This window comes from Aulonocara sp. 'chitande type north' Nkhata Bay, linkage group LG5 (genome assembly GCF_057382095.1).
Source record: "Aulonocara sp. 'chitande type north' Nkhata Bay isolate Kocher_YH1m ecotype deep benthic linkage group LG5, A_spYH_male_GT1.1, whole genome shotgun sequence".
Taxonomy (NCBI): Eukaryota; Metazoa; Chordata; class Actinopteri; order Cichliformes; family Cichlidae; genus Aulonocara; species Aulonocara sp. 'chitande type north' Nkhata Bay.
Window position 1 is genome coordinate 41,701,661 of NC_141348.1, and position 62,034 is coordinate 41,763,694.

The 62,034-nt window shown below is 42.4% G+C and overlaps 3 protein-coding genes across 6 annotated transcripts; 1 reads left to right on the forward strand and 2 right to left on the reverse strand.

Moving 5' to 3' along the window:
* Positions 1–528: 528 nt before the first annotated feature.
* Positions 529–20,956, reverse strand: LOC147331368 (deoxyribonuclease-1-like). Of its 2 annotated transcripts, none has more exons than XM_086293647.1 (10): positions 20,616–20,956; positions 14,894–14,986; positions 14,710–14,804; positions 14,525–14,602; positions 14,296–14,408; positions 10,349–10,461; positions 9,252–9,406; positions 3,514–3,610; positions 3,339–3,423; positions 529–1,246 (listed from the first exon to the last, which is right to left on the reverse strand). In XM_086293647.1, exons 2-10 carry the CDS (start codon positions 14,972–14,974, stop codon positions 1,167–1,169), a joined length of 897 nt encoding a protein of 298 aa, XP_086149773.1. In that variant the 5' UTR covers positions 14,975–14,986; positions 20,616–20,956; the 3' UTR covers positions 529–1,166. The 2 variants fall into 2 exon arrangements, with proteins under 2 accessions (XP_086149773.1, XP_086149772.1); XM_086293646.1 differs by lacking the exon at positions 20,616–20,956 and adding an exon at positions 16,319–16,451.
* A 1,066-nt stretch (positions 20,957–22,022) lies between these two features.
* On the reverse strand, positions 22,023–33,035 carry LOC147331369 (protein SEC13 homolog). 3 transcript variants are annotated; one of them, XM_086293651.1, is made up of 9 exons: positions 32,963–33,035; positions 31,712–31,756; positions 27,522–27,637; positions 26,266–26,417; positions 24,829–24,962; positions 24,605–24,738; positions 23,711–23,831; positions 23,217–23,363; positions 22,023–22,914 (listed from the first exon to the last, which is right to left on the reverse strand). In XM_086293651.1, exons 2-9 carry the CDS (start codon positions 31,715–31,717, stop codon positions 22,804–22,806), a joined length of 921 nt encoding a protein of 306 aa, XP_086149777.1. In that variant the 5' UTR covers positions 31,718–31,756; positions 32,963–33,035; the 3' UTR covers positions 22,023–22,803. The 3 variants fall into 3 exon arrangements, with proteins under 3 accessions (XP_086149777.1, XP_086149776.1, XP_086149775.1); XM_086293650.1 differs by lacking the exon at positions 32,963–33,035 and adding an exon at positions 32,699–32,845; XM_086293649.1 differs by lacking the exon at positions 32,963–33,035 and adding an exon at positions 31,956–32,106.
* On the forward strand, positions 32,572–49,880 carry LOC147331370 (cullin-associated NEDD8-dissociated protein 1-like). The gene is made up of 24 exons (XM_086293648.1): positions 32,572–33,012; positions 33,964–34,107; positions 35,789–35,943; positions 36,396–36,519; positions 36,694–36,751; positions 37,094–37,292; positions 37,729–37,834; positions 39,129–39,271; positions 39,956–40,266; positions 40,715–40,856; positions 41,423–41,541; positions 41,693–41,839; positions 42,271–42,492; positions 42,583–42,789; positions 43,323–43,510; positions 45,004–45,169; positions 45,393–45,533; positions 46,034–46,173; positions 46,461–46,636; positions 46,831–46,926; positions 48,625–48,794; positions 48,872–49,036; positions 49,187–49,294; positions 49,566–49,880. The coding sequence occupies exons 1-24, from the start codon at positions 32,945–32,947 to the stop codon at positions 49,794–49,796; spliced, it is 3,726 nt and encodes a 1,241-aa protein (XP_086149774.1). The 5' UTR covers positions 32,572–32,944; the 3' UTR covers positions 49,797–49,880.
* The last annotated feature ends 12,154 nt before the right edge of the window (positions 49,881–62,034 follow it).

Here is a 62,034-nt window from a genome sequence, read left to right on the forward strand (position 1 = left end):
GTGGTGTTTGTGTGTACTGTGTCGTGTTCTCCTCTCCATCCTGTGCATGTGTTTTTCTGCTGGAACATGTACTTCCGGAAGCCGTGGCACGGAACGGCAGTTGACCGGAGGGGAGTGTCCTGAGCTAGAATCATCGCACCTGTGCAGAATTACCTTGCCAGCGCAGACCTATTTAACGGGGCGGTTGAGTCACAACCAACGCTGGAACGTTGAACTAAACCGGGTAGCGTAGTCATGATTAGCATACCCGGTTTGTGAAGGAGAGGACGTTTTCGTTATTGAGCGTGTGTTTTTTCTCATCTGCCTCCAGGGTTCAGGGATTGGAGGAGGAGCCGGTCAACACCGGCACCAGGAGTTGTTGTGGATTATTACTGCACTGTCACCGTGAGGAGAGGTCGCCGTATCACTGCACTGCCCTTTTTGGATTATAGACTCGAACTGTTAACTCACCTTTTCACTGTAAATAAATCCACTGTCATTCTGCAAGGAGTCTCGCACCTGAGTCCTTTAATCCAATTCACCATGACAGGTTTAATGTAAACAGTCATTTAATTGCATCAAATATGAAAAAACAGTCCATCATTATTCAACTGGTGGAACAAAATATGCTTCAATCCCTCCATTCCTGGTTATTCAGGCAGATTCTCAATTTAACAGCTGAAATGAATCTGCAAATATTTTCCCAAACAAAACATTTATTCACTTATCAGCATGCTCTTCAACAATTTATGGTCATTTCCATTATTAAAAATGTTAATACATTTTATTTCCTGCTAATGCCCTTAGCTCAGAAGTAAAATATTTATACATACGTTCCCACTCTAAATAGCAAAATAGCCCAAGGTAGACCCTGTGGGGTATGCTATCTATACAGTGACCAAGAGAAACCAAAATAAGTTCATGTTTACCATGGAAGGTGTCTGGAAAACATATAATAAAACAACAATTATTTCTTACATAGTCTAACCTAATTTCCATGTAGTACTAATATCTTTACACTCATTTGTCTTTTCCACAGTAAATTCAGTAAAGAAGACAAACAGAGTTATTTTTTTATCACGTTGAACCACCTGATGTGGTTTTCTGTTAAATCTGAAGAAAAACTGAGTTTAAAAATTAACTGGAGTAACCCAAATTTTAAAAATTAATAGCAAGATTGTTAAAGTTTAACACTTAACAGCCCGACGTCCTCTCTTGATTGGCATGTTGGATGCTTGTCCTTGCTTTCTTTTTTGCTCCTGTCGTCCTGTTGTTAATATTAGAAAGAGGAAATACAATGGGTAAAATAAGTACTGCACATGTCAACAATTTTCTAAGTTAATATATTTCTAAACGTGCTGTTGTCATGAAATTCTCACCAGATGTCAGTAACAACCCATTAAAGTTATGTGTAATAAAGAGAAATGACAAACGAAAAGGTATTGAACACATGAACAAAGGAACAGGCAAAAAGACGCTTTTAGTTTTCTTACTGTCCTTCTTCCCTGCTGTTTTTCTTTCCCTCCCCTTTTCTTGAACTTGTCTACATCTTTCCCTTTTCTATCACCTAGCCCTGTCTGTTCCAATTGTAATAAGTTGTAAAAGTAAAAAAATAAATAAATAATAAAGCTCAATCAAGTGGACCAGTATGGCAAAGCCACAATGATCCACTTGTTTTGCATTTTAATTGGCCTTCAGACAATAATTCTGATTTCTGCAGCGCCAAACGGGACAGGAATGAAAAAAAAAAAGCCGTTTAGTGCAAATTAAAATCAGCTGGTTTAGTCTCAACTAATGGCTTATAGAACCATGTTTCATTACTAAGGTGTCACACAGGAAACATCTCATGAAGGATGAAGCCAATGAGCAAACTCTACACCTTTGCAGCCTTGTTGTTGCAAAACATACTGATAACACTGGTTACCGAAGAATTTCTAAACCACTGAAGGTTCCAGTTCAGGATTTGAAGACTGGGTGTCTGAAAGAATGGGACAAAATCACACCTGCACCCAATGCATGTGACTAGTTTCTCCGTGCAGTAGGCATCTTGATGCCGTTATCACCAACAAAGGGTTTTGTTCAAAGCATGAAATAAAATTCAGTGAGCATGTTGAAAACATTTTCCCCGTGTCATTTTAGACATAAATTATGGACATGTATACTTTGATTTCATTGAATGTGTGCATTGGATGGGCTGTTACTGACATCTGGTGAGAATTTTATGTCAATAGCACCTTTAGAAATATATTTCCTTAATTCAGTTTTATTTATACAGGGTCAAATCACAACAACAGTCACTTCAAGGTGCTTTATATTGTAAGGTAGACCCTGTAGGGTACATACAGAGAAAAACCCAACAATCATATGACCCCCTATGAGCAAGCACTTTGGCGAAAGTGGGAAGGAAAAACTTCCTTTTAACAGGAAGAAACCTCCAGCAGAACCAGGCTCAGGGAGGGGCGGGGCCATCTGCTGCGAGCGGTTGGGGTGAGTTTGAAAATCATAAAAAGTGTTCAATAGAGTGATGTTAAAGCTGACTGAATGCCGATCCCAGCCCAATAGCCAGTCCCTGATCTGCCACAGGTAACAAAAGCAGTGATGAGTAGTCAGGATGTAGCTTCCACTTCTCCTGGTTCATGTTTCTACAGTAGACTCACGTTGCAATTGTTTTAAAGTGTCTTTGGTCTGGTTTTCATCTTTGCTTTGTGTTGCAGGCTTTGTGTTCATACCTAAAAACCAAATACCAGCACTGTATGTGTGTCCTCATTAGGATAGGGATTTATGCTGGTTCGTGGGATTGTAGCCTCGGGTTTATCCTGTTACATTGAGCTTACCACTTCTCAAATATCACTGTGTGTCTCCTATATGATATATTTAACTGACATTTTTTATTGTAACAACCAACGATTTACACAGGAAAATAATGACTATTAACAAGGTTGCCAAACTTTTGCATCCCACTGTATGTGGTATTTATGAGACATTTTGTTTAAGGTAATTTTATAGAAAAAAGAAATGTAATGTGTAGTATAAGTACTTAGTTTCTCCTGGAAGTAATGGTAGTAATGTACTGCATTACTTTTAATAAGAGTGTTCTGTGTAATATGTGTAATATGTTACTCTTTTGAGTTATGACCTCAATGCTGATCATAGCATTGAGGTCAGCATGTAACCTTTGACCACACAGCGTGTAATTAATTTGCACAAATATATTCCTTTAGAGACGGTGGTGACCCTTAAAGCGGAGCCAATAAGAACTCAATGATATCAATAATGGCATCAGAATCACTAAATTCTTATCAATCTCCATTCCTGCTGTCAAATATAAATAAAGTAAGAGTCAGAGATGAAATAATAACCTTTTTTCTTAGATTGTCCTTCCCCAGACGCATCTTTGGTCTTCAGCTCCACCTCCACAGGGTAATGGTCACTGATGCCCAGGGCCTTAAAAAGTTGAATGACAACACTTATGGTGTCCTTTAAAATGCTAAAACCTGTCAAATCATTTGTATCTTGAGCTTAGAAAAAACTCACCTCCTCATCGGTCAGGTCAAACTCCTGCTGGAAGTTGAAGGACTTGGCCGAGTTGGGTACGATGGCGTTCAGCATGGTCTGTCCATACACAACAATTCTGTTTGACAAAGAGGAGACGCATTTCTTTTAAACAGTTAAGAACTTCATTTCTGTCTGTCTACTTTATAGCGTGAAGCGCCAATAGTTTTATTTCTCCATTTTCTGTCTCAAATTTAAAGTCACTGATGCCAATATTATTTCTTATGTGAGAGGCACTCTGAGAAAAAAATCTTTAAAACATTAAGAGTCTGGGACTACATGCCTCCACTACAGCTATACTGATTTATTTCCTGAATTCCTGCACTTTTTTCACACAAATTTAATGTACACACAGGTAGATTTAATCAGAATTCGTGAGTCATCCAGCCTCATGTGCACGTTCCCAATACAGACAAAACAGACAAACTGTCATGGTCCTGGGCCATGTTGGCCCAGTGTTCTTAGTTTCCTTGTATGTTTGTATTTTATTCCATGTCTCCCCTGCCTGTTACGTTGGTGTTCTACTCGTGCTCTCTCTCCTCCTGTACTTTCTGTTTCACCTCTCCCGTCAGTGTTCAGTTCACCCCGCCCTGTCTCGTTATGATTATCAGTGTCACCCGTGTTCCCCGTGTGTTCCCACTTCCCTCGTTAACCCTCTGTGTATTTCTGTCTGCGTCTCCCTCTGTTCAGTGTGACGTCGTCCCTCATGTTGTGTGGATCTCCCTGTGTCTCTTCGCGTATGTTAGTTTACTTTTCCCAGTTTAGTTTTGTATTTCCTATGTTCGGCCATTCCAGCATTAAAGCTGTGATTTTGAGTTCATCCCCGTGTCTGTGAGTTTTGCGTTTGGGTCCTCCTCCTGCCTGCCACACAGCCGAGCCTTGACAGTACGACGTCACCAGATATGGACCCAGCAGCACTCAACCCACCAGAAGAACTGCGTCTGGACATAATCTACTCCGTGGAAAGACTCCTGCATCTGTGGCTCGAACATGAGGGGAAGGAATTTCGCCGTGCTGTGGAAACCAGACTACAGCGCTTGTTCTCTGGTCTTCCCTGGCTACTCAGTGCGCTCCACCCACTCGAACAGGATTTAATCCGCAACGAGCTCCACCTTCATTCCCCAGCTGCTACTACCCACCTGCCTGAAGGGCCGGATGTGGAGCCGCTCGGCCCGTCAGAGCCATCATCAAAAAAGAAACGGCATTCACGCCGCCGACGCGCCACCCCACAGCCGGACATTCGGCCTTCTAATTCACCTTCTGTGCTGCCAGAAGCTCCGTCGGCTCCCTCGCAGCCCTTCGCAGCTCCGTTAGCTCCCTCGCAGCCCTTCGCAGCTCCGTTAGCTCCCTCGCAGCCCTTCGCAGCTCCGTTAGCTCCCTCGCCGCCACCCGCAGCTCCGTTAGCTCCCTCGCCGCCACCCGCAGCTCAGTTAGCTCCCTCGCCGCCACCCGCAGCTCAGTTAGCTCCCTCGCCGCCACCCGCAGCTCAGTTAGCTCCCTCGCCGCCACCCGCAGCTCAGTTAGCTCCCTCGCCGCCACCCGCAGCTCAGTTAGCTCCCTCGCCGCCACCCGCAGCTCAGTTGGCTCCCTCGCCGCCACCCGCAGCTCAGTTGGCTCCCTCGCCGCCACCCGCAGCTCAGTTGGCTCCCTCGCCGCCACCCGCAGCTCAGTTGGCTCCCTCGCCGCCACCCTCAGTTCAGTCTCCTGTGTCCCCGCTAGCTCAGCCATTAACTCCACCACAAGCTCCATTTTCACCTCTACCATCGCTTCAGTCATCAGTTCGGTCTGCCACTCAGTCGCCCTTAGCTCCATCATCCACACTACCACCTGTTTCTCTTCCACCACAACCGTCGCTTCACCCAGCCACTCAGGCTGCTACTCAGTCAGTCATTCAACCCATAGCCCTGCCGTTAATATGCTCTGTAGCTGAGCCACTAGCCGCCCGACCCGCAGCCACTTCAGCCACTCCTCCACCCGTCACACCTCCACTACAACCATCACTGCGGTCTCTAGCGCAGTCACCTGCAGCTCTGCTTTCCCCAGTGCAGTCACCTGCAGCTCTGCTTTCCCCAGTGCAGTCTCCAGTGTCCCCAGTGCAGTCTCCAGTGTCCCCAGTGCAGTCTCCAGTGTCCCCAGTGCAGTCTCCAGTGTCCCCAGTGCAGTCTCCAGTGTCCCCAGTGCAGTCTCCAGTGTCCCCAGTGCAGTCTCCAGTGTCCCCAGTGCAGTCTCCAGTGTCCCCAGTGCAGTCTCCTGCAGCCCTGCTGTCCCCAGTGCAGCCTCCTTTAGCACAGTCACCCACTCAACCACCAGCACCACAACCGTCACTACCTCTAGTTCATTCCCCTGTGAAGTCATTAACTCCACCACCTACTCCACTCTCACCACCACCGTTACTACAGACATCAGTTCAGTCCCCTGTGCAGTCATTTACTTCTCCACCGTTAGCAGCTCAGGTCCCCGTGTGTCCAGCGGCTCAGGTCCCCGTGTGTCCAGCGGCTCAGGTCCCCGTGTGTCCAGCGGCTCAGGTCCCCGTGTGTCCAGCGGCTCAGGTCCCCGTGTGTCCAGCGGCTCAGGTCCCCGTGTGTCCAGCGGCTCAGGTCCCCGTGTGTCCAGCGGCTCAGCTAGCTGCCCAGCAGCCACTCTCCGCTCAGTCTCCTGTGTTGCCAGTTTTGCTCATTCACTCCATGCAGAGAGTAGAGATGGACCGATCCGATATTACGTATCGGTATCGGTCCGATACTGACCTAAATTACTGGATCGGATATCGGAGAAAAATAAAAAATGTAATCCGATCCATTAAATATCACGAAAGCACCTCACAAAACTTGCAACACGCCATAACTCACCTCAGAACGTTAGCATGTCGGAGCAGTATGCATCAGGTGATAGAGCGGCTGTGGCATGCGGTACCTGTGGTCTGGATAGCATTTGGAGCTTCGCTAGCAACCCGGCATTTCATCTCCGACAAAGTTATCCCCGAGAGAAGTAAAGCAAGTGTGTAAGTCCATCTCTGAATGTTTGTAAAGCATTCCTGCGTTAAGCTTAACAAACGATATATGGAGCGACTGCCTCTTCTTGCTGCTACTTCAATCATGAAACTGCTTAATGATCAGCTGATCAGCTTTTCTGTCGTGAGTCCGTGTCTCTAGTTTGCTTTTGGCCCACTTTGCACCAGAAAGAGGAAACCAGCGGCTGAACAACAGCAGAACGTTTAAGCTTGATAAGCTGTTGTTAGAATTTATTTAATATTACTTTCTACACCAGGATCCTTTTCTATGTAGCTGACGCTGGTAACTGTGCAGGGGCGGATCTAGCAAAGTTTAGCCAGGGGGGCCGATAGGGCATTAACAGGGAAAAGGGGGCACAAAGACATACTTTTCTTTCTTATTCTCATTTAAAATGTCTAGCTTTTAATAAATAATTATCTGACACCCAAAGTTTTAATTTGATGCAAAATGTATAGAAGTCCATTACTGTATATAGTAACTATTAAGTCTAATATATATACCCTAGTAAGCTATAGTACTTTTTCCTTTGGGAAGGTACCATCTGTGCAGTCTGCAATTTTGTTGAAGAAAGATGTTGAATCTATTTAATATTTCTTGAAAAATAATTGATTTCTGTGCATTTTTTTTCACACTGCATCAAATTAAGGTTGATTACGTCGATTAAGCATCATGAGGTGGAGCGTGAGGGGTGGTTCCCTATTTTTTTATTTATTTATTTTTGTTGTTGCTGGGAGTTGGAACCCTATTAGTTAGGTTGCTTAATATTTATGCTAAGTACTCTTTAAAATACCAGAATAGTGAGGATGGTGTAGGTTTAAGTTTATTAGATTGATCAGTATTGCTGAACTATGAAACATTTTTTTTGCATATAGGTATAACAGAATAGCTTTAGTGTAGTTGTTGTTTTAAACTTGAGTATGAACTTATACAAAATGCAGCAAGATATTTAAAAAACAGTTTTGTTGATTAAAAAACACTATATCGGATTCATATCGGTATCGGCAGATATCCAAATTTATGATATCGGTATCGGTATCGGACATAAAAAAGTGGTATCGTGCCATCTCTAGCAGAGAGGTAACTGGATTTCTACTCAGGGTACTTTCCATGGTTTAGCCGCCGTTGGCACAGTTTGCCACTCCAGGGCTTCCCCAGAGGCTAGGTCTCAGTCACCAGCTGATTCTGGACCCCTGAAGTTTAAGCAGCCCCCTAAGAACTGCACCATGTTCGCATTGCCTGGGCAGAGTCAGTGCTCAGTGCAGCGCCAGTTGTCCTCATGTCGGCCGAAGGACTTCATGCCTGTTGGCGTTGTTTTGGTCTCCGCTGGAGGGTCCGAGGGGCCCGTTCAGCCTCCTGTCTCCGCTGGAGGGTCCGAGGGGCCCGTTCAGCCTCACGCTGCATCAGCTGGAGGGCCCGAGGAGCCTGTCCAGCCGCCATCTGCGACCGCCTCGTCCTCGCCTGGCCCGGCGGCCTCAGAGTCTTCGTCTGCTGCAGCCTCCTCAGAGTCTTCGTCTGCTGCAGCCTCAGCCTGTGCTTCGCCTGGTCCCGTCTCGACTGGTCCTGTGCCCACCGGGCCTCGGCCGGTACGCCTGACACTGGAGAGCCGCCACCGCTGCCTTCCGCGCGGCCGGCCCCCTGAACTGCACCGTCATCGCCTGAGTGGCTGCCGTCGCCTTCCGCACGGCCGGCCCCCGGACCGCCTTCGCCTGGGTGGCCGCCGTCGCCTTCCGCACGGTCGGCCCCCGGACCAGCGCTGTCATCGTCGCCGCCGCCTCCCGCGCGGTCGGCCTCCTGAACTGCTCCGTCGTCTCCTTCACCGCCGCCGTTGCCTCGCGCACGGCCGGCCTCCTGAACTGTTTCCGCGTCGCCGCCGTTGCCTCGCGCACGGTCGGCCCCCTGAACTGCTCTGTGTTTGGGTTATTTTCTTGGGCTCCGGTGTTTGCTGTGCTCTTTTGTTTTCTGTTCCGGGCCCTCCGTCCTGGGCCCCCGCCGCCCGCCCTGGGTTGTTTTCTGTTTGGTTTTGTTTTTCTGTGTTTGGGCTGTCTGGAGCCAGCCCTTGAGGGGGGGGGTACTGTCATGGTCCTGGGCCATGTTGGCCCAGTGTTCTTAGTTTCCTTGTATGTTTGTATTTTATTCCATGTCTCCCCTGCCTGTTACGTTGGTGTTCTACTCGTGCTCTCTCTCCTCCTGTACTTTCTGTTTCACCTCTCCCGTCAGTGTTCAGTTCACCCCGCCCTGTCTCGTTATGATTATCAGTGTCACCTGTGTTCCCCGTGTGTTCCCACTTCCCTCGTTAACCCTCTGTGTATTTCTGTCTGCGTCTCCCTCTGTTCAGTGTGACGTCGTCCCTCATGTTGTGTGGATCTCCCTGTGTCTCTTCGCGTATGTTAGTTTACTTTTCCCAGTTTAGTTTTGTATTTCCTATGTTCGGCCATTCCAGCATTAAAGCTGTGATTTTGAGTTCATCCCCGTGTCTGTGAGTTTTGCGTTTGGGTCCTCCTCCTGCCTGCCACACAGCCGAGCCTTGACACAAACTCTAACAAACAAATAACAACTAACTCTTATTTCCTTTTGGTCATTATGCACAATTTTGCAAAACACCAGAAGCAAAGAAATAGAAATTAGAAATATCCCAAAAGGTCGTGCCATTATATAGTGATTATATAAAACGTTTTTTAAACTCGGGCATAGAAAGTGCTATATGTGTGTCACCTGTCGTAGGTGTTATCATTTTTGTTGCTAGCTGTGGTGTCGACATTGTCATCAATGAGCCAGTTGTAGGAAGAAGAGCAGATGCGAATCTTTTCCTTCTTCTTCTTGGAGAGATATCGTCCATCAGCATTAAAGTCCCCCAAAAGCATTATATTCTGCCAAAAAATGCCAAAAGAGAGCAGAACTCACTTAGTACAATGACAGATGTTTGTTACAGCCAGTGTGTGACACTCTAATGTCTAATGGTATTAATGTATTCTTTAAATAACAGCACAGAGATTTATATGGTAGGATATATTCGTTATTATGCGATCCCGTGAAGAGCTGTCATTTATTGAGCATCACTTCACTGTAGGATACAAAGATTTATGCACTTGTGTTTTTAAAGTTTTCTTTTCATTTGTTAATGAGCAAAGCAGCTTGAAGACTTCCTTCCTTATCGGTCTGTCTAAAGGATGACAAAATCAAGTAGTTAAAAATATATTATAATCTGAGTCACTATATGGATTAACAAGGTGAGATATTCAGGATCTGCTTTAAAACAAAGGTCAGATAAAGTTATTTATTAAGATTCTGAATGAAGGGAGTTTGATCTGTGTCCTGTTTTGGAGCTTAGTTCACAGTTTGTTGTTTATTCGCTGCTTGGTTAGGTTTAGAAACTAAAAGTAATTGTTTAGTTTTAGAAAGATATTGTAGTATTTCAGCTTGAAGATTTCTGCTGTAAGAGAAAATATTCAGCTATATTCTACAAATATTCTAAAAGGCAACAAATCCCAGGTAATTTCATGGTCATACGTGTCACACACCAGGCCGCATAGTCAAGAACTTAACCTTGCTATAAGGTATGTAGTCAGTATAATCACTAGCAACACCTGACCAGGTGCAGTGTTGCTTATTTGAAATAAGCCAAACCCTCTCTTTATTGCAGAAACAAACTGTGACACAAGCAGGCTGGGGGAAAGGCAGGGTGGAGTGGGTCATCATGCATTTTTTTTTAATTTACTATAACGCCCCTTGAAACAACTGTTGTGTTGAATTGGCTCTATACAAATAAAACTGAATTGGTCTGAATTTTTTAATCAAAACATAAAACTTACATCAGTTTTCCATTTCTTCCTGATGTCTTCAACTACATCATGCAGCTCGTCCAGCTCCTTCAGAGAGTCCTCTGGCTTTGTGTGGACTGGGATCAGGACCAGATCGTCCATAACTGAAATACAGTTTTTTATATTTAGATGAGAAGGTGGAGTGCTACACTATCAGGCATCACTGTCAGGCTCAGGTAACAGGCTCCCTCTGTTTGACTACACTGCCAAGGTTGTTAGTGTGAAAAATATGAAGTAAGAATCTAAAGGACAGAAATGGCTAATACAGGGTATAACCTGTGTTTATTGGGCACTAAATAAAGTTATAGTTTTTACACAGCTGAACAAACATCAAGCAGACAGCTGATTATCAGAAGTGTGAGATGCTCGAGAATTTACTCCGGTGTCCTGTTATATTTTAGATAGCAAGGAGTTTATTAAACTTCACCGAAACAATCTGCAGATTTCATTAAACTTTAATAAACTATCATCTTGTCTTTATTTTTAGTTAGCACATACCTGAAACACTTCAAGCTGTAAGCTAATGATAGTTATATAAGAGCAGATGCTGCTGGTGCAATAAGCTGTAGTTTTACGTCTAATGGATGATGATCTGATTAGTCGACTAATCGCAAAAATAATCGGTGACTAGTCGACTATCAAAATAATCGTTTGTGGCAGCCCTAGTGGCAGGTAATTTTAAATGCAGCGCTTCTATCTGCTCAACACATCAGCACGTACACAAACTGTTTGTGTGCACTGTGTCGCTAGTTAAAGATCCAGCAGCTCTGTTTCAAAGGGAGAGAAAAGAAAGAGAGCTAACTTCACTCAGAGATGGAGAAAGGTAAGAAAGACAAGACAGGAGAGGAAGAAGAGAGCTTAGATTTAAAGGTAATGATGTTCAGTGGTGCTTGATAAACTGCAAATTTAAAGCTTGCGTGTAATAATAATAATAATGGATTGGATTTATATAGCGCTTTTCAAGGCACCCAAAGCACTTTACAACGCCACTATTCATTCACTCTCACATTCACACACTGGTGGAGGCAGCTATGGTTGTAGCCACAGCTGCCCTGGGGCAGACTGATAGAAGCGAGGCTGCCATATCGCGCCATCGGCCCCTCTGGCCAACACCAGTAGGCAAGTAGGGTAAAGTGTCTTGCCCAAGGACACAACGACCAGGACAGAGAGCCTGGGGATGGAACCGGCGACCTTCCGGTTACAGATACGCTTCCCAACCCCCTGAGCCACGGTCGCCCCATGTAATATCATTTTAATCAAATATTGGATTAGTGTATTTTGATACTGGGAAACATCCAGCAAAACAAACTAAGCTATACTAATATTGTGTTATTCAAATGTTACATGAAAATATTAGGTAGTGCTTTGATTCCAAGAAATGTTGTGGTTTGTGATCGCATGCCACCTGTTTTGATGTGTGGCTCCTCCCATTGGTGTGTGTGTTTTTGGCTGTATCCCAATTCAGGGTCTGCAGCCTTAAAGGCCGCATTTTAAAGCCGATTACGTCACATCAACGCGACGAAGGCTGTCCCAATTCAAAGGCTGCTCAAAATGCAGCCTCAAATGTGTCCTTCATTTCCCTGAATTTTAAGGATGGGTCGGCGTATCCTTCATGGCCCAACATATCCCAGACTTCCTAGTGCGGCGGTGGGTGTGGATAATTTTGCCAAAAAAACGGCGGAAGCGGGGCAGCCAAGGAGTAAACTTTCAAATGTAAGTACTGAATATTATGTAACTTATTTATGTGCAAATGTTTAATAATGAAGAACATTAAAACATTACTGTTGGCCACATGTCGGCAAAGTTTTGGGACATTAGCGATGTTTCAATTCAATTCAATTTTATTCATATGGCGCCAAATCACAACAAAAGTCGCCTCAAGGCGCTTTATATTGTAGATACAGAGAAAAACCCAACAATCATATGACCCCCTATGAGCAAGTTCTACTTACTTGGTTTTAAAGCCTTTAAAATATACGCTGTTCAATAGTTCTTACAGAGAATGTGACGATTTTATGGATAATTAAATTACATAATACACAATGATTGTTGTGTAAAACATGATTATACAACAATCATGTTTTACAGTTCTGTGGTCTCAGCCTCAGATACTTACAAATCACACAAAGCTCGTGTAGAAACAAACAAATGAACAAAATGTTCTCTTTCATTTCTGTATGACATGTTTATTAAAATAATCAAATTACAGCGTTTGCATTTATGTTAGATTACTTTTAATTAACTGCTTTAGCCCACTTACAATGAAAATGTGAAAGAATCTTGTTCACGACCTGTGTAGTATGTTAACACCATTGGAAGTAAAAATAAAGTAAAAGTAAAATAGTTTTTTTTATAAAGCTCTGACTTGTATTATGAGTCTGTGGTCTAGGAGAGAGTCCTGTAACTCTCTGTCTGCAAAATACAGTAAATAATGACCAATGCTGGGCAATTATTTATATAGTTACTTAAAAGTTACTGAGTTTTGCAAACAACAAAGTTTTTTTCAGCTGTTTACCTAATAATGCAGCCAAGGCAGTTTTAAATAAACATTTCAAACTATTTACAGAACAATCAGCTGTTCTGCATCAAATCTGATGCCACACAGATTATTTGTGCCGCTCCAAAAAATAATTTCTGTCCACTATGAGATGAAGGAGAACAACAGCCTGATACCTGCAGGCCTGACAAGAGGAGATGTATCACTGCTGTAACACCTGTAACATTCAGCAGTCGCCTCATTGTTCTGACACACAACAAAACTATTGACTACACTCACACTAACTACACAAGACAACACACTAACTTTAGACTCCAAACACAAAACGTCGCGAATCTCTCACATCTCAAAACACCGCTGTGACTCCTAAAACTAAGGGACGATTGGTGAAAAGTAGCAATAGCTATAAACCTATGTGCGTTACATCAGCTTTATGTTTTGTACTTGGACTAAGTAAAACTGCACTCTCCCTTTTAACCCCCCCCCCCAATAAAACGTATAAAACGCTGATTTTACTGTTTCTTCCTGCAGTAAATATAAACAACGATAGTATTCAGGAAGAAAACCAAACATTGCAAAAAATTTTATCAGAACTCTGGTTTTACGTGGCCGATCAACACAATTTAAAAACTGGTATAAAGTCCACACTTTTCCCGTCAGTTGTTCCGTCTGTCCTGCTCACATCTCCAATGGTTGTACACGTTGTCATTCACTCCACATCAGCCACGCCGCTTTGCCAGCTAAAACACCGGCGTCGGCACACAAGGACGCTGTCATAGCCTGTCGACGTTGCTTAGCTGCATATATACGAATGTGAATCGCATCATGGAGCAGTCACCGGTCACTCACTGACTCACACTGCGAAACAACATGAATTTTAACTTATTTATTTACATTTTAGTTCCGGTTAGATTTTTTTGTGCACAACAATTGCGCACGCGTGCAGCTTAGATGGAACGTCGCCCCGAGGCCGGGTCGTAACAGCAGCTTTGTCCAGGATAATAAGGTTAGGTTGAGTTAATGTGGATTCACAGCAAAGCTCTGTGTTGGACTGGTGCACAGTGACTGTAGTGCTCGTGGTCAGATTTAGGTGAAACTTAAACTGATGATGTTTAGATCCATTCACTAAATTCTGACTTTATACCAGCTGTATTCTGTCTAGTGTAAAGATAATAAACAGTGTAGTGTCAATGCAGGGGAAAGACATCAGCCATTATAGCTTGTCAAACTGTGTACATCTTATTGAATTCAGTTCTGTAAATCCACAAAGAGCAGCAGGTCAGCTGATCACAGCAAATACACTAAGAAAATTAGAAATGATTGTGAGCTGTGATTCTTTCCCCTTTGCTGAGCCAATACACAGATCTCAGGGTGTTTGGCACTTCCACTTGTTTTGTTTTGTAACTTAAAGCGTTACTCAAACACAGTAAAAAGCACAAACCTGTAGTTGGACAATCAAACCGCAGGATGAAGGGCTCTCTGGCAAAGGCATCTTCATCTCCAGCCTGATTATCTTCATACTGGTGTGAATCCTTCAGCGTCACTTCATCTGGTCTGAGAGATAAACACAAATAGTCAGACATCAGTGTGTCTGGCCATGAATCTCACAAATTAAAGTCTGATTAATAACCACTGAGATGTTGTATTCGAGTGAACTTAGACTCACACACCTGTAGAAACAGACATACTGCTCCTTGTAGGTGTCTCGTCCCAGTTGTTTGCTGGCAGTTTTTTTGTAGGGGCGTTTTCTGTTAGTGCCGAGGAAAACAGAAGCAACTTAAACATGCAGTTTTCTACATAAAAATGTTGTAAATAAAATAATTAAATACACACACTATCACTGCAGGGAACTCACTCAGTTTTGTTGAGTTCTTGAAGTAACGTTTCCATGGCTTTGCCGCTCTTATCCACCACCTCCAGCAGGACAATCACACTGTACCGAGATATGATCTGGAGGAAACACATCATTTAAGTGTTACACATTTCGTCATTGATGTTGGATTTAAAGCTTTCTGTTGTAAAGGTAAAATTATTATCACCTTGGTGAGGTGTTTGACGACAGACTTGTCATGGACTTTCTTATGTCCCAGGTTCTTGCCATTAAAGGCTGCTATCTTCATTCTGACTTGATTCTGCAAGAGATCAACTCTGTTTTAGACGACCAACACACAGTGTGTGACGTATTGTTCAAACGTCTGCTGAATCAAAACAGAGGAAGAAAATGGAGAAGCGTGGCAGAAAAAAGAAGAAACCAAAGCAAAGGGAAGAAAGAGAAACTAAAACTTAAACACTGAAAAAACTGTGGTTGGTTATTTTGCATCATGAATATACTAAAATAAGTCACTGATGACTTTCAAGCTACAACTTCCCAGGTGAAGGCCTCTACTTAACAGCACAGGAGCAACATTTGGAATTGAAAATGGAGAAGTTCCTGGCACTCCAGTTCCTCTAATGCGGTTTCTCATTACAGTAACATTTTTAAAAGTAATTAAATTCAGAGAGCAGGGATAATATATTTTTAGGTTTTACACTTGTTTTTGAAAAAGAAATTCTACTATCACACAGTATCGTGTCCAATGTAGCTAAAACATGAAAGCCTATTATTATTATATAATATGTGATGACTGTTAAACTGTATTCTCACTGCTATATCTAAAAAACTTCATCTGAACTACCGTTTTCAAACTACAACATTAACTAAAACATAAAATCACTTATTCCAAACTAGTCTGGGCCTTCAAAGCAGTGTGAGGAGGTCGTGTGTGGTTGGGTCCTGCTCAGAATAAATGGATTCTAGTTGGTCTTTCTGTACATTATTTATTAGCTCATGGGTGCAACTATAATGTTGTTACTTTGATGTATTGCTTTTTTCACCTTACTAGTGTTACTGATCTCTCAAAGTGCTTTTAACTACAAGTCACACTCAAAGGCAAATGGAGAACATTCAAACCTCACACTGAAAGGCCCGGCTCGAGTTAGCTCAATGTAGCAAAAGTAAAAATATTGCTTATGCAGCGTGGAACGTTTTAATGGTTTTGAATGACAGAAATAGTTTCGTATCAATAATGCATATGCAGTATTCTGAACTACTCTAAACACTTTCAGAAGTGCAGCTCATACTACTTTCAAATAATGGATATCTTATGAGTAAGATCAAATACTTAAAAGTTATTTAGTGCCTTTTATTTCACTTGAATAAAAACTTTTTAACTGAGGGATTCCCTGAATGCACATTAATTAACTGGCAGGATGTAACATCTTCAGCTCTTTGTTCAGTCACAGACACTGTGGGTGTTCGAGCATTACAGCGGCACAAACAGCAGTACTCAGGTTTCATTTTGACTCCCCTTATAATGAAAGCAAAAACGCTGTTACTGATTTTAAAAGCGAGTAATTCTAACTAATGCAGATACGTATTCACTTTATAAAAGTAGTAAAACGAAAAATTTTAAAATAATACTCACGAGTGTGGCTAAAACAGCAGAATGAAAAATGAAAGAAGCGGCTAATCTGCCAGCAAACACACTGACACTGACTTCTGCAAAGACAAACTGTCTAAGCAGCAGGAAGTTCTCAACCACACACACACACAAACACACACGCACACACATACATACAGCATATGGAAACCACACCACGCCCGTCTGTCTTTTATCAGCAGCTGTGTTTCCTGTGTTTGCATACAGCTGAGGGGTTTATAGTCTTTGTCCTGAGTCTCGTGACCGAGTGCTTATGTTTTTAATTATGTGAATTTTTGGTTTCAGTTAGATTTTGGTGATTTCTAGTTCTTTGGTATTGTTCTTTGCCTAACCTGTGTTAGAAGTTTCTTGTATTTCTGTTACAATGTTCTCCTGAGGGGCTTACTCTCTCTATTTTCAAAATGTTTTTGAACTTATCTAAATTGGTTGCAATTGCATTTTTTCTTAATCAACTTCCTGTCAGTACTGACTGCTCTTCTGCATTTGGGGGCAGTGACGAGTCCATTAACATTTAATGCACTATGCAAAACGAGACAGAATATAGCACTGCTGTTCTTGCGATCATCCTTTAAACCATTACTGGGGAACAAGTTACAGGGAGCCCTTCATCAGAGCCCCTAATCAACAGACTCCAACGTGAAGAAAAGCAAAATTTGTAGCTGCTCCATCCACCACTGTTTGTTTTACACAGAAAACAAAATCAGCAGTAATCAGACGTTGTATTAAAATATACAGATAAACTGTCAACTTAGTCTGATACCATGTTTAAGCCTGCTGAAGTTAATCAAATGCTGCCATCCCATTTCACATGGAGGCAATTTCTGCAGCAAACTGGTGAATCTTAACATTTTTCAGATTAAAAGAAATAAAGTAAAATACTGTGTTAATTCAATTATATTAATATTTAAAAGAAACACTTTTTTTCACAAACCAACAGACATGTACATGGACCAGTAAACCTCAGAGGCAGAGTGAAGCTCAATTTTTATGCCTTAGTTTAGATTTAGTATATAATTTTATTTATTACTTTTTTGCCTTTGCCTATTGACTGTGTGAGATTATTTGTATGTTTATTTTATAAGGCAATGTTTATTTAATATTGCACGGTCTTCAGAGTGCCCAATGACAGGAGAGAAGAAAAGGAGAGCGACCGTCCTGCCTGACATCACTGACCGCACTTTAGACGCTCCGATTCTCCGACCAGAGTTCGTATCTAAGCCAGTGGCCATCTCTGTCTCTGTGCATCTCTCTGCAGCAGCAACAGGAGGCAGATCCTTCTCCGCCTTCTCTCACCTCACCTGCGTCCTTCTCAGTTCTTTTTTTTGAAAAGGCTTCTTACATGCATTATAGAAGTGTTTTAGGTAACTTAATCCCAACCAGATCCACCTGTTTTATAGCACAGCTGCTGGAGTCCCGCGCACTGTTGAATCCAGTTTGTTGGACCAATCAGCACAGCACTGATGTTAGGCAGGTGTGCACACTAGAGATCAACAGGCGTGAAATCACCGCCCACTCTCCTGTCAGTTCTTTGAAAAAACAAAACAAAACATCACTATTCCTGGAAGATCCCTCAGAGCTGTTTGTGCAGACAGCATTTAAAGTTCTCCAGTAGTTTTCCGTGAGGATTAGTAGGAAATTGTTAGCGGCCACTTTAGTTTGTTTTCTGTGAACTCTAAGCGACAGTTTTTTAAATATAGTATGATATAGTAGCTCTTTCACGGTCTTATAGATCAAAGCGTTTAAATTCAGTGTTGTGGGTAACTGTTGAAACCTCATTAATTTAACTGGAGCAGCTGTGTTGCATTCATTCTGTATTATGCGTGTAACATCTTTGTATTATTTCTATAATTATAGTTTACTCTTCCATCCTTACTCATCCAGTAACTGCTGGTACATCAGTCAGTGCGATTGGTCAGATGTTACCTGCATGTTAGGGTGATGCAGATAAAGGAAAAAATACCCTGGCTTTGTTGAACTGTGTATAGGGTCCTGGATTCATTTGACAGGTTTTAGCTTGACAATTCCTTTTTCGTGTTCAGACATGACCTCTGGAACTGCCGCTGTTCTTATGTAGCCTACTACTCGCTTACAAAAACTACACAACTATGCATCAGGTGTTTACTTTCCTCCATCCATTTTCTTATGCTTATCTGGGCCAGCAGCCTAAGAATGGAATTGGAATTGATTAGAATTGAATTACTTTATATTCTAAAATAGTGGATCATTGTCTTAACTTCACCAAATCACAAATTAAGTCATAATAAAATACTGGTAGTTATTATCCCACATTCTTACAAAAACATGCATATGAAAAACATCAATAGAACTATTGTATCTTATTATTTAGTATGCTGTATCATGTAGCTACATGTCCTTTACATAAACAAAATAACAATGATGAAAGAACACACGCTCGAGAGGCTCCAGACTAACAAATGTGGGTTGCATACCACATTATAACTGTTTTAAATGTTGCCATAATATCAGCCAAGAATCCTTGTAGAACGAGTTGGACAGTCAACATATTGTTGTAAGATCAGAAAGTATAAACAGTATGTTGAAGTCTCAAAAAAAAAAAATCCTGGGTGATCAGTTGATTGTGCCTGCACAGAATTGTATGTGTCCAATATATGAACTTACTGTAGGGACCTGAGGCATACACCACCATGACTGCAAGCTGTCTAAATCCACTGTCTGAAGATTTTTTGTACAGGTCTGCTCGTTGCTGACTTTCCTGTTTATATTTCATCTCTGACAGCTCAGATTAAATGCACAGTTCCAAAGTCTGATTACAGTTTAGCCACATTTCAGTGAAGCAGATCACGTTGTTGCAACTATAATCCTGTTCGCATTTGATGTGTAGTATTGGCTCATTAATTTAACTCTTGAGAGCTCACATTTGATAGAGTGATTATTGGAAGCGGATGCCCTCTTCCTCATCTCCTTAGCCGGTGTCTGATACTTCATCGAGAGCCTTGCTTTTTTCCTTTTAGTTTCTTCTTGCATTATAATATCTTCCAGTGGAAGACAATGTTCACCTCCATCATTAATCCTGAGGGCAAGCATTCTCTCTTGAGTAAGTAAGCAATCATTTGTGTTGGAAACCAGTTTACTTGGTTTCCACGTGCCACACCATTATGGGTGTTTCCTCTCAGTACCCATATGAAGATGATTTAAAAAAAAAAAAAAAACCCTCCTGAGGCATTTATCATAACAAGAATCTTAAGAATTACATAAGAACAATTTTTAAATTACTGGCTGATCTGCACTGGGACAAAAAAACAAAAATCATCAGCATTTTTGGTCCAGGCGGCCCACTGTGCTCATTCAAAGCAGCACACAGTGTAAATATTTGTACAGTTCCACAAAGCAGTGGTAAAGCTGAATAGTACAAGCAAAAAATTGAAATAGAATTTAAAAAAAAACTGTCATATAATATTCAAATTCTACTTCGAAAACCTGGCTCGATTAGACAGAAAGAAACAGGACTGATGTCAATTAAATGTTTTATTCCCTGAAAAACAAAAGAAAAAATAGTTAAACCTAATTAACTAATAGTCACTTAATGCTTTATTCTCTCTAATTACACTTTCCGTCTTTTTCTTGCTCTGTTGGTGGAAGTATGTGTTGAATCGTGGGGAAACAAGTGTATCAGCATATCAGGCAAATGACAGATTACCAGTTCAGCCCTGTATGTAAGGCAAGGCAAGGCAAATTTATTTGTATAGCACAATTCAACAACAAGGTGATTCAAAGTGCTTTACAGAGACATTAGAAACAAAAACAAATAAAAAGCATGATTTAAAATTGATTAAAACAAGCAAACAAACAAACTAACTAAACACACACATTTCACACCTGTTCGCGTGATCTGAACCCTTATCGTAAGGGGAGCTACCAGTCCTTCTGTGGACGAGCTACTTTCTATTTTAAATTCCCTGAATACTCTCTAGTATGTAGGCCAGAAAGTACAAATGGGTGCTGTGCTGCTTATTTAAAAATATAAAATTGTTACTCAGATGATAACGTTGCCTCTAAGAATTTCATATTAACCCCCTGGAAAACGCAAAGTATTTTCACGCTAGTGGAAAAACTTCAGACGCTCCTTCTGTCTGCACAAAGAGCTGGAGGGTTTTTCCAGGAATTGTGATGGGGTTTTTTCGGAGAACTGACAGAACAGTGGGCGGTGACTTCATGCCTGTTGATCTTTAATGTGCATAAGATACTGTGGGATGGACCGCGGCAAGAAATGAAACACTTTAGCCGAAAATTTCGAAGTTACCCGGATCCGACGAAATCCTGGTTCCTGGTAGAGGTCTCAGGCGCAGGTGTGCCACAGGATAAACTGGTTGGACTGTCACCGTGTCAAAGAGTAACAACAGACTAACGTCTACTCCAACAGTCCAGCAGATATAAAGTGTATGAATTATTTGTAGGGCTGACCATCCCTAAATATTTACCAAAGCAAGCAAGAGCAAAGAAATGCATTTTAAAGATATCAAATATTGAGCGCGTTTATTTCTATACAGCTGTTTGACCACCAGTTAGGCCAGTTATAAAACGATGTTCAAACCAAAAATGATGAGTTCAGAAGTTACATACCGGTCCGGCGTCTGCACAGAGGAGGCAGTCTCTACAACAGGCGGCTTATACAAAAGGAACAGCGTATCAAACGAGACATACCTGTAACAGCTATGCGCAAGGAGGAGAATGTTTTTGTTAGCCGAGAATGCGATTGGCTACCAATCAGGCAGTTAAAGGAAACGCCCAGGTTAAAAAAAAAAAAGACATGGACTGTCTGCCACACGGAAAAAGCAGAGAACAGGTCGGCAGGTAAACTGTGACTGACGGGAGAGTTTCTGCATCCCAACAGGAAACTTCTGCTAAACAGCGGTGCGCACGGTGGAGCATTTAGCAGATAAATATCTACATATTTCCCCCAGGATCGGTAAAAACAAACAGAGCTGGAAGAGAATAAGTGTTGTTGGCTGTAGCTCAGGTGGTAGCGCAGGTCAGCTACTAACTGGAAGGTTCCTGGTTCGATCCCAGACTCCTCTGGTGTGCTTGCCAAATATCCTTGGGCAAGATACTAACCTCATGTTAGTCTCCGATGCATCCATCGGAGTTTGAATGATAGATAGCAAGCATTTAACAACTTGGAAACGGTGAATGAATTAGTTGTATGAAGCGCTTTGAGTGCTCATATAAGAGTAGAAAAGCGCCATATAAGAACAAGTCCATTTACCATTCTGTAGGTGGAAACAAACTGTTTCTTTTTACTGGATACACACACACACACACACACGCATTAACGCGGATCGCCCCGTGCGTGGGGCTGGACGGCGCTAACGTTGACGCCGTGCATTTTTAAGGCATCTGGGAAAAATATCCGGACTAAAATCTGAGCCAAATCGAACATGCTGATCTACCTCCATTGGTGACCCCTCAGCTGTGGCTTAGGGTCATTGCATTAACAAGAAGGCCAGGAGTTCGATCCCTGACTCAGCATTACCGAGTGTTCTTGATCAAGATACTAAACTACAAGTTGACCCAGATACATCAAAGGGTGTGAATGTTTAGCAAAAAAGCTATTTATGAATGTGTGTTAATGAATGAGACCTGTAGTAAGAGTATGTTAGTAGAAAAGGACTCTTTTGCCCAGCCATGGTTATTATATAAATGAAAAAAAGACATTAAAATTGTTTTAATATTAAACAGTTATTTAATTACATCAAACATGAAAAAAAAAATCAATGGATTCTGATTATACACCTGGAGAAAAACGATCGCTCCATTCATGGTTGTTAAGGCAGATTATTCATTTAACAGCTGAAAAGAGTCTGCAAACATTTTACCAAATAAAACATTTATCCACTTATCATTAAATGTAAATCCAAACCAGGCAGTCAAGTCATGTTTTGTTTCACTATGAGAACATGAGAGTTTGTTTTAGGTGTGAAGGTGGGCTCACCTGCTTTGTTTTTATAGTTTTCTTGGTTCACCCAAAGCCAATTTGAGTGAACTAGTAATTAGAATAAAGTGTTGAAAGTCAGGACGACTGCCCCTGAGGATGCTGGGAGCATTAAGGGTGATGGTAATTTTGTTCTCCAGCAGTGGAGGTGGAATATTTCTGGAGCAGAGCAGGAAGAACTAAACTTTGATGAAGCTAAAGACTAAACAAACAAAGTTGTGTCCGGATTTCTAAACGTTAAAGTAAAAATACAGAGAGCGATGATTCTTTGAGTTGTAATGGTTTCTTTCCCTCTAATAAATTCTCCTTGTTGATTTTCAGCAGGCACCCAACTCATGCTGAAGCCTAAAACTCAGATTATAGACCAGGCTTCATCACTGTGGGCGTCTTGTTTTCAGTCCAAATGTCCAGCATGTTTATTCTTTCATCTCTGAAGGCTGAGGGTCATCATCGAAGGGTCAGGGGTCACGGAATGGGTGTGTGTGTTTTAATTCGAGGGTCACTGCTCATTCTGCTGTGTGTCTGTGATGGTGGAGACTGCGCCCTGGCCTTTGCTGACATCACTGATACACGCCCACTGACCATCCATCGACTCCTTCCACAGCGTTACCTGAAAAGTTCATAAATAGTTTAATAAATAAACTATAAATAAAATCAGAGTCAGCGCTCAAATCTAATTCAACTTATTCTTTAGAGTTAAATATTAGCTTTGAGAAACAGCCATAATATCCTGAATCAATAAGGTTAAAAAAAATAAGGGCAGAGCATACTGCAGGTTGATAAAACCATATCAATAATATATTTTTTTCCAGACTGTGGCATGTTTAGTTTGCATATAACCAAGTCAGACAGAAGGAAATCAAATGATATCTATAATTTTATGTGGATTTGGTGTAAATGTGTATTTTCTACCTTGTTGTCTCCTCCTGAAACGGCCAGTATATTTCCAGTGATCGACCAGCTGACGTGCCACACCACATCGTTGAACTTGTGGAGCAGTTTGGCCGTCCAGGTGTTGCCTGCAGGGTCGTCACACGTCCAGATAAATACTCGTCCATCCTGGAAGAATGGAAAACAATTTCCCACATAACCCCAGTGGAAGAAAAACAGGAATGGTTTGATTTTATTCAAATACTTTTTTGCAAGCTGCCAATAACACTTGCTTTTATATGATACCACATTTTATGAAGCACTACAGATTAATGTAACCCGCTTATGAACTGGTGGATTTTTAATCTCACACTTGACTGAACCGGAGGCACACTCTGGCTCCATCTAGTGGTGAAAAACTTGTACCTAAGTTATCAAAACTTTATTTATAATGTCTGAATGAACACTTTATGTTTTAGGTGCTGGAAAGCAGAATAAATTGCATGTTCTGCATGTGTAATCACATCAAATCTCACCTGAGAACAGCTGGCAATGGTGCTGGTGGGAAGACCAATAGATGGAGCCCAGCCAACATCTCTCACCCAATCACTGTGAGCCTCCAGCTTCTGATCCTCCTTCCACTGCCCATCCTCCTCTCTGCAGGCAGGAAATATCAATCAGTGACAATTAGGTTTAAGAAAAAAACCAAAAACAAAACAAGAAAATGCTTCAGACCACAAGCCACCCTGAACCACACACTCATGCAGAGCTTTATTGTCTATACTTCAAGCAAGAAATGTATCTTCCTTGGATTCAGCCAATTAGGATAACCAACTAACCCAGTGTGTCTTGTGGTATGTGGGAGGAAGGAGGAGTACCCACAAGGGTACTGAAAGAACATGCAAACTAGGCACAGGAAGGCTCTAGCCACGTTTTTAAACCAGAAGCCTTTCTGCTGCGAGGTTCCACTCACCACTACCACACTTGTCACACAAGGATCACCGTGTTTGTGCTGTGGTGACATTAAATATCAAGATCAGTGAACTTTCCCCAGAGAACCGAAACTTTCTGAAGAGCGAACATCTGATTTATGTTCCACTGAAATATGTTTGTACTCCTCAGGTTTCTTTTGTAGTGTTCAATGCTTCTGATTGGTCAAGTGTGCATGTCTTACACAACTATGTTATAATAATAATAATTTCTTAAATGCTTCTGAAACTTTGAGTGTGTTGCAGGAACACTGCCAGTGCTACCCATCAACCTCCTGGTATGCACCTATAGTATAAATTTGAAAATCCTTTGTGGGTTTCAGAAAAGTTGACCTTTGACCTTTTTACTGAGATTAGAACGTGTCCAAAAGTTTTAGTAGATGCACCTATGGTATGAACTGTAATTTCCTTCAGAGATTTTCAGAAAACATGAGCACTTACTTCCAGAGTTTGACCAGGTTGTCGCAGCCTCCGGAGACGAAGCGCTTGACGTAGTTTGGCTTCTGTCCCGATGGCTGATCAATCAAGCTGCCTGGAACTATAGCGGGAGCCCAGCTTACAGCGTTGCAGCCAATCTGCAGCAGAATCACAACAGTGTGTTACATCCAATGCAGGATGCTGCTAAAGTGACATTTCAAACATTCAGAGCAGTTTGTAAGTCTCACAGTGTGAGCATTGCTGATCTTCTTGACATCCCACTGCTGATCTCCAGTGAACGTGAGAAGGGAAATTGCTCCGTCTGAACTGCCACAGGCCAGGATTAGACCAAACTCATATGGACCCCAGCAGACTGAGTTCACTGTGGAAACACAGGAGGAGGCTCAATGAGACAGAGGCCTGAGGAGTCTATCAAATCTTAATGCAATAAATTGTGCTTCATTATTTTGTGAGCTGACACACCAAACTGATCTGTTAAACTTCTAATTCTACCGAGGACACAATCTACAACACCGGATTTCTGAGGAAGGGACAAAAAGAAACAAATAAAAGAGTACAAGGAGGGGAAAAAACAGCCAGAGGGACTCCAGATCAAAACACACTAACCTACTGAGAAAAATTCTCATAATCACTACAATAAAATTGAGCAATTAAAAAGGAAACATAACATGCAAGATGCCACTATAAGGTAAAGTGGCTGACAGGTAGAGCCACACCCCCCCCAAAACCCACAGTGAGGCATCTGATAAAAGACACTGTGGTGAAGGGCAATTACAAAGTGGAGCTACAGAAATGAGGAACTAGAAAATGATGGTTAAAAACCATAACACTGATACACCACAAATAACAAAAAAGGTCAGTCAATACACAGACAGTGATGGCTGGATCTTCTGTAAAAACACATTGCCCAACCCAGATTTTGTGTTTACACCTAAAGCAAAGTGATTTTCTTTGTGGTGAGAACAATAATGTGAATACAGGAAAATCCACTAAAAGTTAAAAATATTTAAATATATTTCATATATATTCGACAAGTTAGTAAAATTATTACATATACTTCAACTTTGGTGGCATTTTGCTATGAGGTTGGTTAAAAACCTAAAGTTTGAGATTCAGACTTTTTCCTTCTACCATTTAGAAAGACTGTTATCAACCTCTGAGGGCAGGTGGCAGCTGTTTTTTTTTTTATGTGCATTAAAGTTATATAAAAATTTTACCGTGCAAATGCAAATTCCTTGCTGACAGTTTAACCAAAAGGCATTTCCAGTGGAAACTGGCCGACATATCCTCAGCATAACCATGTATAGATTTCATTTTATTTATCGTTGCCCAACATTATACCGGTATTACCATGAATGGTATGATATGGCCCAGCCCTGTTATACCGACACAAAAATGTGGCAGGTTGAATAAGGAAAATGAATCAGAGGCCTTTTTGGTTAATTTCTGAAAAGCCTTGGACTGAGCACCCTGGATTTATTCTTGTATCCGTGGAGATCCAGTAAATGTCCTAAGTGTTCAATAAAAGATATTAAATGTATAGTGTTGTAATTGTAAATACAAAGAACATGAATTAAATAATCTGTGAGGATCTGATCTTTTCTTGTGTGAAGCCACCTGCATGTATAAGACAAGAATTGAGATTAAACTTGTATCAAACCCACCTGACGACTCGTGTCCGGTGTACTCGTACATCTTGTCCCAGGATCCGTTCTCTTCTTTCCAAATAATGACTTTTCGGTCGTAGGAACAGGAAGCCAGGATGTTGCCGAACATTGGATGAGCCCACGCTACCTGCCACACGGGACCCTCGTGGCTACAAAACACAAGAGATGCAAATTAGTTCTGTTTTTCACTGAGTACCTGGATTTGTCACCTGGCAATTAAATTACAGCAGACAAAAGTGCCAACAAGTTATATTTCATCACCACAAGTGATACAAGTTCATTTTTTAGCTTTAGACTCTTGGTTTGCTCAACAAACTGAGGCTTCATAGTAGAGCAGGGCGATATGACCAAAAATATTTATTACGATATACATTCGAAAATTTCGATAACGATATAACTGACGATATAATTGACACTAGACAAAATATTAAAGCGATATAAAAAATTTTACCGTGCAAATGCAAATTCCTCGCTGACAGTTTAACCAAAAGGCATTTCAGTGGAAACTGGCCGACATATCCTCAGCATAACCATGTATAATATCCACAAAACTTAAACAGAGGTTAAACACACACAGTATGGTAACATTATGTTGAAGCTCAGCACGTATCACTCCGCGAGGCTCCTGCCTACGATAGCCGTAATGCTCCGACAATCCATCAAGCGGTGCGGCTTCGTAGCTTAGCAAAGTCGTACTGAAACATTTAACAGATTTTCGAGCGCCGTGTACATAAAATCGTTTTGAGGTCAGTAAACACAACCAGAGTTCATACATAAGGCACACGGGATTATAAGGGGCACTGTTGATTGTCAGAAAAATCAAAGAATTGATTTTAAGTGTGCCGTATTTTCCAAAAAACACGGTAATAACGACGGCCCGCTAGCATGCTCTGCCAAAAATAGTGCTTTGTTGTGTATCTGAGGGACAAAAGCCAAACCAGTTACACACCAGTGAAGCTGCAGCATTTTTACAAACTAGTTCTGGTTCATCTGTTTCATTCAACGATCAGCTTTCGCCCTTCTCATTCTCTGCCGCCGCCATGCTTTTTCCACCATGTGAATATGAAAACAAAGGCACGCACGTTTATAGAATAGAATAGAATTCAACTTTATTGTCATTGCACATGCACAGGTACAGGGCAACGAAATGCAGTTATCCATAGTCTATAACAATATTTCATTTTCTTATTGTTGCCCAACATTATACCGGTATTACCGTGAATGGTATGATATGGGCCAGCCCTACTTCTTACCCTCTGAGGTCTGCCACAAGGATCTGCCCTCCGTTTCTGACGTCAAAGATCTTGACGGTGCGGTCAGAAGAACAGGTGGCGAGCCGAGTCCCGTAGTAGTCCATCTGGGCATCGTGCTGAAACAGACAGAGCAAAATGTAAAAACCTGAGTGAGAACCTCCACCTCTACCTTTCAATTTAAAGAATATTTTATACATTTTCAGCAACAAGTCAAAGTCAAAAGTAAAATGAACTTAAAAATGCTCATGGTGATTGTTCTGTGATAGTTTAAACATCATCTAACTGAAAATAAAAAGGATAAATGCTGCAACAATGATTTAGTCAAAAGAAAATACTTTATTCTCTTAAAAGGGATAGTTCGGATACTGAGGAGCTTTTGCACATCTTCCTTTGCTGGAGAATCAGCCTTAAATCTATATAATGTGCTTTCTGTGGCTGTAGTCAGCAGCCAAAAGTAAACACAATAAATCAGTTTGCAACATTAAGAGTATTTTCACAGCTGCCATCAGACTGTTCTTTCCAACAGGGAAATGAAGCCATATCTATGAATGCACTGTATTCAAAACCGGCTTTGACACAAACATTGTCGTTACCTCATTGAACATGTTGGTCTACCACTGCCCTCTTAAGTTAGTTAATGTTATTGTGTCCCTTTCATGTTTTTGAGGGGTTACTTCAGATAAACGTGTAAAACACAAAAGTCCTACAGCAGACGTACAGGTTACAGTTTATAACAAACGTACAGCTACAGTGGGGCAAAAAAGTATTTAGTCAGCCACCGATTGTGCAAGTTCCCCCACTTAAAATGATGACAGAGGTCAGTAATTTGCACCAGAGGTACACTTCAACTGTGAGAGACAGAATGTGAAAAAAAATCCATGAATCCACATGGTAGGATTTGTAAAGAATTTATTCGTAAATCAGGGTGGAAAATAAATATTTGGTCACCTCAAACAAGGAAAATCTCTGGCTCTCACAGACCTGTAACGTCTTCTGTACGAAGCTTTTCTGTCCCCCACTCGTTACCTGTATGAATGGCACCTGTTTGAACTCATCATCTGTATAAAAGACACCTGTCCACAGCCTCAAACAGTCAGACTCCAAACTCCGCCATGGCCAAGACCAAAGAGCTTTCGAAGGACACCAGGAAAAGTATTGTAGACCTGCACCAGACTGGGAAGAGTGAATCTACAATAGGCAAGCAGCTTGGTGTGAAAAAATCAACTGTGGGAGCAATCATCAGAAAATGGAAGACATACAAGACCACTGATAATCTCCCTCGATCTGGGGCTCCACGCAAGATCTCATCCCGTGGGGTCAAAATGATCATGAGAACGGTGAGCAAAGATCCCAGAACCACACGGGGGGACCTGGTGAATGACCTGCAGAGAGCTGGGACCAAAGTAACAAAGGTCACCATCAGTAACACACTACAACGGCAGGGAATCAAATCCCGCAGTGCCAGACGTGTTCCGCTGCTGAAGCCAGTGCATGTCCAGGCCCGTCTGAAGTTTGCCAGAGAGCACATGGATGATACAGCAGAGGATTGGGAGAATGTCATGTGGTCAGATGAAACCAAAGTAGAACTTTTTGGTATAAACTCAACTCGTCGTGCTTGGAGGAAGAAGAATACTGAGTTGCATCCCAAGAACACCATACCTACTGTGAAGCATGGGGGTGGAAACATCATGCTATGGGGCTGTTTTTCTGCCAAGGGGACAGGACGACTGATCCGTGTTAAGGACAGAATGAATGGGGCCATGTATCGTGAGATTTTGAGCCAAAACCTCCTTCCATCAGTGAGAACTTTGAAGATGAAACGAGGCTGGGTCTTCCAACATGACAATGATCCAAAACACACCGCCCGGGCAACAAAGGAGTGGCTCCGTAAGAAGCATTTGAAAGTCCTGGAGTGGCCTAGCCAGTCTCCAGACCTCAACCCCATAGAAAATCTGTGGCGGGAGTTGAAAGTCAGCGTTGCTCGGCGACAGCCCCAAAACATCACTGCTCTCGAGAAGATCTGCATGGAGGAATGGGCCAAAATACCAGCTACTGTGTGTGCAAACCTGGTAAAGACCTATAGTAAACGTTTGACCTCTGTTATTGCCAACAAAGGTTATGTTACAAAGTATTGAGTTGTATTTTTGTTATTGACCAAATACTTATTTTCCACCCTGATTTACGAATAAATTCTTTACAAATCCTACCATGTGGATTCATGGATTTTTTTTTCACATTCTGTCTCTCACAGTTGAAGTGTACCTCTGGTGCAAATTACTGACCTCTGTCATCATTTTAAGTGGGGGAACTTGCACAATCGGTGGCTGACTAAATACTTTTTTGCCCCACTGTAAGTCAAGTTCAAATGTATCTGTGGCAACAGTCACAGGGTATCAGTGGCAAGTTGTTAATGATTTGTTTCTGAAATTATTATTTTAATAGCCTTTGCCAAAGATGGAGCTCAGCTCAATGTGCTTCATCATGTATGACTTAATGATCACAATCAACAGTGAAAATCACTGTTTGTGTGAATTAACACAAAACAGGTTCAGAGTGGGCTGATGATGTTCTGCTGTGTGTCGTCACCCACTGACAATCCTGGTGTTATTGTTAATTTAATCAACTCAAATGTTCTTTTATATGTAATTTAGTTTAGTAGTCTGGACTTTATGAAACATAGTGACATATAGACATGTGAAAAAAGTCAGTTTAAAAAAAACTTTAAGTAGATCTTTGAAATAAACTTAGTACACCCTATTGTTTCTATGAAACGCTACATGTATTGGTCAGTATGTGAAATGCACAAGAGAGTACAACTGAACAAGTCTGGTTTGTTTGGAGAAAGCCTCGTCTCTCCCTAAAGAACATGGTAGCACTTCTGGAATAATGTTCTTTGGACAGACAAGATCAGGTGTAGAAGTCTAGTGAAAACCAAACTCAGCGTACTAGCACAAACATCTCTGACCAACTGTCAGCACAATGGTTAAGAGGTGCTGATTTGGGCTTGCTGTGCAGCCACTGCACATGGAAACCCTGCAGTTACAAGTCGACCATAAACTCCTCTGTATACCAAAGTATTCTATTTATTATTTATTTATTTATAAAGCACATTTAATAACAACAGAGAGTTGACCAAAGCGCTGCACAACGTAATAATTAAACAGTGGCATTAACAGCAACAACAGGTAAGAAAATTAAAAGAAAATTAGGATAAAAAGAATTGGTAACTCTCGTGCAGTATAAAAAGCCAAAGCGAAAATATATGTTTCAAAATGGGATTTAAAAGGATTGACAGTTGGGGCTTTTGTAATGTGGAGAGGTAGATCGTTCCACGTTTTCGGTGCCACAACCGCAAATGCCCAATTCCCTCTATGAACCATCCTAGACTTGTGTAAGGTAAAGAGTAAATGATCACTTGATCAAAGGCCTCTAGAGGACATATAAAGCTGCAAAAGGTCAGACAAATAGTCTGGTGCCTGACAATTTAGCGATTATTAAGTCAAAAGTAAGATTTTAAATTTTATTTTAATTTTGCACTGGAAGCCAATGAAGGGAAGCAAGCACCAGGGTAAAATGTTGGTGTCTCTTCACAGGAGTCAAAAGACAGCTGCAGCATTTTGTACAAGTGTCCTGCCAAACTGGACTGACTGACACCAACATAAAGTGAATTACAGTAATCCAGCTGAAATAAGGCAAATGCATGGATTGCTCGTTCCAAGTTTTTAAAGGATAAAAATAATCTCACCTTGGATATGAGCCTTAATTTAAAACAAGGACCGCTGAACAACTGAATTAATTTGTTTCTCAAATCTAATTTTGTTATCCAAGAAAACCCCCAGATATTTTTTATTCTGGAGTCAAATGTGAAGTCATCAGTCCGACAGCTAAAACTTGACTGAAACAGGGTCATGAATTAGGACAATGATCCTAACAGAACAGTATCAGTCTCTGATGATCAGCTAGCAGTGTCAGATCGCAGCAATATCAGTTTGTTACAACTGGGTTTAAGGACAATGGATAACACGTTACAGTGATAATATTTACTGACGTTTCATTGTACACATGTTTCTATCTCTAGTTATCACGCGTAAAAGCTCGCTTACAGGTACTTAAAACAAGAAGGCTAACATCAGCTGTGATTAGCAGCTAGTTTCGGTTAAATGAAAAAGGGAAAAAAATGGAAAACTTACAATCATGTCCTCGTGAGAGGTGTCCACGGTATTAATAACAGAAACCTGAAATGAGCAAACATTATATAATCACAAATACTGCACATGAATTAAAATGTTCATTGATTTTCCTGCTACTACTAGCCATTTTGCTAAGGAGCTACTTGGACTTGGGCACGTCAGCAGCTAACGGTAACCGGGAAAATGCCACAAATGTCAGCGAACAGCTTCACCGGTGGCCTAAATGCAAAGTTATCAAACTCACCATGACCGTGACTGACACAGAAACCCCGAACAACACGAGTAATCCTCCTTTTTTAAAAGAAACCGGCTTCACCGACTACTCCGACGTGGCAACAAGTAAGATAACCGCTTCCCACAGAGTCCAACTGCACTTCATACCGGCGGAAACAACAACCAGTAAACAAGTGTTCCGCATAAGCGTTTAGACGAGATCACCTTAACCTTGTTTAGAAGCTAAATATGAACACATTCTAAATAAATTAAAATCCGATCCCTCCCAGATTAGTGAAAATATTTAAAAAAGCTACATTTTCTCTTTTTGAACTGATTTTTAAACATACAAATATCTCTTTCATTAAATATGGGCAGTTTCTTGTCATAATTTTGTCTTTTTTTGTCAAGTGACCTCACCCAAACTTCGATATAATAATAATAATAATTTGTTAATTATTATTATTATTATTATTATTATTATTATTATTATTATTATTATTATTATATAATAATTATTATTATTGTTGTTATTGTTATTATTACGTGGTTACATGAAGAACACAGTTAACCCAAACTGTGCTGCATGTGTGAGTTATCAATAAAGTTGAGGAGAAAAAAATCTAAACGGCTACTGTAATTGTTGTTGAATTTGTTTATCAATAAAGTTGGGATAAAACTCCAAACGGTTAATGCTAACCGATAACCGTCGGCATTTTTTTCGGCAAATTAGCGTAAAAATAAGACTTGAAACTCGGTTTATCGGCACATTACCGCCTCCGTATGGCCGGTTGGACTCCGTGTGTCCACACGGCGGCGCCACAAAGCTGAACCACTTTCCCTTGCCGTCTATTTTTGGCCGGGCACGCCGAGTGTCGGGTTCCATCAGGCCGTCAGCTCTCCTCTCTGCCCCCCCTAGCCTCGCCATGTTGTCGGCTTAAATCTGGTGGCCAGTTTTCTGAGTTTACCGTTGGAAAAAAACTTTTTCTCAGCCTGAGTGACAGCCTAAACAGTGGAAAGATGTCGAGTGTGTCCTACCACATCTCCAACCTGTTGGAGAAAATGACCTCCACTGACAAAGACTTCAGGTAAGAAACAGTGAGCAGCTCTCACAGTGAGATGACACTTTTTTAAAACCCCGACTTGTGTGTGCCATTTTACCACAGAGGAGACAATAGTGCCCTCTATACAGTCTTAATTACTTTTATTTAATCGACACATCATTTATTAGTTTTCTCTACCTGAAAACAAAAAATAGATGTAACAATTTTACCTAACCAAGGTTACGTTTTCATAAAAAAACTCCAAATATTATATTAATATTATTGACTAATTTAATCATTATCAAAATATGTTTGTAAATATCTGTGTCGGCTGTGATTTTTTTTAAAGTACTCAATTACAGAAATTGGAAGTAGGGATTTTTTGCTAACATGATAAATTCATGATCTAAATAGTTTTATATTTTGATAAAGTGAGTCGTTGTTGTCCAGGTAGATAGCAGTAGGTTCAAGAATGTTGGAGATTTTTGTTATTTTATTTTGTCTTAAAAATCTTTTAATACATTGCAAAATATCTTTGGAGATGTTTTTAACACTGGAGAACACATATTGGGTTTACTGCCATGTATGACCAAGAAAAGTATATTCTGCAACTGTTTTACATGTTTTGATAACTCTTTGAGTGTTATAAACACATCTATAAGCCAACAACAACACAAGTATAGATTTGAATTACTTAATAATACCAACCTCTACCTCTCTCTTTGTTGTCATTGAATTGATGAGCTAAATATTTATTGGACAAGTAATGTGCACATCTTTACTGAAAGACCACAATTGTAACAGAAGTGTCGAAAAAGCATCTAATTAAAGAATAAATAGACATCTAAACAAATCTAGACACTTAATTCATTATTTGACCCTTTTTTGAGGCAGTAATGAAAAGAAGGATTACTGAAAGGATTCACAGATCAGTTTATTAACTTTGGTCTCTATGTGTGTGTGTGTGTGTGTGTGTGTGTGTGTGTGTGTGTGCAGGTTCATGGCCACCAATGACCTGATGCTGGAGTTGCAGAAGGACAGCATTAAGCTGGACGAGGACAGCGAGAGAAGAGTTGTGACCATGCTGCTCAAACTGCTGGAAGACAAGAATGGGGAGGTGCAGAACCTGGCTGTGAAATGGTAAAAATCTCACTCGTACGCACAGTGTGAACCGGTGCCAGAAGTCAGTGTCCTGGTGTGTTTTCTTTTCCTTAACTCCACAGTCTGGTCAGGGGTCAAAGGTTAGCTTCAACCACGGGCCCTTTAGTTCATGTAAACTGTATTTTATTTATCCAGATTTATTTTTGGATTCCTAGAAAGGTGCTCTTTGTAACTATCCTCTGTGGAAGGGTTAACTAGGTTTAACCACCAGAGGGCTGCATTATCCCCAACCCTTGAGTTATAGACTATTTTAAGTTTTACTGTATCATCTACTCCCATTTACTCGAAAGTCTGTTTCTGGAAACTTTTGTCTTTTGAATAAAGGTAATGGAAAGTGACAGCATTATATCAGAGTTCAGCGGGGAGCCTCCCACTGTTACCAAAGTGCTTGCTCATAGGGGGTCATATGATTGTTGGGTTTTTCTCTGTAAGTATTATTGTAGGGTCTACCTTACACTATAAAGCACCTTGAGGTGACTGTTGTTGTGATTTGGCGCTGTATAAATAAAACAGAATTGACCTGAATTGAATTAAATAAGGATAAGAGTGTTAATATGTCTGTGAAGGTTCTCAGTCATCCAGGTCATCGTAGGCTAAGGAGCTTGGAAAGAAAAGCGTCTGGACTTGTTTAAGTTGCTTGAAGACGTTTCACCTCTCATCCGAGAAGCTTCTTCAGTTCTAAGGTCAAATGGTGGAGAGTCCCAGATTTAAACCCAGTGGGAGTTTCCCCCCAAAGAGGGACAAAGGACCCCCTGACGAGCCTCTACCTAATCACATGAGCCAAGGTGTGAAAGCGGGTGTAGGTCCCAATCAGCCAGGGTTTCGAGTGAGCTCATTCTGAAACCTGGCCCCACCCTATCATGTGATTTCCTGAGGTCAGATGGCCCACTTCCTCCATGTAAAGGTTGGCTACAAAAGGTGACACGGGGGAGCCCATGGCACAGCCATGTTTTTGTCTGTAGAAACCCTCGTTATATTTGAAATATGTAGTGGTGAGGCAGAGGTCTAACAGTGTGCAAATCTGATCGGGTGTGAAGTTGGTCCTGTCCTCCAAGGAGCTGTCTTCTTGTAGTTGTTTTCTGACAGTCTCCACTGCCTCCGTGGTGGGTATGCAAGTGAAGAGGGAGACTACATCAAAGGACACCATGGTTTCATCTGGGTCCAGGGTAAGTTTCTGGACCTTGTCGGTGAAGTCGGTGGAGTTCTTGATGTGATGTGGGGTGTTCCCCACAAGAGGTGCTAGGACAGTAGCAAGGTGTTTCGAGATGTTGTAAGTGGCTGAGTTTATGCTACTGACAATGGGTCTGAGTGGGACAGCTTCCTTTTGGATCTTAGGAAGTCCGTAAATGCAGGGTATGGCATCCCCTGGGTAAAGGCGGTGATATGTAAGGCGGTCAATGATTTTGTCCCTTTCAAGGTCTTGAAGGCAAGCTATAAGAGTGTTAATGCACTAAAATGAGAGTGGTACCTTCATTTCTGCTGGACTTAAAGTATTGATGGTGTCTGTGTAGCAGGCTGTGTGTTAGATAGCCACCTTTTTGTTTTTGCAAAGTGCTTGGTTAGATACTACAGGTCATATTTCTATCACATAATTATTTAAACAAATAGTGGTTTGAAACAAAATTATGACATTTTTTAACTTGGTGTGTTTGTTTTTAAGCCTGGCGCCTCTGGTGAGCAAAGTGAAGGAGCCCCAGGTGGAGACGATGGTGGACGTGCTGTGTTCAAACATGACGTCGGACAAAGAGCAGCTGAGGGACATTTCCAGCATGGGACTGAAGACCGTGATCGCAGAGCTGCCACTCACATCCTCAGGTGAGCGCTCACTGTCCTCCCACCTGTCTCCTCGTCGTGATGATCAGCTTTTAATGGTGGATTTCCATCTCATGTTAAAGGGGCAACTTCGAGAGTATGAAGAGCATCAATAATACATGGCATAGAAGCAAAGCTTACATTGTAGACAGTCATTCATATTTTACTTTAATAAGTTTGTAATTTTCCTGGGACTGCATGTAAAAGTGTCTGAAATTACCTACACAGCTACAACATGCCATATTTGTGTTTTCACTAAATAATAACCAATAATTGTAAATTGTCACTTTTTCACCATTAATTTTTGCACACTTTCGCTGCCATCTGGGCTTAATTGTCACAATTATTCAGCAACTACAGTCCTTAATGTGAGCTGAAATCAGGATGTCTGATCATTTGAAGGCAGTGAAAGCTCAAAGTTCTTTAAACATCCTTGTTTTGGGTTGGATCCACAGGTTTGACTCTGACAGGCAGCGTGTGTAAGAAGATTACCTCCCAGCTGATTGGTGCCATGGGGAAACACGATGATGTGTCTGTGCAGTTAGAGGCCCTGGACATCCTGTCGGACATGTTGGGAAGGTAAAAACAAGATCTCGGTCCAAACGTGATGACTGTCCCACATTAGAAAAGTACCAGCTCAAACACACACACACACACACACACACACACACACACACACACACACACACACACACACACACGGTACACGTTGCTGAACTTTTAAGCTTTTCACTGTTTGCTTTTTTTCCACAGGCTGAGTGGTGCACTGGTCAGTTTCCACAGCTCTCTGCTCTCCAGCCTGCTGCCTCAGGTGAGAAACACTCAGCCGCTCAAATGTTAACTGTGGTTTTACAGTGTAGTGCTACCATGACAACCCAAAAAATCACTGTCATCTGTTTTTAGACATAATTATTACTATACTTAAGATAGCAGGATATTTTTCATATTATTATAAGAAACCCGTTTTTATAAGAATCGTGCACATCACTCTCTCATTTCACGTTGCTTTCAGTATATTTACTGTATGCTTTAACAGCTTTATGATGACTTTCATTCATTTTGTTGTACAGTTTATTTGATTGTATTTTTACTCATTTGTCCCTTTATCTGCTCGTTAATGTTTCTTCATTCATTCGTCATTTGGATGCTGCAGTTAACCAGCCCCAGAATGGCGGTCAGGAAGCGCTCCATCTTAGCTCTCGGTCACCTGGTGCCCTGCTGCAGCCCTGCCCTCTTCTCCCAGCTGACAGAACACCTGATGAAAGAGCTGGCCAAGGGTCCGCCCACATCAATGACAAGAACATACATCCAGTGCCTGGCAACCATTAGTCGTCAGGGCGGCCATCGAGTCGGTGAGCTGATGCTGTGTTTATGCCGCCTTCAGTGCTGAATGGGGAAACAAACTAGTAGGACAGTGACCGGTCTTCTGAAAGGTTTCAGATGTTGATAGTCCAGCGCTCCTGTATTCTGACTGTTTTTTATAGAATACATCTTCTTAGTTTCACTAATGTAGCAAATGTTCCACACTCAGACATGTAAATGCCTTTCAGATGATCTAGAATTCAATTTAGCACTGATAGCTAAGATGATGACTTTCCTCCAACTTTCCCTGTAGGGGGAAGTCGGCTCTTGGCCCTTCATCTGGTGCCCTTGCACTGTATGAAGCCCCCACATGGCTGCAGACTCGTGGATCTTTTTAAAATTTGGTTCTTCATGCATTTTTTGTGTCATTTAGTGAAGAAAAACATCTAAAGTGTAGATTCTTTTCCCATTCTTTGTGGTTTGTAGGTGAACATTTAGAGAAGTTGATCCCAATGGTGGTAAAGTTCACCGGAGTAGAAGATGATGAGCTGAGAGAGTATTGTTTCCAGGCCTTTGAAGCTTTTATACGCAGGTACAAACAAAGTCATGTTTCCATCACTTTAGGGAACAATATTTTCACGCTGATTTCCCACAGAGTTACACTGACTATAACCAGAAGCTCTACAGACCTAACCCTGTTCTAATTGTTACCTTGAAGCAAGTCTTTATATACATTCACTATAGCAGTGTTTCCCAAACTTTTTTTGCTAAGCCCCCCTTTGCTTTACAAGAAAAATGCCCCCCCCTTCTCATGCACACGCACAAACACATCGTCCAACCACACACACCCATATTTTGCTCCCTTTCACACCTCAAACATTTAGTAAACAATTAAGGAAATACAAGTAAACTGCAATAAATTACAGGTAGTAATAAAATAAGCTACTAACTCTTTTACACTACATCCACACCTACACGGGTATTTTTGAACACGCAGCTGTTTCGTCCACACGTAAACGGCGTTTGGAATCACCTAAAACGGAGATTTTTTAAAACTCCTTTTTTGCGTTTACGTGTGGACGAGGAATACAGACTTCGTCACGCAATGTCAAAGGTATGTGCCTTTTTTCACGTCACGCTGTGCGCCACGTTATTGTTTACATGAGATGAATTGCAGAATGGCAGATAGAGACAAAATACTGTTAATCTGACTGTCTGCACTTTTTACACACTTACATACACACACGCAGTTACTGTCTCTCTATTTAGAAAGGCAGAGGCGTCACCGTGTGATTATTTTACGTGTAGTTGTTTTTTTTTTTCATGTGTAATAATATTCAACATTGCTGTCAATACATTTTTCAAAAAATGCCTCTCTGTGCAAAATGGATTTAAAAGCATTAACAGCTGTGGGATACTGTTAGTCCGTGATTTGAACAGCCCAGCGCTGCTCCCAACGCAGGGAAAACCAACCCTGCAGGGAGACCTACCTCAGCACTTGTGCAGGTGAAGCCAAAGAGCAGACATGCTTCACCATATTTTCAAGTCTTTGGCTTAGAATGAAGTTGGTTTGGAAACATATTCAGCGATGCTTCATCTCCTGCTTTGCGTTTGTGGAGGCGCCCCGTGCTAGCAGTGTCCAAGCGTTTTGTTTTTTTCCCCCCCTTTTCATACGCCCCCCCCTGTAATGGCTCTGCACCCCCCCCCCCCCCCCCCCCCCCCCCATAGGGGGGCGGGCCCCACACTTTGGTAAGGTCTGCACTATTGGGACCTCTGTTCAGTCCATGTTGTAAACAGGTCATTGTCCCCTCAGCATGACCCACAGGCGTACATACCCACACTCCGTGCCCTTACTGTGGCTCTTTCTGTTACTTCCTGATTGGCAGGTGTCCAAAGGAGATGTCGCCTCACATTGCCACAGTGACTCAACTTTGTCTTAAGTATATGACCTTTGACCCCAACTACAACTATGATGACAACGAGGAGGAGGATGAAGATAGAATGGACATAGATGATGAGCTTGAGGAAGGTGTGTGAGATCTGTGTGTCTGTGAATAGAAATTTAGCAGAAAAACTATTAACAGGAAGCAAATAACAGGAACATACAGAACATGATGGTAATCAATCATCATGTTTTAGGTGTCTAGTTTTGAATTAATCCAGCGATTACGATCTGTACATCCATGGTTACATTCCAAATGGCCAAATGATAACTGATCATTTGTCCGTTTTCAGTGGCGTGAAAATGTGAACAAATGAGAGCTCAGAGAGAACAACAGTCCTTACCTGCAGCTGACACCTTTATTCTTTAATGCTGTTTTCTTGGTTCCCAAATAGGCCTCTATGTTGTTGGTGTTTACATTTTCATATGTATTTTAAAACATAAATATCAGTCTTTAAAGCAGGTCTTTATAACTGACATTGAAGCATGAAATGTTCGTATGAACACAGACTACATTAAAAACACTGAAGTTAAAGACATTTAGGCTGCATATGGATGATTTTTGTACCTGTATTCTTTAAGTGAGTTTATCTGATTTAGAAAGAACTTTTCAACAAAAGCGGCTGTTTTTGTTCAGATTGAGTCTGTCGATTCTTAAAACTATTACAAACTTCACACAACAAAATGTGAGATCTTTTGAGTTTTGCTGTCTTCCATCCGTCACCTGTATGAAGCAAATCGAGTTTATTCTCATTTCACGACTTCACTCAGAGTCAGACGACGAGTACAGTGATGACGATGACATGAGCTGGAAGGTGCGGCGCTCTTCCATCAAGTGTCTGGAGGCGTTGATCAGCACGCGTCTGGACCTCCTGCTCTCCTTCTACTCCTCCATCTGCCCCGCTCTGCTGGCACGATTCAAGGAGCGCGAGGAGAACGTCAGGGCCGACGTCTTCACTGCTTTTTCAACGTTGCTGAGACAAACACGGGTGGCATCGAGTCGCCACAGCCTCATCGTGTCTGGTTCAGATCCCGGGGTGAGAAGAGAGGAGGAGCCGGCAGTCGCCTTGCTGAAAAAACAGGTGCTGAGAAGTTTTTGGATGGAGTTTAATTGAGTTTCACAAGTAGAGCTGAAAAGTAGATAAATTTAAATTACATTTTTAAAGGTGTCATTGACTTACCTAAAATTCAAAGATGTTTGGTATTTAAATTTAAAAGGCAGGCTACAGAGTCGAGACTACCTAACAGTCCAGGCAAATCAGCTGATCTTTGCTCATTTCTAGCATCATCTTTTTATTCTTGGACTCCATCAGAGTAGCTCTCTATGATTTACAATTCCAAATGCCTGCATGCTGATCCGATATATGAGCCTAAACAGACCCTTCACTTTCTGTCTGAAAAAACCTGCTTGAGCTTCTTCGCCTTTAAACAAACGTGTCCATATCTAAGATGTTGCAGTCTTCCAGTTCTGCTGAGCGTCTCGTAAATATGAATTGCAGAAATAAATTGTGCGGCGATTTGTGTGTCCAGGTGCCGGCGACTGTAAAGGCCCTCCACAGACAGCTGAAGGAGAAGAGCATCAAATCCCGACAGGGTTGCTTCTGTCTCCTCACTGAGCTGGCTCACACTGTACCGGGAGCCCTGGAAGAGCATATACCTGCCCTGATACCTGGTAGGCACACACCTACACACACACACAACCCCATTCAACTATCTTAGTGAGGTCCTTCAGTGACATAATGCTTTCCCTAGCCCCTTACCCTAACCATTAAAAATGATTGCCTAACCCTAACCCTAAACCTAACCATAACCTAATTGTAACCCAGACACTAAAACCACATTTTGAGCCCCAAAAATGCCTTTAAATGCCTTCAAATTTGTGAGGACCGGGTTGCGTGTCCTCACAAATGACTGTTGGTTCTCACAAGTATAGTAGAATCCAGATTTCGGTCCTCACAAAGATAGCTAGACAGGAACACACACACACACATGCATTACAAATTAATTCTTAACCGTCAAACTGGTCAGAAACTTTCACTCTCTTTTCAGCAAAGTCACATAGACTTTAAGGGAGATCTTTAAGATCTTTAAGATCTAAAACTCACACATTTCCTACAACCGGCTGTTCCTAAGTCTCCCAGTAGCTTTTCTCTTTCACTTCAGCTGCTGTATTTTGGCTCCTTACTCCCACTCTTTCTTTCTTTTTTTCTTTCTGTTCCTGTCCCCTCCTTCCTGCAGGCATCGTCTTCTCCCTGACAGACAAATCCACCCTGTCCACCATGAGGATCGATGCGCTCTCCTTCTTCAACGTCCTGCTCCTCTCCCACCCTCCTCAGGCCTTTCAGCCACACATGCAGGTTTCAAAAACTTCTTTTAAGGCTTTGTCTTGAAACCTGTACACTGTCTCTCATAATGACTCGGGGGCTCTGCAGCTTTAAAAAGTTGAATCACTAAATTTTTCAACAATAATGAGAATGTAAAGACTAACTTGTGCTGTGACCCCTGCAGGTGCTGCTGCCCCCAGTGATTGCATGCATTGAGGACACGTTCTATAAAATCACCTCAGAGGCTCTGCTGGTCATCCAGCACCTGGTCAAAGTGATGAGACCGCAGGGACAAGCAGGAGGATTTGACCCTAAACCGTTCGTTAAAGAGGTGAAATAGCTCAGGACTGTTTTGCTTTCTGGTCTGAGGCGGTTTAATTTAATTGTGCTCCATAGCATCCTGTCTATTTATCATTTTTCATGTGTTGTGGGAGCAAAGAATTAATGAAAAACGACTGTGAATGGCAGGTTAAATACTGTGATTTGTCTAAGGAAAATGAACAAACATGACTTTGCCGGTGCTTTCCTGCTTGCCTGAATCAAAGTATTTCTACAGAATTATAGATTTTAAAAACATCTGAAACAAACTGTGATCAAAAGGTTCTGTGACTGCTCCCTCTTCATGGTCTCTGACATCGCTGGTTCATACTTTGGCACCAGGAATTTTGTGCTGCTGTGCTGGTGCCTTCACAAGGCTTTCCTGATGTGTGGAACAGGTTCTACCTTTTCTTTATAATTTTAATTTATTTATTTTTCCCAAAGGTGTTTTCTGTAACGATGAAGCGGCTCAAAGCAACAGACATCGACCAGGAAGTAAAAGAACGAGCGATTTCCTGTATGGGTCACATTGTTTGTCACCTTGGTGACCACCTGAGGGCAGAAGTTCAGGCAGTCTTGGCGATCTTTCTGGAGAGATTAAAGAATGAGATCACAAGACTAACAGCAGTTAGGACCATCACCCTCATCGCTGCCTCTCCGTTAAAGGTTTATTATGACTTTCGTTTTGTTTTTTTAATTTAATGAACACATTATTTAATTTGAAAGATTTTAGTAACTTCCTGTCCTTTTCTACAGATCGACATGTCACCCATCCTGCCAGAAGCGCTCTCTGTGCTGGGATCTTTCTTGAGGAAGAATCAGCGGGCGTTGAAGCTCGGGACGCTGGCGTGTCTGACGGCGCTGGTCACTCATCACGCTGCCAGCATTAAACCTGCAGCCCTGGAGCCCGTGCTGAGCGAACTTCCTACTCTGGTGGATGAGAGTGACATGCATGTTTCACAGGTACAGGCACTGAACCGAACATGCACATGAATCAGGTCAAGAATTAAATCTATAGAATAAAATTTTTTTTCATAAATGAATCAACGTGCATGTGCATGACATTTGAACTTAGACAGACAGTGACAGGAAGTTTTACTTTTTGAGATTGCCTTTTAGAAAGCAGTAATGTGCCTATTTTATGTCGTATTATGGTAAAAAATGTGTAATTGCAGATTTTTGGAGGTGGTTCTTTTTGTTCCATCATATAGTTCACACCAAGAAAAACATATACATTTAGGAAGTGGGTTAAGGAATATCAAACATAAAGTTTAGGGCTCAGATTACATGTGTTGGTGGAAAGCGGGGATCTTATTCTGCTCATTTTGATTTTTATTTAGATTTTTTCTCCTTGTTCTCTGTTAGCGTAGCTGCATGACTCAAAAGTTCACAGGCCGCTGAGTCAGCTTTCCTTAAAACAGGATGTTGCCTGCAGACATTGTTGGACACATGAAACATGTTGTGGTTGAATCTACCTGTAGTTTGCCTTTGTTTAGGTGTCCATCACCTTGCTCACCGGTATGGCCAAAGCCTACCCCTCGACTCTGGCTAAGATCAGCTCGTCTGTTCTGCCGGGAGTCTTCAGACTCATCCATTCACCGCTCCTGCAGGGTAGCACTCTGGAAGCAATACTCGAGTACTTGCAAGCACTGGTGCTGTCCAAAACCAGTAATCTGAGCTACAGGTGAGATAGGATGTGGTTGTGAATCTCTTTGGGTCATTTATCCTAATAACACTGGACAGATCAACAGTTTTGGAGTGGGAAAGCTGTTTAGTGCTGAGGATTATTGCTAATGGCTTATTTATAATGTTTTCGTTAAACTATAATGAATTTTAATCACTGATATGAATCAAATGTTTTTAAATAGTTGTTGGAAAGCCTCTAATTTAGCCCACATTTTTAAAAGAGCAGCAGTGCATCATTCCAGTGTTTCCCTCAGGCATGTAAACAGTAGTTATCTCATCAAATGCCATGAAAACCTTCCAAAAGCCACAGTTCAAATGTGTTTAAGTGATTAGAAGTCATTATTTTATATTATTAGACAGCAAGAATATGAAACAGCGCATTGAAACACCATCAGATTCCCAGGAGTCCACATTAAATCACATCCCCTGGGTGTAGACGTCAGTGTGAGTGTTATCTCCAAGAAATGAATATTCATGTAATTACCATCTGCAGGGGAACTCCAAAGTTTTTACAGATAAATATCAGTTCAGTATTCGGAGGGAGGAATACTCAGTCTGTTGTGTAATGTCTTCTCTGGCTTTGGAGAAGTTTGTCTGGTCTGAGAAAATAAGCATGAGTCAGTTTGTTCTGTGTTGACTTTGAGATAATTAAACCAAACCAGGAGAATGACACAACCTGATAACATCTTCTATTTAAAGTGGCAGTAAAGCAAGTCTTTCCCCTGAAGGTTTGTCAGATAAGAGTCAGACTCTGCACTCACAAGCTGCTAAAGTCTTGTTTAAAACATGTTAATCATGACCACAAGTGACCTGGTTAGCCTCAACTAACCCAACATTGCATCAGCAAGTCATGTTGATGTTCCTGTACTGCCGATTAACATATGAGCAAGATGTATAGTGTGTCTTCCTCCGACTTTATGTATATTTCAGTCCATGTGACCTTCATCAGATTAATTATATTCTATCATTTGTGTACATACTGTCCATATACCTGAAAATGCTTTTTGTTCAGGCAAAGCTTGATCTTGGATCCAGACCAGACGAACATTCAGTTGGGGTGAAATGCCTCAATCACTGCAGTACACTTATTTTCGTGTATGATATATTTTTTACAGAATAATATAATAATGGTCAGCGCAAATGCTTGGTTGGATTCTACTCTGACAGGTCTACGTTTTCCGTCTGCACTCTTCCTGTTTGCTCAAGATTTTTTATTTCTATCTGTAATTTTTCTTAAAGATCTTTAATTATATTGTTTGATATGAATCAGAACATTTTTCCCAGCACCTTTGTTAAACTATAACTGGAAGATTTAATCAGATCAGTCCATTTAGTGTTAGCAACATATCAACACAAATACTACACCCGGGATTATAATCCTCTCCTCTCCTCTCCTCTCCTCTCCTCTCCTCTCCTCTCCTCTCCTCTCCTCTCCTCTCCTCTCCTCTCCTCTCCTCTCCTCTCCTTTCCTCTCCTCTCCTCTCCTCTCAGTCAGTTGCTGAAGTCTCTCATGGAGCCGTTTCACAGATCTCAGTCTTCTGCAGATGGCAGCATCGTCCATAGGCAGTCCTACCACTCAGTCGCTCACTGTGTGGCTGCTCTGTCCTCTGCTTCTCCCAAAGAGACTCCTGGCACTGTGGCCGGCTTCATACAGCAGGTGTGAGAGTCTGGCATTTGTACTCTGCTTTAGCTTCAAAGGAGGTTTCCTCTAAGAATGTGACACAAACAGACATGAGATATAAATTTGTTAGACAAATTTCGTGTTTGTTTGTTTTATAAAATTTGATCTGAAACTGTCCTCTTAGAAGCCACCTTTGTTTTCTTTGCTGTTATTACTTTAACACTTACCTCATTGAAATTCTGCCCTCTCCTCTCCTCAGGTGAAGAATCCCGGCTCTCCAGAGGCTGCTCGTGTCCTCGCCCTGTTGTGTCTGGGGGAGGTGGGGAGGAAGGGCAGTCTGGGAGGAAGTAAGGAGGTGCAGGGAGTCATCTTGGAGGCTTTCTCTTCCACCAGTGAAGAGGTAGGACACACTATCCACATCTGAATATTTAAATTTTTCATTCACAATGAATAAATTTATCTTTTAGTTAAAAGAAGAGCTTCTCCAAATCCGATTGTTTATTTTCCACAAAGGAAAACTGATTGTTTCCCCCACATCACAGTTACATTTCCTTGATATTGAAACCTAATTAGTCAAAAAGTCCGTTTTGTTTTTTACCCTTTTACTGCTTTGATATCAGTGCCAGTTGTTTGTTTTACTACTTATTAGGTAAGTGCTTCTTCAGTGTCTGATAGTTGTTTCACAACGGCCAGAAACAGGAGGTGTGAAAACAGAGCTTAAAGAAGATTTAGAGATCTGACAATCAGTAAAAAAGATCCTTCAGAATGAGATGTTGCTTTAGCTCTGTGGAGCAAACTGTGTGGAGAGTAGAGTGGGTTAGTTCAGTCGATGAATTAATGCGACAAAGGTTAAATAAGCTCAGACAGCCGACTGTGTGGACATCTTGTTTGTGATTTCAGGTGAAGACGGCAGCCTCCTGCGCTTTAGGCAGCATGGCCGTCGGCTGCCTGAGCGATTACCTGCCCTTCCTCCTGAAGGAGATCTCAGCCCAGCCACGGAGACAGTACCTGCTCCTTCACTCCCTCAAAGAAGTCATCAGGTGTGTGTTCTGTTGAATGTTTGGCTAAATGTGTGTGTGTGCATTTAATTCACCATAATCTGTTGTTGTTCTCTGAAGCAGGTGATCATTGAAAAGCATCATTTATGAGTTCACTGAAGTTTAAGTGTGAATTTTGCAGTAACAGTTTAATATTTAAGCTGATAAAAATGATAGATTTTGCCAAAAAACTTTGCAAAGCTTTGCAACAAAATTTGCATGACATATGTTGAATAAAATAAGTTTAAAGTTTTCTTAAAGTTTCCTTCCTCCTCTCTCTCTTTGTTCAGTGTCTGTCCAGCCTCCAGTCTCTCGCCCCATGTAGAGTCTGTGTGGGCCTTGCTGTTTCAGAACTGCGAGTGTCAGGAGGAGGGCACCAGGAACCTGGTGGCTGAATGTTTGGGAAAACTCACTTTAGTCAATCCGGCAGCACTTCTGCCTCGACTTAAACAACAACTTAAAACTGGTAGGATGATATTTAAGAACTGTTTTATATTTTTGTTTTTTATGTCAGATGCAACAAATAATGCAGAATTAACATCTTCATGGTCAATCTCTGTTTCTGTACATGGTCTTGACATTTTGTATTAATATGGCTTCAATATGAATGAGAAAAAAATATATACAAAAATCTTTATTTTTGTTACATTGTCTCCACAGGTTCTCCTTTAGCTCGCAGCACCGTGGTAACAGCCATCAAGTTCACTATTGTTGACCACCCGGCACCTATAGATTCACTGCTGAAAGACTGCATAGGTAAATGTTTGCATCCCATGTTACATCATTACTCTTCATCTTTTTACAGTAAAGTGGGAACATTTTTCTAAGATTCAGTTTCATGGTGAAACGTTAATGGCTCACATATGCAGATTTGCAGAGGTAGCCGAGCAATTCTGGTGTTTCCCTTTGGAAAAGGCTGCGTGAAAGCAAGTTCTAAACCTAAAACTTTAATTGCTGACCTGGTCCAACGGGTAGACTGGAACACTTGTAGATGGTGATGGTGCGATGAAGCTCCATGAATGTGTCAAATCTTTCCGAACAATTGCTCATTTTGAAGTAATGACATCTACTGTTCATTCGATGTACAGCAGCCCAGCTGTGATAATACATGTGGGGTGCATACCAGCGGATATCAGGTTCTGTATTTTATTTTTGCTATACACACAGACACCTCTAACCAACCATCCTCTCTGAGATTGATTTGAGAAGATGTGTGTCATTATTAGGAGATATCATGTCTAAATGCTCCCTAACTGCGGATATTTTTCACCTTGTTGGCTCCATAATGTTCTTATAATCTCCTTGCAAGCTTGTGATGATCCTCAGAGTCACGCCAGATCCAGTTCACACAGAAAATTAAAATTCCTGCATCTTTTCAACAGCTCGAGGCACATCACGAAGCAGTGATCTCATGTCAGAGAAACAAGCCTCATTTTGTCAATGCTGTCAGATGTAACATCACTCATTGTAGATGTATGCTCTCCCTTTCAATTCCTGAAGAATCACACTGCATTGAAATACAGGCTTGTACCGGTAGTATCATTACACATAGTATAACATGTCTCATAATCAGATTGACTCGCCTTTCAAGCAGAATCAGAATACTTTATTAATCCCTGAGGAAATTATGTGGTTACAGTGTCCCCAAGACAATAAGAACAGCATAGAATAAGTTGTTCCTCAGCCTGCTGTCCCAGCATGCAACGGCATAGAGGATGGCGCTGGCCACTCTGGTAGAGTGTAGTGGTGTTTTTAACCCAGTCCAGCTTATTATCAACGTTTATTCTGAGGTATTTATAGTCCTCCACTTTGTCCTCCTGGATTGAAACAGGTTTCCTGATCCCCATAAAGTCCACAATCAATTCTTTGGTTTTTGTCACGTTGAGCTGCAGAGGATTCTGCACAATTGAGCAGGTAGATGAATAGGGTCCTCTGCTCCGACGCAGGGCTGGTAAGCAAAATGAAGGGGATCCTGATGTGGCCTGACTGTAGCTCATAGCAGGTCAAGGATGAGACTTTCCAAGGGTCTGTAGTCCTGGGGGCCACTGGGACAGATGTCTTCCACAGCACCAGGACTGTCTGCAAACTCAAACTCATCAGGAACAGTTTATACACAGGCCTTGAGAACACGAGGACTCACCCTGTCTGGTCCAGCAGACTTGCCTGAGTGGAGTCTTCTCATTTGTCTCAAACCTGTGTGGCCATTATAGGAACTGCAGTTTTCCCCCTTCTTTGTTGGTAGCATTTTTCAGCCCCACAGATTGATGCTTGGATGTGTTGACAGATAAGTGATACACTGACTACAGATAAGTTCCTCATATGATCCCACTTAAAAACCAAAACAAATGTTCATTTAATCTTAAATATAAACTGAAGTCTAATGCTGACTCAAATATAAAAACCCAGATGAGGCTCTGAAAAATAAAAAGCTGTGATGTCATCTCTGTGTGACAGGTGACTTCCTGAAGACCCTGCAGGATGAGGACATCAATGTGCGACGTATCGCCTTGGTAATGTTTAACTCAGCAGCTCATAACAAACCGTCTCTGATCCGCGGTCTCCTGGGAAGAGTGCTGCCTCACCTCTACAAGGAGACCCAGATCAGGAAGGACCTCATCAGAGAAGTGAGTTAGCTGATTTAGAAGCAGCAGGCGTTTCTGTTCATGCTCTGTGCAGACGTTTTACTGTTTGTGTGCTGCAGGTGGAGATGGGTCCGTTCAAGCACACTGTTGATGATGGGTTGGATGTGCGTAAAGCTGCATTTGAGTGTATGTACAGTCTTCTGGACAGCTGCCTGGAGGGGCTGGACATCCTGCAGTTCCTGGATCATGTAGAGGAAGGACTCAAAGACCACTATGATATCAGAGTGGGTGGAAAAATAGTTAAAGTAAAAATGATCCACCTCTTTACCTTCTGTCCTGTGGAATGATTTCTGGGGTGTTCAGTAGCACCAGCAATCAGAAAATAATGATTTATTTTTGATCATTTTCTCCTTGTTTTTAATATCACTGTGCAGATGTTGACCTTCCTGATGCTGGCCAGACTGGTCTCTCTGTGTCCTGCTGCTGTTCTCCAGAGACTGGACAGGCTGGTGGAACCACTTAAAGCGACCGTCACCACCAAAGTACTCAAACAGACACACAGTCTTAGAAATCAACACTTCATTAAAACATTATGATTCAGAAAATAAAAAAAAAACTGCATGGATTGGAGTTGATGGTCTCTTAAACACAACTTACCAGAAATTATTTATAAAAACCGCATCCTTACTCTCTATGAACCTTTTTTTATAGTTTAAAGGTAAAATACACAGAGATCTTTACAAACCTGGAGTTGTAACTTTGAGTTTCCCTCTGCCTTGAAATGAAGTCTCCGTCTCCTTCCTCCACCTGCAGGTGAAGGCCGGTTCTGTGAAGCAGGAGTTTGAGAAGCAGGAGGAGCTGCGGCGCTCGGCCATGCGTGCTGTCGCCGCCCTGCTGGCTGTACCTGAGGTGGAAAGAAGCCCCAGCATGGCCGAATTTGCCAATCAAATCAAAACCAGCACTGACATGGCGTCTATCTACCAGAGCATCAAGGGAGGGGAGGGTGGGGGTATAGGAGCCACAGAGAGCATGGATATGAGCTAGAAACATGCTGGAGATGTTCATGAGAATGTTTTTATCGATGAGCTTTAGGCACAGCACATTAAACTGATCTGTGTTTGTACAGTGTCAGGTTTCATTTTCAGTTATTTTGTTCTTCATATTTTGTTCCTTCCAGCAGGAGTTCGGTTTAAATTAGTTCACATGAATTAAAGTTGTAGCAGCAGCCTCCTGGGTCTTTCAGATTTTCTCATGGATTTGTTCAGGATCTAAAAAAACATACATTTGGTTTTATGCTATATGAAAATGGGACATCACAACACCACAGCAGACATCTGTGTTTCACTCACGAAGGAAATTTGTTCACTAAGTGTGACGTGCTTTTCAGTCAGCTGTCTGTGTGAAGTGCAGACTTTTCCCTAGTTTTGTAAGATTTATAAATAAATTGGTATATTAAAGTAAAACTGAGCATGATTACATCCTTTACAGGTTATTCGAGCTGGTTCTTTTAGATGTTTATAAACAAAATTTGTATTTTTCACATAAATAAACAACTGTGACAAATCAAATTTGTATTATGTTTTTATTATATTTATATTATGTTTGTATTTAGAGTGCTGGGGTAACACGTAGCACAAACAACAGAGCGTATAAGGACGTCATACAACTAATGCATTGTTTGCATTTTGCATTGTTATAACATTGTCTGGATTAATGTAATATCAATGGAAAAGTGTAGAAATATATAGAATCTTTTTTTTTTGTATTTTTTACGTTATAGGACAATAAAATTGTGAAAAAAACATGAAGGATTTGTTTTCAATGGAGCTGAGGACTGAATGGTTCAACAGAGTAATGTGAGCCTCAGCTTTTAAACATGACAGGAAATAACCAGCAACATTCATGATCTATACTTCAGTGATACATTATTAGAAAAGAACTAGTAATTAATTGTCCTATAAGGCAGCGGTCCTCAACCACCAGGCCACGGACCTGTCTGTGAGTCATTTGCAACCAGGCCGCGAGAGTTGAGCCTTGGGTGTGAAATTTATGGTTTTCTAAATTTCTTTTTTTTTGCAACTGCACTGTAAGAAATGTATGTAAAAATTACCCTAGAAAACTGTAAAATGGCAACGGTAAATTACCATTAAATCAAAAAGAGTAAATGATGATGATTGACAAACGGTGATTTGCTTTTATTTTTACACTACTTGAAAATATATTAATTTACAGTAATATGGCACACTGTCTTAGAAAACAACAGGAAAAATCTGTAACATTATCTACAATTAATCACCCTACAATTTACATAATAACTCTGTATGAATGACAATCTTTGCTGCTTTTTTCATTTGAATTTACAAGTTACAACTGTATGTTAATTACTCGAAACATACCGTGCTTTTAATTTTTACCAAAATAGGATACCGTTTTGTGTTCTACATTTACAGTTCATCTTTCACCGTGAAATTCTGGCAACCACAGCTGCCAGTAATTCTCTGTAAATTCCGGTCTGTGGCGCAAAAAAGCTTGTGTACTTTGAGACTTGTAGAAGTCTGTCCAGGCTGTACGCTACGACTGCTAGAATTTCACTCAGAAAAGTGAAGTGTTAGCCACTTTGAGCTCTCCACAAACTGAAGTCAATCTGATGTAATCCCACCTCAGATGGTTAAATGAGGCCCTAAAAAACCCAAAACACACACACAAATAAAAGCTCCAATGTAATGAAAAAAAGAGGAGTTAATTTATTAATAAAAATCCATTTTGTACATTATGAAAGGACGCACAAATGAATTGCTCCATGATGTGTGAAATAATGTCACACAGAAAAACAATATTTAAGAAGAAACTCAAGCCAGTGACTCACAGACTAAAATAAATGTGTGTTCACATTTTATAATATTCATTTTTTAAAACAGCAAGTGTTGCTGACAAAAGCCTATATTTACTACATGTTTTAGATCTGTTGGCTTTTCACTTCTTAAGGTGTAAAGTGTGTTGCTCTGAAGTAAATTACAGGTTTTAAATAAAACTTGTCAATTAAATGTAAAAACTGTTTAGCAAGTTTTCGAGACAACAGAAGGACCACCTGTGCTGCAGGCCTCGCTAACTATCCACAGAAATACTTGTCAAACATATTTCTAATTTAAATGTTATTAATCTTCAGCAGTTAAATGTTGGATCTAAGATGTTCGTCTGCCTCTTTGAACAGTACTAGTAGCAGCGACATCTTTCTCTCAGATGAAAGTTGTGTTAACTGGCATCTCTCTGCTTTTTAACTAATGAAATGATTTATGTAAATGCTAGTTTCATATAATCAGGGCCAGAGCAATACATAAACACATACTGAACATGCTTAAAGGCAACGTACAAGTAAAAAGGGAATAGAAAAAAATGTGTTAAAGGTAACATTAAGCTGTGGAGACCATGACCATGGTCTCCATCTTCTGCCATAAAGTTGAGAGGTTTAACACAGGAGTCTATTTGGAGAAAACCTGAATTAGTCATTAGAGGAGCTGCAGCTTTTGGTACTTGTGTTGGCTTAACTTTTTAGCCTTGGATGGTGAATTTTCACTGAGTGTGGTACTGTGCTGTGCTTTTGTGTAGATATTATGTAGTACAATTTTATGCTACACACTAGCTCATTTATTTTCCTTTGTGCTTCAGACACATTAAAAAAAAGAAAGGTTTTATCATTGTATTTTAATGATTTTGGCCACAAATCCTCATTTCTATTTAGCATGAACCATGCAATAATTTCTGCATTTTATGTTTTTGATTTTGTGATTGTATGTAAAATAAAATGAGAAAGATCTTATTATAAATGATTTTCCGAAATTGAAAAAATGTCAGAGATATCTGAAGACAAACCATGTGATGACTATAAGCAGCAACATCAGCACATGCAGACAGTGAACCACAACTGAAATCACAGACCCCGGGTCTGTGGACAAAACCAGAAATAGAAATCAATCCATATTTAATCAATCTATCATCAATACTCTGCTTTGAAGGAGATGCATTTTGCTCCATATTTTAAAAATTATGCAGATATATTCTAGTAGAGCATGTTTTACAGATCAAATTCAAATACCCTCAGCTTGGGTAGAGGCCCCGGCCTTCTGAGACCCTGAATACGTAGTTTTAGAAACTGAATGGATGAATGTAATCAGTCTGTTTACAGTGCTGCTTATGGAGACTTGATTTAGTTTATGCTCTATCTGAAAGAAACTATTTAGCTCCTCCCCCTTTAAGACAGCTTTCCTTTTAAGGAAGTCTTGAACTGTTAGTGGGTGGGGCTTCTGTGCATCAGAGGCGAGACAGATCATGTTTTTCAGATTTCTGTTCCCTTTTGGACTAACTGGGTAAACAAAAGCATGCCTTCTACACTTCCACTCACACTTTACTACATTAGGAATGAAAACTCTGTGACTGTCAGGAATCGCCGTGCGGCAGGCAGGAGTAGGACCCAAAATGCAGGACTCACAGGCACGAGGGAATGAACTCAAAACTCAGCTTTATTCGCTGGCAGAACAAATATACAAACTAAACTAAACTGGGAAACCAAACTAAGAACTCACAGAGAGACACAGGGAGATCCACACACGGCATGAGGGGCGACGTCACACTGAACAGAGGGAGACGCAGACAGAAATACACAGAGGGTTAACGAGGGAAGTGGGAACACACGGGGAACACAGGTGACACTGATAATCATAACGAGACAGGGCGGGGTGAACTGAACACTGACGGGAGAGGTGAAACAGGAAGTACAGGAGGAGAGAGAGCACGAGTAGAACCCCAACGTAACAGGCAGGGGAGACATGGAATAAACACGAAAGGGGACGAGGGCTCATAAATACATAGAGGGTACACAGGGGGAAGAGAGAGCACGGGGAGAACTTAGACATAATGGGCAGGGGAAGCATGGAATAAAATACAAACATACAAGGAAACTAAGAACGCTGGGCCAACATGGCCCAGGACCATGACAGTACCCCCCCCTCAAGGGCTGGCTCCAGACAGCCCAAACACAGAAAAACAAAACCAAACAGAAAACAACCCAGGGCGGGCGGCGGGGGCCCAGGACGGAGGGCCCGGAACAGAAAACAAAAGAGGAGCACAGCAAACACCGGAGCCTAAGAAAACAACCCAAACACAGAGCAGTTCAGGGGGCCGACCATGCGGAAGGCAACGGCGGAGACGTGGAACCAGTTCAGGGGGCCGACCGTGCGGAAGGCAACGGCGGCGACGCGGAAACAGTTCAGGGGGCCGACCGTGCGCAAGGCAACGGCGGCGACGCGGAAACAGTTCAGGAGGCCGACCGTGCGCAAGGCAACGGCGGCGACGCGGAAACAGTACAGGAGGCCGGCCGTGCGCAAGGCAACGGCGGCGATGCGGAAACAGTACAGGAGGCCGGCCGTGCGCAAGGCAGCGGCGGCGGCGAAGGAGACGACGGAGCAGTTCAGGAGGCCGACCGCGCGGAAGGCAGCGGCGAAGGAGACGACGGAGCAGTTCAGGGGGCCGACCGCGCGGAAGGCAGCGGCGGCCCTCCAGTCTCAGGCGTGCTGGCCATGGCCTGGTGGGCACAGGACCAGACGAGGCGGAAGCTGGACCAGACGAGGCAGACGAGGCGGAAGCTGGACCAGACGAAGGCTCTGAAGAGGCCGCAGCAGACGAAGGCTCTGAAGAGGCCGCAGCAGACGAAGGCTCTGAGGAGGCCGCAGCAGACGAAGGCTCTGAGGAGGCCGCAGCAGACGAAGGCTCTGAGGAGGCCGCAGCAGACGAAGGCTCTGAGGAGGCCGCAGCAGGCGAGGACGCAGAGGCTGAGGCCGGGCCAGGCGAGGTTGCAGAGGCTGAGGCCGGGCCAGGCGAGGTTGCAGAGGCTGAGGCCGGGCCAGGCGAGGTTGCAGAGGCTGAGGCCGGGCCAGGCGAGGTTGCAGAGGCTGAGGCCGGGCCAGGCGAGGTTGCAGAGGCTGAGGCCGGGCCAGGCGAGGTTGCAGAGGCTGAGGCCGGGCCAGGCGGAGCTGCAGAAGCACAGGTAGAGGCTGGCCCAGGCGTAGCAGAAGCGGTCGCAGATGGCGGCTGGACAGGCTCCTCGGGCCCTCCAGCTGATGCGGCGTGAGGCTGGACGGGCCCCTCGGGCCCTCCAGCTGATGCGGCGTGAGGCTGGACGGGCCCCTCGGACCCTCCAGCGGAGACAGGAGGCTGAACGGGCCCCTCGGACCCTCCAGCGGAGACAGGAGGCTGAACGGGCCCCTCGGACCCTCCAGCGGAGACAGGAGGCTGAACGGGCCCCTCGGACCCTCCAGCGGAGACAGGGAGGTGCTGGCCGGGCTCACTGGAACCCCCAGCGGACGAGGTAGATGGCGGCGTGGGGGCCGCGGAGTCCTGGATGAGCTCATCCGAGCTTCCAGCAAGAGCTGATGTAGAGCCAGAGAGAATTGGGACCCCGGGCTCAACGTTAAGCTGGCTAGAAAACCGCACTGCTACGGGGAACAGGGCCAAGGGTTCAGGTGGGACCTGAGCTGCTGGACACACGGGGACCTGAGCTGCTGGACACACGGGGACCTGAGCTGCTGGACACACGGGGACCTGAGCTGCTGGACACACGGGGACCTGAGCTGCTGTCTGTAGTAACGGTGGTGGTGAGAGTGGAGTAGGTAGTGGAGTTAATGACTTCACAGGGGAACGAACTAGAGGTAGTGACGGTTGTGGTGCTGGTGGTTGAGTGGGTGACTGTGCTAAAGGAGACTGAACTGAGGGGGACACTGGAGACTGAACTGAGGGGGACACTGGAGACTGAACTGAGGGGGACACTGGAGACTGAACTGAGGGGGACACTGGAGACTGAACTGAGGGTGGCTGCGAGGGAGCTAACTGAGCTGAGGGTGGCTGCGAGGGAGCTAACTGAGCTGAGGGTGGCTGCGAGGGAGCTAACTGAGCTGAGGGTGGCTGCGAGGGAGCTAACTGAGCTGAGGGTGGCTGCGAGGGAGCTAACTGAGCTGAGGGTGGCTGCGAGGGAGCTAACTGAGCTGAGGGTGGCTGCGAGGGAGCTAACTGAGCTGAGAAGGGCTGCGAGGGAGCTAACTGAGCTGTGAAGGGCTGCGAGGGAACTGACCGAGCTGGAAGCAGCAGCGAGGGAGCCGACGGAGCTTCTGGTAGCACAGCAGGTGAATTAGAAGGCCGAATGTCCGGCTGTGGGGTGGCGCGTCGGCGGCGTGAATGCCGTTTCCTTTTTGATGATGGCTCTGACGGGCCGAGCGGCTCCACATCTGGGCCTTCAGGCAGGTGGGTAGTAGCAGCTGGGGGATGAAGGTGGAGCTCGTTGCGGATTAAATCCTGTTCGAGTGGGTGGAGCGCACTGAGTAGCCAGGGAAGACCAGAGATTAAACGCTGTAGTTTGGTTTCCACAGCACGGCGAAATTCCTTCCCCTCACGTTCGAGCCACAGATGCAGGAGTCTTTCCACGGAGTAGATAATGTCCAGACGCAGTTCTTCTGGTGGGTTGAGTGCTGCTGGGTCCATATCTGGTGACGTCGCACTGTCAGGAATCGCCGTGCGGCAGGCAGGAGTAGGACCCAAAATGCAGGACTCACAGGCACGAGGGAATGAACTCAAAACTCAGCTTTATTCGCTGGCAGAACAAATATACAAACTAAACTAAACTGGGAAACCAAACTAAGAACTCACAGAGAGACACAGGGAGATCCACACACGGCATGAGGGGCGACGTCACACTGAACAGAGGGAGACGCAGACAGAAATACACAGAGGGTTAACGAGGGAAGTGGGAACACACGGGGAACACAGGTGACACTGATAATCATAACGAGACAGGGCGGGGTGAACTGAACACTGACGGGAGAGGTGAAACAGGAAGTACAGGAGGAGAGAGAGCACGAGTAGAACCCCAACGTAACAGGCAGGGGAGACATGGAATAAACACGAAAGGGGACGAGGGCTCATAAATACATAGAGGGTACACAGGGGGAAGAGAGAGCACGGGGAGAACTTAGACATAATGGGCAGGGGAAGCATGGAATAAAATACAAACATACAAGGAAACTAAGAACGCTGGGCCAACATGGCCCAGGACCATGACAGTGACATGCTGCTCCAATATTAGAAAATAAACCCTCCTAAAACAGTTTGTAGAACAGTCTGAGACCTGAACCTTCTCATTATTTAAAACGCTGGCAGTGTTTATTATGAACATGCACCAGTTTAAAAGTAGATTCATACTATTGTTTAAACTTTGGTCATATATCTAATGCAATATTAGTCTTTAGGCCTCAAAAACAACCAACAGTTGACTCTGTGCCAGCTGATGAGGTTGTGCAGTGAACTGTTGATTTGGTTGGTTACTCCAAAACTAAACGACCAGAATGGTATTCAAGAGCATACATGTTTACATGTATGTGAAAAAAGTCACAAAAACATATAACAGATCCACTTTAGCTGGTAAACCTGATGAAATGTTTGTAATAGAGATTTCTGAGAGCTGAAGACCGGGGCTGTGTTCCAGAAAGCAGCTTCAACAAATTGTAAGTGTAAATTTAAACTTGAGGAAGTCAAAAGATGGTAACTCTGAGTTTCAGTTTTTAGTTCCAGAAAGGATGATCCGAATTCTTTCAGCGAGCTCTGACTGATTACACTAAGCGAAAGGTTTTCATTATATTGGAACTGTTTATTGTTCTTTTTAGCTACTAAAGAATAGTTAAACACCACATGTACTGCTACTATCACTACTACTACTTCTTCTTAACAACATCCACACATTTCTTACCAGGTTCCAATAACATGTTCTTAATGACAGGACATAAGTTTGATCTTTGATAAAATACATTTGTAGTACCCACGACCTGCCTGTTCAAGATGTTTAATGACCACCTTGAGATTTTTATTTTTTTTTCATGTTACAGAGAAAATCAGCCTGTATTTTCTGACACATCCTTCTGTGAGCTTGCTAAGGTTGTTCTGCTGGGAATAAATGTATCAATATAATCATATTTTTTTATTTGTTTTTGGTTATCTGCAGCTGAATTGAACCCATGATGCTGCATATGCAGCCACTTCAAAGAAGGCCTCATAACCTGCAGAGCAAAGAGAAATGTGATGTACAGTTATTGAATTTGTGTGTCTGAGAACTTCAGTTGGTTGTAGACGTCCTTCTTATACAGATAGGACTTGTAGAGTTCAGACACTGAAATATAGTAAACATATATATGCATATACAGGATCTTTAGTGATCCTGTCATCAGAGAGACGACGAGTCGCAGGAACTTCATCGTGTTGGTTTTGGAAGTCTGCAGTTAGTTTCCTTCGGTCACTTTGTCTCTTCAGTCTGTCGCTCGCCAGTGTTGTTTCGTAAATTTCTCTCAATTGTTCTTAATTTTCTTTTGAACGCAACTCTTTTCTCATCATACTTTGTGTAACCCCTATAGACATGGTTACTAGTATTTTCTTGTTTTTACCTGGTATTATTATTTCCGACACCCCTTGAACACACTTTGATTTTCCGTAGTTCAGTGAATGCAACAAAAGCACGTTGCTGCATTAAGCTAGGCAAAACGGAGCAAGACACCGAGAGCAAATAACAAGCTACACAGTGAGTCTTTTGGTATAAAATAAGTGTTATAAAGTATTTTCAACAGTCTCTAACTTAAAGTTATGTACTTTTCAGAGGCCTTTATGTGTTTTACTCTCGACCAAAACCAGGCAGAGCGTGTATTTGTTTCTTGGGAATTCCGGTGAGTTACTAGAGATGATAAGTTAGCAGGAAAACTTATGCTAATTTTACATGTGGTAAACACTGCAACAGTGCGAATTCCGTATTGTCTAAAAAAAAGCTAAAACCAGTCGGAGTACTTGAATCGTGTGTGAAATGGAATGTCGTATTTTATTTTATTGTCTATTTGATTGGGCATCTTCACAAATGCGCAAAACTAATGCAGGATGCACTTTTCTTTTAGCCATAAATGTTGTCCAGTGCCTTTCCTGCACTTTGTCATTTCAGTTATAGGTTAATACATGTAAATAAGTTATTTAAAACTAGTTACGTTACAAACATTTCATGATGTGATTACATATGCCTTAAAAAGGGGTATATAAATACAATTGATTGTAATGCTGTAAAGCAATACAAATGGAATTCATAGAGACAGAACAATGTTAAAACAACAGTGTACTTGATTTTGAAAACTTTATGAGATCTCATTTTATTTAGAAAAACTGTTAAGAACTATTCTGTTTATTGCTCTGTACTGTATGTGCAGACTGGTTTTTTGTGATCCTGGATCTGAAGTGGTTCTGGATATGGATGGCGAGCCAGACCCTGTGAAAACTCTTGGCGAATCCAAAAGCAGTGTGGCCAGCTGTTCTGGATGCAGGAGTAGAGCTACAGTCTGAATTACTTCGAATCGCAGGATTTCAGATAAGCAAGAGCAAAAACTGCTTACTTCATACGGATTGTTTCTCTGGGAAACTATTGAACTCCCAATATCCTGCTCATCAGGAGTCAGGTCTAAAGAGACTACTTATTTTATTTTATTTTGTTGTTATTTTCAAAAGAGCGCTCTTCTCTGTTGATCTTCTGTTAATTTTCTATGCTGTTTACATTGGATTATTGCACCACTGTAACATTGTAATAAATCTGCCGGCTGTTCAACACTCAATTCTCTCAAATTTATTTTACTCCTCTCGAATCTAGTCTATAAGTTTAACCCTACTATACTAAGCAGGTGTTACAGTTGCATGACATAGATGAATATGAGTAGTCATGCATTCAGATTTTATGAATGCACAGCGACATACTAACATAACACATAACAACAAAACAGATTTTTCTTCATGATCCATTGCTCCTTTTCCCCCAGTCAGTAAGAGTAAATAAAGATGTCAACTCAATAACAGTTTAATAACAGCTTAGCTGACTTGTTGTAGCACGATTTGTTTGAAGTGACTTGAAACAGTAACAACACCATCACATACAAACAGGGAGCCACAGCAGGAATGACCCTGTCATGAATTTGTGGTTCAAAAGCAAAAAACCAAATGACATTCATCTTAAAAAATCTATTATGTAAAGCAGAGGTGTCAAAAAGAAATATGAAGAAGCATACGCTCACTTAATCCCACCCTGTCCAACTAAAATCAATCAATCAATCAATCAATCAATCAATCTATCTATCTATCTATCTATCTATCTATCTATCTATCTATCTATCTATCTATCTATCTATCTATCTATCTATCTATCTATCTATCTATCTATCTATTAGGGGTGCAACAATACTTGTATCGATATTGAACCGTTCGATACAGTGCTTTCGGTTCGGTACGCATATGTATCGAACAATGCAATTTTTTTTATTTATTTTATCAACTTTTCTTCTGACAATGCTGTCTGTGTTGAGCGCTCAGTGGATCTGCGTTCGACTACTTCGCCTAGGCTGCACTGTCAAGTGCAGATCCACTGAGCGCAGCGCAAACTAGCAAGACAGACCATCATCTCACGACCCAACCAGAAACCGTCGATTACTGCGGAAGTGCGTGCACTTCTGAGGACCCGAGACTCTGCCTTCAAAGCGGGAGATAAGGTGGCGCTTAGAAGAGCTAGGGCCGAACTTTCTCGGGCCATCAGAGAGGCGAAGCGTGTATACGTCCAGAGAATCCACAACCACTTCAAGGACAGCGGCGACACACGGTGCATGTGGCAGGGCTTACAAGTCATCACTAACTACAGGATGACATCACCTGCCTGTGACGGTGACGGCTCCCTCCCAGATGCGCTGAACAGCTTCTACGCTCGGTTCGACAGGCAGAACGACGTGGCGGCGAGGAAGTCCACCTCTCCTCCGAACGACCAGGTAAAGCTGCTGGACCAGACAACATCCCAGGCAGAGTGCTCAGAGAATGTGCTGAACAGCTGGCAGATGTTCTCACCGACATCTTCAACATCTCTCTGAGCAGTGCTGTCGTTCGCACGTGCTTCAAGGCCACCACCATCGTCCCCGTGCCCAAGAAGTCTTCTGTGTCCTGTCTCAACGACTACCGTCCTGTTGCACTTACACCCACCATCATAAAGTGCTTCGAGCGGCTCGTCATGAGACACATCAAGACCCTGCTGCCCCCCTCACTGGACCCACTGCAATTTGCGTACCGCCATAACCGCTCAATGGACGACGCCATCTCTACTGCACTCCATCTTGCCCTCACACACTTGGAAAAGAAGGATACACATGTTCGAATGCTGTACATAGATTTCAGCTCAGCATTCAACACGATCATCCCCCAACAACTGATCGGAAAGCTGAGCCTGTTGGGCCTGAACACCTCCCTCTGCAACTGGATCCTGGACTTTCTGACCGGAAGGCCTCAGTCAGTACGGATCGGGAACTGCACCTCCAGCACCACCACACTGAGCACTGGGGCCCCACAAGGCTGTGTGCTCAGTCCTCTGCTGTTCACACTGCTGACTCATGACTGTGTAGCAACACACAGTTCGAATTACATCATTAAGTTTGCTGATGACACGGCCGTGGTGGGTCTCATTAGCAAGAACGACGAGTCAGCGTACAGAGAGGAAGTGCAGAGACTAACGGACTGGTGTAAAGACAACAATCTGTCTCTGAATGTTGACAAGACAAAAGAGATGGTTGTTGACTTTAGGAAGACACGAGGCGACCACTCACCGCTGAGCATCAACGGCTCCTCTGTGAAGATCGTCGACAGCAACAAATTCCTGGGTGTCCACCTGGAGAAGGACCTCAGCTGGTCGCTCAACACCAGCTCCCTGCACAAGAAAGCCCAACAGCGTCTCTTCTTTCTGAGAAGACTGAGAAAGGCCCGGCTTCCACCACCGATCCTGACCACCTTCTATAGAGGAACTATTGAGAGCATCCTGAGTGGCTGTATCAATGTCTGGTTTGGGAACTGTGCCGCAAGACCCTACAGCGGATAGTGGGAACAGTAGAGAAGATCATCGGGGTCTCTCTCCCCTCTATTGAGGACATCTACACTACATGCTGTATTCGCAAAGCCACCAGCATTGTGGCTGATCGGACACACCCCTCTCACACACTCTTCACACTCCTACCATCTGTGTTGGGTCCGTCTAGCACAGGCCCACCGCTGGAACGAGACAATTAAAAAACACAGCAAAAGCATTGAACACCAAGTAGGCAAAGTTCTTCTTGTTACTCATGCATGAGGGAGACCTGCCTGGAGCCAAGTGTCGTTCCACCACTTGACCTCCGTCAGACTCTCAGCCAGGTTCCCC

What these genes read in the sequence shown, in the direction of transcription:
- LOC147331370 (XM_086293648.1), top strand. Translation starts at nt 32,945, where the DNA reads ATGTCGAGTGTGTCCTACCACATCTCCAACCTGTTGGAGAAAATGACC. An exon ending in CTAAACCGTTCGTTAAAGAG is followed by an intron (nt 41,840 to 42,270) that starts GTGAAATAGCTC and finishes TTTTTCCCAAAG; the next exon opens with GTGTTTTCTGTAACGATGAA. An exon ending in AAGCGACCGTCACCACCAAA is followed by an intron (nt 49,295 to 49,565) that starts GTACTCAAACAG and finishes CTCCACCTGCAG; the next exon opens with GTGAAGGCCGGTTCTGTGAA.
- LOC147331368 (XM_086293647.1), bottom strand. Translation starts at nt 14,974, where the DNA reads ATGAAGATAGCAGCCTTTAATGGCAAGAACCTGGGACATAAGAAAGTC. An exon ending in CAAGAACTCAACAAAACTGA is followed by an intron (nt 14,603 to 14,709) that starts GTGAGTTCCCTG and finishes CGGCACTAACAG; the next exon opens with AAAACGCCCCTACAAAAAAA. An exon ending in CAGTATGTCTGTTTCTACAG is followed by an intron (nt 14,409 to 14,524) that starts GTGTGTGAGTCT and finishes TTTATCTCTCAG; the next exon opens with ACCAGATGAAGTGACGCTGA.
- LOC147331369 (XM_086293649.1), bottom strand. An exon ending in CCTCTCACGAGGACATGATT is followed by an intron (nt 27,638 to 31,711) that starts GTAAGTTTTCCA and finishes TGTCTGTTTCAG; the next exon opens with CACGATGCCCAGATGGACTA. An exon ending in CCATTGCCAGCTGTTCTCAG is followed by an intron (nt 23,364 to 23,710) that starts GTGAGATTTGAT and finishes CCATTCTTCCAG; the next exon opens with GATGGACGAGTATTTATCTG.